This window comes from Amblyomma americanum, chromosome 5 (assembly GCF_052857255.1).
Source record: "Amblyomma americanum isolate KBUSLIRL-KWMA chromosome 5, ASM5285725v1, whole genome shotgun sequence".
Lineage (NCBI taxonomy): Eukaryota > Metazoa > Arthropoda > Arachnida > Ixodida > Ixodidae > Amblyomma > Amblyomma americanum.
In genome coordinates this window covers 30,114,542-30,186,435 of record NC_135501.1, presented here as the reverse complement: position 1 = coordinate 30,186,435, position 71,894 = coordinate 30,114,542, and the positions used below count along the sequence as shown (strand labels likewise).

At 46.3% G+C, this 71,894-nt stretch overlaps 2 protein-coding genes and 1 long non-coding RNA gene across 4 annotated transcripts; 2 read left to right on the top strand and 1 right to left on the bottom strand.

Annotated features, from left to right (window-relative positions):
* The first annotated feature begins 13,004 nt into the window (after positions 1-13,004).
* LOC144133776 (uncharacterized) lies at positions 13,005-16,789 on the top strand. The gene is made up of 3 exons (XM_077666884.1): positions 13,005-13,400; positions 14,333-14,560; positions 16,730-16,789. Exons 1-3 carry the CDS (start codon positions 13,005-13,007, stop codon positions 16,787-16,789), a joined length of 684 nt encoding a protein of 227 aa, XP_077523010.1.
* Positions 16,790-28,133: 11,344 nt separating this feature from the next.
* On the top strand, positions 28,134-68,909 carry LOC144134620 (endothelin-converting enzyme 1-like). Its single transcript, XM_077667496.1, has 4 exons — positions 28,134-28,991; positions 30,670-31,101; positions 43,638-43,823; positions 68,693-68,909. Exons 1-4 carry the CDS (start codon positions 28,143-28,145, stop codon positions 68,879-68,881), a joined length of 1,656 nt encoding a protein of 551 aa, XP_077523622.1. The 5' UTR covers positions 28,134-28,142; the 3' UTR covers positions 68,882-68,909.
* Positions 38,869-39,486, bottom strand: LOC144134619 (uncharacterized). Of its 2 annotated transcripts, none has more exons than XR_013315174.1 (3): positions 39,379-39,486; positions 39,087-39,234; positions 38,869-38,986 (listed from the first exon to the last, which is right to left on the bottom strand). It is a non-coding gene; the product is annotated as an uncharacterized LOC144134619 (long non-coding RNA). The 2 variants fall into 2 exon arrangements; XR_013315175.1 differs by having other exon boundaries at positions 39,131-39,234.
* Positions 68,910-71,894: the final 2,985 nt, after the last annotated feature.

Sequence of the window (71,894 nt, the reverse complement as noted above, 5' to 3'; positions counted from 1 at the left end):
GCTCGGTGAACTGAAGTCAGGACCTTTAGCGAGAGACGTTGAATGCTTGCGTCGCGACTTGCAGGTAGTGTTCGGTACATTGACGGCCACCCAGCGCCCCCACCAGATGTCAAATCTTTGTGACGCCAGCCTAGAGAGCAAGAAGACAGCGGGAAGAGCTTTCAAAACCACTCTATTTGTACAGACTTGCGCCCAAAAATAACTTAATGGCTCGGCGCCGGCGTATATAGAAACAAGCGGGCTCGGCGGTGGTCGAACAGGATGCCCGCTTCTCTCGGCCGCGCTGAATTTAAAACTGATAGCTATCTTTCCAGATACGCTTGTAAATTTATTACAACATTCAGGAACAACGTAAAATCGGATCCGTTTGGATGCGACCAATAGAGATAAATCTGGTCATGTCTTGCATTACAAACAAAGCTCTAAGACCGCTTGCCGGAAAATTTGAAGATTGAGCAAACAACAGCACAAAGATAAACGGCAATATATATATAGTGTAATTAACGGTTTATATCATTGCACGTATCATCGGCCAAATCAGTGAATTATCCCAACGCGTAGCCGAGCGTTAGTATGTGATAGCTTTCCGTTTCTTGGATAAAATGTTTAATGGCTTGCGTTTCTGCCGCTTTATTTTTGTTTATGTTTTTCTAGATCTTTAGTTTCCGTATTTGTTGTTCATTTTGCTTCAATGGCCTAATGAGAAAATTATGCAATCCCTCTAAACTATACAATTATCGGCGATTAGTCACTGCAGTTAGCGGATTTCAAGAATAATGAGAGGAGTGAACCTTTAGTTGAGTTTACGAGAAGTAGATTTAAAAGCGGAAAATTTTTTTATTAGGTATCCTAGGAATATATTGGGTGCAATAAACTTTGTTAGAAACCATTAGTGCGTTTTCTTTATTAGCGCTCTGCTAAACAATGTGTTGATGCGTCTTGTGATATGCACTCACTGGCTACCCTCAAGGAGCAAAATAAACGCGCCTTCTCTATACAGCCTTAGTTTTCAAGCTCTTTATCTCAGGTGCAGCGAGTGAGAAAAACGTGTAATCAAGACAATAAATCGCGAATAATGGGGGGGGGGGGGAGGGATCCATTTGGTTTTGCTGCCTTTTTTACCCGCTTCATCAGCCACAGCTGATCTTCCGAAAGTGAGCTTCTTCTTCTTCTTCACTCCAGGTATATGGCACATACCCATGCGGGGGGATTGGCCAAGGTGTAGTAGAATAAACAAAGAAGTTTCCATGGAAGATGACGACAAAATTGTAGCACCAATCGTGAATTTTAAAAAATCATTGAATAAAAACAACAGAACAATATTGACAGGTAAATGTCAGACAGCATTTTGGTGAAAAAAGAAGAGCTCGTAGAACTTTAAAACAATTAGCACATCAACCTACCAGTTGCAATTATGTAATCGTGGAGAAACCCACAAATAGAACCCAATGCAAATCCCTTGGCGTTCGCACCGAACGATAATAATACTTGCAAAGATAAAGGGAGCCCTAACCTTGAGAGAGGGACCTCCAGGTAAATCTTTCTCTGAAGTGAGAACTTTGGGCAGTAGAGGAGAAAAAGGTCTAAAGATTCAACTTTCCCACATGCGTCACATAGGTTCGTCGGTGTCAACCCACAACTGCATAGATATAAATTCAAACTTGGAATCCTGCACCTCAACCGCGTCATTGTTACCTCACACAGCCTGGATTTACACGAACGCACGTTCCATTTATATGCTAAGTGCTGATAGTCAGTGGTATTTAGTAAGGGATCTCGTAACCTGGCTGATATATGTAGGAACAGCTGAAACCTGGAAATCGCCAGCAGGCTGAAATTCGGGACGGGATGTGTCACTGACCCGTCAAGAGCCGACCTTGCTAAGTAATCAGCCACCTCATTTGAATGAATACCTGCATGACCAGGGACCCAGACAAAACGGACCACCTTCAAAGTGCATGGGACAAAAAATCGCAGGATACGGTTAAAAAAATTTTCTTGTGAAGTGTCAAGGGAGACTAACACTGACAAACAATCAGCGAGAATAATAACATGAGACACATGGCATGGAATTTTGTGAAGGGCCATTCCAAGAGCCAAAAATTCCGCAAAGAATATAGGAATATAATCTGCGATGCGGACAGAATAGCTCCATGCCAAATCCTGCGAAAAGATGCCAACTGCAGCTTTTTGGCACTTGATGGAGGCATCGGTAGCAAGCACCATATGATGGGGGTATTCCTCTATGTGATCCGAGAGAATACCATTTAAAATGTTTGCTGGCATGTGTTTCGCATGAGATGGGAAGATGTGGTCGAAATGGAATTCCACTGCTGCCGGCGCGTCATCAACCCACTGCAAAGAACTGAGATCAACACTATCGGTGTTAAAATGTTCTGCGTTAACATAATTTGTGGCATTTCATACCGTGGCCAATGATGAGAAAAGAATAAGGCCGGCTGAGACACAAAAATAGGAGTACTGACATCAGTCACTGGGTCGCACCGTGAGTATTCGAAAACGGGAAGTTAGATCAGGGATACGGGCGTCCATATAAAGCAGGGCGTTTGAAACTGATTTTGGGAGACCAAGGCAGAGGCGGAGAGCGCGCCTTTCCAGTAAGATTAAGGGTTAAATCTTGCAGCTTGCGCTACCAGAGAACAGAATGCAACCAAATGCAAGTATAGGTCTTACGTAGGCTTTGTATAGTAATAATAACGTGTCGCGGTGCATCCCAAACTTTTTATTGGCGATTCTTGTCAGCCGGCCTAGAGCACTTTCTCCTTTAAAAGCATTGTTCTTTATATGAAGGCTCCGATCTAATGCTGGGTGATAAGTAACACCCAGATATTTTACGAATTCCACTTGTGGAATCTGGAGAGAGCGATGGACTAATGAAATGTGCAAAGGCCTGTCTGGAGGAAATACCAAAACTCCGCATTTGTCTACATTCAGGGATAAATTAATACCCTGCAACCATACTCCAAGAGCATCCAAATATCCCTGCAGAATATGGTAAAGGGAGTGGATATCCCTGGCCGAGGCGAAAAAAGCTATGTCATCTGCATACACAAAAACTGTTATATCCGGACGAATGGGGATGCCGCTGACCAAAATATTAAAAAGCAGAGGGGATAGCACCGATCCTTGCGGCACACCTCTTGATTGATAATACGTATTTGAGCATAGGGTTCCCTCGGCGCAGTAAAAGAATCTGTCCTTCAGAAATTCAGATATCCACGCATAAATGTAGGTTGGAGGATGTAACTGAGCAAGTCTGTTAAGTAAAATAGTATGCTCAACACTGTCATAGGCCTTTGCTACATCAAGAGTGACTAAAACTGAAACTTCTCTTCTGCGTAGTGAGAGCCGGATTTTGCTCTCTAGATCCACATGCGCGGACCATATAGAGCATCCACGACGAAAGCCTATCTGGGCTGAGCTGAGACCGTTGATGTCATGAACATGTTTTGTGAGGCGACTGTGTACTATTCTTTCTATTAATTTGACTAAATTTGATGTCAGCGCAATTGGCCGAATATTTTCTAAGAAGTATCCTTTTCCTACATCTTTCATTATTGAAATAATTTTCGCCGTCTTCCAAATGCTTGGAATCCATGCATTTTCTAGAGAAGCATTGACTATATCTAAGAGGGCGCTTGTAAACTCGTGGGCTAAAATTTTAATCACACCAACAGTGACACCATCTGGTCCAGGAGCTGCAGGATGCAACATTGCTAGGACTGAGAGGAGCTCTGATGCGTCAACCTCGGTATAATCTGAAGAGGGTGAAATTGTGCACAAAGGTACGTTGCTCTGTGAAAGCGTAACGCCAATCCCTGAGCAATACACTCCAGGCTCTCCTGAGCCTTTTGTGGTGATAACACTGTTGAACTAGTGAGAAGAAGGACGACAGAACTCTTGTTACGTTCCATGAATCTATACAGGGCTTTCCGATGACGAGGATTTTAAAGATATGTGTTTAAATTTTGGTTGTACTCCTCCTTGGCTTTTGCGAGTGTTCTTTTGAAAGATGCAGAGAAGAATTTGTAATTTAACCAATTAGCCGGACTCTGGTTGCAGGACAGCCTCTTCCAGGCCGCTTTTCTGTGACGATAGGCCTTCTCACATTCTTCTGTCCACCAAGGAGACGACTGTTTAGTACAGGCTTCTGCGGGCACAGCGAATATTGAGTGGTCTATTGCATTTTGCAAAAATGAAACCGTCTGCTGAGCTCTGTCATCCCGGCTTGTATTAACTAAAGAGGCAAGTGAGCCGGACATCAGATTTTTATAAATTTTGTGGTTGACAAATTTATGGGTTACACAACAAGTTTTAAGAGGAGCTAACCGGATAGTGAAAGTTTTAGGAAAGTGTTCACTAGACGTATCCGAATCCTCTGTCGACCAATCAGTCACATCTAGCCTACCTGCTGATAATGTTGTCAATGGCTGAGCCAGAAACCCCTCGAATAAAGGTTATTTCTCTAGAATTGCAGCAGCGTACAGCATTTGCAGACAGCCACGACCAGAGAAGCTGGCCGCAGGAATCAGTACGACTTCCCCAGTCACTATGGTGAGAATTAAAATCTCCTGCGGTGACTGCACTGTTTGTGCCAGTCACCAAGCTGTCTAAACAGTCTGTCCTGTGTACACCAAAAGGAAAATAGACATTAGCAATTGTAATATCAGCACATTGCGGAAATGAAATTTTGATCGCTAAAAGCTCACAGTCAGGGAGAACAATTTTCTTAGAGATAGATGCCTGATGACAAATTTTTGGATAGCATGGTTACTAAGCCACCTCCCCTGCCAACATTTCGATCTGACCGGGAAACTCTAGAGTTTCTCATTGAAAATGATTTACACGGTGATAACCACGTTTCTTGTAAAAGTACAATATCAGGCTTATGCTTGTGAATAAGTATGTCTAGATCTGGAAGAGAAGACAAGACGGAACGGCAATTCCATTGTAATACTTTGGTACCTGCCATGATTATTGACCAATTGAAAAGGCCGAAACGGCCTCTTTAAGGATATCAACATGGGAATGAAGTTTGGGTGGTCCCTTTTTAGCTTTCATCTGTGGAGAACTAGAATTATGATGATGATGGATTTTTATGGCGCAAGGGCATCTATGGCCAAAGAGCGCCATGGCACAAGGTATTTTTGAAATTCTCAAGGTGGGGTCGAAGACCCATTTCCCAAGCATTTCACCCTAAATAAGCCGAGCACCAGACCAGGGGAAAGCTTGTACCCATTGTATCACCGGTGGGTACCCGGCGGCACTGGGGATCGAACCCCGCACCTCCCGCATGTGAGGCGGATGCTCAACCTCTTGGCCACCGCTGCGGTAGAACTAGAATTAGTTGGTGATGAGGAAGCACGGCGCTTCTGCGTAGGGCACGACATTTCGACATCTGTTGTGCAGATGTGACTGCGACATTCACTGCTAGGAACAGAGATATTAGGTGGGACCTGGGAAGCATCAGAAGGTGATGTAGAGCGGCTAGCACTAGCTGCAGAAGCTGAAACAGATGCAGACGTTGCTGCGAGGACGGGTGTTGATCGTGACGCAGACTGAACTGCAACAAACTGAGCCAACGCCTCAGAGAAAGTGTTTAGCATTCGCTTGCAACCACATTATTAAGAGCTTTTTCGACTGTGGTCACAACTGAGGCAGTCACGTTGGACTCAATGTCCCCAACAGAAGCGCGCACACGACTAGCATATGAATCTTTTTTCCTGTTAAGAACAGCGTATGCATCGGCTCTTGAGCACCGATTCTCTTTGATAATGTCCAACAAGCTACGCTCTTCACTACGTTTTGCGCAGTTGGCATCATCAGCTGAGTGACTGTTGTTGCAGAATCAACAATAAGGCTGCTCTGAGGTACAGTTATCATCAGAATGACCTTCTCCACAGGAACGGCCGCGGGTCTCTGACTTGCTTGCTTTGCCTTTATGCCCGAACCGCCACCAGTTGGTGCATTGAAGAGGGCGGGGTTCTAGAGGGTCCACACGGTATACAATCGGCCAGATTTTTAGTTCAGCAGGGCAGGAAGAGCCAGCAAAAGTTGTTATTACAGACTCAGTAGCAACACGCGAGCCGTTTACCTCTCTACTGCAGCGGTAGACTGAAAGGACCCCAACGCCTGCATCCTGAAACTCCTGTAGAATTTCTTGCGGGGATGATGCTGGGTCGACACCTCCTATGATACCCTTGACCCATGCAAGCTGTTCGGGAATAAATGCTTTCACCGGCAGCAAGCTGAAATTTTTGCACTTAAGCAAGTCTGCAACACGAGCGATGTCCGAGGACTTGCACACAATTCCTCGACGGCCAAATGGACGCACGTCAGAGATCTGCAGGTATTGGGCAGTCAATGACCTTAGCTCCTGTTGAATTAGTTTGGGGGTTTTCATTTTGATCACACCCTCACCGATTGGAACGATAGCCACGGGAACCGCACCAATGCCATTTTTGTGAAAGGACTCAAGTGGCAGGCTTTCGGCTGGCAAGCTGGCAAACCAAGCTGCCGACCCTCCACCTGGGGAGGTCAACGACATCTCTAAGCAAAACGCACTCTCAGGTTCACATGAACTGCGTCTTAAACTACGCCTTGGCCAAAACTCCCCAACGTAGAACGGGCTCACCAAGGATGAACAAGCCGGAACCACCAGAAGATGCAGAAAACAGCAGCGGCCAGCAAGAACACGTCAGCACGTCCGTCCGTCAGCACGGGTGGCAATGGAAGGAAGAAAGGAAGGCCTCAGATGTTGCTGGCACATACCCACTACGGAGGAGTGGCCAAGACACAGGTGGTTAATTACTGGATACAGGAAAGTTTTGACGGGAAAAGGAGTGGTAATAGTATGTACTCTGATAGATTGGAAGAGGAAAGGAAAGGGGTCCAGTTAACTTGGAGATCAAAGACGGGATAATTGCTTAATATGCATAATAGTACACAATGCCTGTAATGTTGGAATGTCGTACTGACAGAGGGTGGGAAAAAGAGATTAGAATGGGAGTCGCTGCGTTTCTTGAAGAACATTTTGCACAGCAGAGCGCACACTCCTGTCGCTTCGTCCAGGTAAAGAAGCGCCAATCGAAAGAACAACCGCGGAAGACACAGGCAAGCCCAGTTGATGAAATGAAATTTGCAAAAGACGCTTCCTCAAATGAGAAAAGCGGCGGCAGAACAGCAGGAAGTGATCTATTGTCTCAGGTTCGGCACAAAAAGGGCACAATGGGGAAGCTGCCAGGCCAGATCTGTGAAGGTAGAAATTTAGAAGGGGAACCCGGCAACGCAAGCGCGTGAAAGAGACCTCTAGTCTGCGTGAGCGCCAGTATTTACTACTCCAAGGATGCAGAAGATGCTGATATTCGGGAGATGATGAAAGAGCCGAGGCAGCAAATTCCTGAAATATTGTGTAGCTCCGAAACCTCACCGCCGCTGTATATGCACACGATGGCAGGACAGCAACAATTGGGCCGCTGAGAGAGGCTCTTGCTAAGGAATCTGCAACCTCATTTAAGTGAAAGCCCATGTGACCGGGTACCCAAAGAAACCTTACCGAATTTAGATGGAGCGGAATCAGGAACTTAAAGAGGCGTAATGGCCGAGAGTCAGTGGGTGAGGATAAAGAAGAGCAAATGGACAGAGTCTGTCATTACCACGACCTGGGAAACGGTAGATTCTAATTTTCGTAAAGCTAAGATTACTGCTAATAATTCAGCCAGAAAAATTGGAGTGAAGTCAGGAAGACGGAGAGAAAAAGACCAATCCAGTGAAGGCGAAAAAACTCCCACACCTACCTTTTCGCGATCCTGCGAGGCATTGGTAGCAATAAGAACAAGAGAGGCAAAGGACCTTAGGTGGTCCTGCAATAGACCCTGAAGGAGCGGGAAGGGCTGCAGCTTTGCATTCGATGGGAAAATGTCATCAAATTCAATGTGGACAGATGAGGAGTTTTTATATATTTGGCGGACATCTGTGAAATGAATATTTATGCGATCAAGGAGGGAATGCACGTAACATATCTGCGGGGTCTGAAATCAAGACCAGGCAGCACAAAAAAGGCGGAAGGCTGACTAAGAAATATTATACCGGAAGCGTGAAGAGGTGAGTCGCACAATTTTAAAAATGTTTGAGCAGTTAAAAGGCGAAACCTAGCTGATAACGAAGGCATTCGCGCCTCAAGGTGCAGAACAGCATTGGCGACATATTTTGGAAGCCCCAGACAAAGGCGAAACGCCTCACGCTCCAAAAGCACAAGAGGGCGAAGTTTATAGGCCGGAGCTCCTGAGAATAAAACACAACCGAACTCCAAAATTGGGCGGACGTACATTTTATAAATCATCAGAAGCGTATGCCTTCTCATGCCTGACCTAGCACTACAAAGCCTGCGCAGGATGCCAATGGCCCGAACTCCTTTTGCAGAAACTTGCAATTCTTCCAGTGAGCTGGAAATGCCTTTTCTTCTTCTTCTTCTTCTTCTTCTTCTTCTTCTTCTTCTTCTTCTTCTTCTTCTTCTTCTGCTTCTTCTTCTTCTTCTTCTTCTTCTTCTTCACCCCAGGTATATGGCACATACCCACTCGGGGGGATTGGCCAAGATGTAGTTGAATAAACAAAGTTTCCATGCCCTTTCTTCTTCTTGTTCTTCTTCTTCTTCTTCTTCGTCTTCTTGTTCTTCTTCTCCTGCCTTTTATTTTCGGCCGCTTCCACTACTTCACCCTCAGGACGTGTCCGCGAGCGGCACGCACAGATGAAGAAGACGTATAATTTTTGTAGCGCTCTTCAAATGCCACAAATTATGTTATCAAATGCGTTATCAAATGCCACCAATAATGTCAACGCAGAACCTTTTACCACCGATTGGTGTTGATCTCAGTTCTTTGCAGTGGGTTGATGACACGCCGGCAGCAGTGGAATTCCATTTCGACCACATCTTCCCATCTTATGCGAAACACATGCCCGCAAACATTTTAAACGGTATTCTCTCGGATCACATAGAGGAATACCCCGATCATACTGTGCTTGCTACCGATGCCTCCGTCAACTGCCAAAAGCTGCAGTTGGCATCTTTTCGCAGGGTTTAGCATGGAGCTATTCTGTCCGCATCCCAGATTATATTCCTATATTCTTTGCGGATTTTTTGGCTCTTGGAATGGCCCTTCACAAAATTCTATGCCATGTGTCTCATGTTATTATTCTCGCTGATTGTTTGTCAGTGTTAGTCTCCCTTGACACTTCACAAGAAGATTTTTTGCGCCGTATCCTGCGATTTTTTGTCCCATGCCATTTGAAGGTGGTCCGTTTTGTCTGCGTCCCTGGCCATGCATGTATTCATTCAAATGAGGTGGCTGATTACTTAGCAAGGTCGGCTCTTGACGGGTCAGTGACACATCCCGTCCCGAATTTCATCCTGCTGGCGATTTCCAGGTTTCAGCTGTTCCTACATATATCAGCCAGGTTACGAGATCCCTTACTAAATACCACTGACTATCAGCACTTAGCATATAAATGGAACGTCCGTTCGTGTAAATCCAGGCTGTGTGAGGTAACAATGACGCGGTTGAGGTGCAGGATTCCAAGTTTGAATTTATATCTATGCAGTTGTGGGTTGACACCGACGAACCTATGTGACGCATGTGGGAAAGTTGAATCTTTAGACCTTTTTCTCCTCTACTGCCCAAAGTTCTCACTTCAGAGAAAGATTTACCTGGAGGTCCCTCTCTCAAGGTTAGGGCTCCCTTTATCTTTGCAAGTATTATTATCGTTCGGTGCGAACGCCAAGGGATTTGCATTGGGTTCTATTTGTGGGTTTCTCATCATCCTCATCATCATCATCATCATCATCATCAGCCTTACTACACCCACTGCAGGGCAAAGGCCTCTGCAATGTCTCTCCGATTAACCCTATCCTTTGCCAGCTGCATCCACCCTTTGCCTGCAAACTTCTTAATCTCCTCCGCCCACCTAACCTTCTGTAGCCCCCTGCTCCACTTACTTTCTCTTGGAATCCACTCCGTTACCCTTAAGGGCCAGCGGTTATCTTGCCTTCGCATTACATGCCCTGCCCAAGCCCATTTCTTTCTCTTGATTTCTACTAGGATGTCATTACCCCGTGTTTGTTCCCTCACCTACTCTGCCCGTTTCCGATCTCTTAACGTTACACCTATCATTTTTCTTTCAATGGCTCGCTCCGTTGTCCTTAACTTAAGCTGAACTCTTTTCGTTAGCCTCCACGTTTCTGCCCCGTAGGTGAGTACCGGTAAGATTATGCTGTTGTACACTTTCCTCTTGAGGGAAATTGGTAAACTGCCACTCATGATCTGCGAGAGTTTGCCGTATGCGCTCGCCCCATTCTTATCCTTCTAGCCTAGCAGTGCTGTTTGAGGAACTAGCGGGAATTAAATGGGATGTGATAGGATAGACGAGAACTAGGTGTGGGATTCCTCATTAATAAGGATATAGCTGGCAACGTAGAGGGGCTCTACAGTATTAACGAGAGGGTAGCAGCTATAGTACTTAGGCTGAATAGGAGGTACAAGCTGAAAGTGGTGCAGGCCTACGCACCCACATCCAGTCATGATGACCAGACCGTTGAAAGTTTCTATGAGGACGTAGAATCGGCAATGAATAAAGTAAAATCGCAGTACACTGTACTGATGGTCGACTTCAATGCGAAGGTGGGCAAGAAGCAGGCTGACGACCACGCGGTAGGTGACCATGGGAGAGGCTCTAGAAATAGCAGGGGAGAGTTATTAGTCGAATTCGCGGATAGAAATAATTTACGGATCATGAATACCGTCTTCCGCAAACGAGAAAACAGGAAGTGGACCTGGAAGAGCCCCAATGGTGAGATTAAAAATGAAATCGACTTCATACTATGCGCTAAACCTGGCATCATTCAGGATGTGGCCGTCCTCGGAAAGGTGCGTTGTAGCGACCACAGAATGGCAACGTCTAGAATTAGCTTAGACTTGAAGAGGGAACGGAAGAAGCTAGTGAAGAAGAAGACCATTAACGAGTTAGCCGTAAGAGGGAAAGCACAGGAGTTTAGGATAGCGCTGCAAAACAGATATTCGTCTTTAACTGAGGAAGATGATCTTGATGTTCATTCAATGCACAATAATCTGAGATCAATAATTACGGAGTGCGCAGTAGAAGTAGGCGGTAGGACAGTTGGAAAGGATACCGGGAAGCTATCTCAGGTAACGAAAGATCTGATTAAGAAGCGCCAAAACATGAGGGCAATCAACCCTACCGATAGAATAGAACTAACGGAGCTATCAAAATTAATAAATAAGCGCAAGGTAGCCGACATAAGAAAGTTTAATATGGAGAGAATCGAGCATGCTATAAAGAATGAAGGTAGCCTAAAAACAGTGCAGAGGAAACTAGGCATAGGTAAAAACCAGATGTATGCATTAAGAGACAAGCAGGGCAATGTCATTAGCAATATGAAAATATAGTTAACGTAGCCGAAGAGTCCTACACAGACCTGTACAGTAGCCAATGTAATCAGAGCGTTAAGAAGAAAGACAGCAGTGCACAGCAATGCGTCATCCCGCCAGTAACGAAAGATGAAGTAAAGAAAGCCTTAAAAGCAATGAAGAGGGGAAAAGCAGCTGGGGAGGATCAGGTAACAGCAGTTCTGTTGAAGGAAGGAGGGAACATCGTGCTAGTAAAACTAGCCACCCTGTATACGCAATGCCTTATGACCTCGACTGTACCAGAAGCTTGGAAAAATGCAAATAATATCTTAATTCTTAAGAAGGGAGACGCCAAGGACTTGAAAAATTACAGGCCGATCAGCTTACTATCCGTTGCCTACAAAGTATTTACTAAGGTAATCGCTAATAGAGTCAGGGCAACGTTAGACTTTAATCAACCCAATGATCAGGCAGGCTTTCGTAAAGGATATTCCACAATAGATCATATTCACACTATCAATCAGGTGATAGAGAAATGCGCAGAATATAACCAACCTCTCTATATAGCTTTCATTGATTACGAGAAAGCATTCGACTCAGTGGAAACCTCAGCACTCATACAGGCATTGTGTAATCAGGGGGTAGAAGAGCCTTATGTCAAAATACTGGAAGATATATATAGCAACTGCACAGCTACTATAGTCCTCCATAAAGTCAGCAATAATATTCCAATAAGGAAGGGCGTCAGGCAAGGAGACACGATCTCGCCAATGCTGTTCACCGCATGTTTACAGGAGGTATTTCGAGGCCTGAATTGGGAACAGTTGTGAATAAGAATAAATGGAGAATACCTAAATAATCTGCGATTTGCTGATGACATTGCCTTGCTGAGTCACTCAGGAGGTGAACTGCAAATCATGATCAATGAATTAGACAGGCAGAGCAGATCGATGGGCCTAAAAATTAACATGCAGAAAACCAAGGTAATGTTCAACAGCCTAGCAAGGGAACAACAGTTCACAATTGGCAGCGAGAGCCTAGAAATTGTGACGGAATACGTCTACTTAGGGCAGGTAGTGACAGCTGGGTTTCTCCACGATTACATAATCCCAACTGGTAGGTTCATGTGCTAATTCTTCTAAAGTTCTACGAGCTCTTCTTTTTTCACCAAAATGCTGTTTGTTATTTAACTGTCAATATTGTTCTGTTGTTTTTATTCATTAATTTTTCAAAATTCACGATTAGTGCTACAATTTTCTCATCTTCCATGGAAACTTCTTTGTTTATTCTACTACACATTGGCCAATCCCCCCGCATGGGTATGTGCCATATACCTGGGGTGAAGAAGAAGAAGAAGAAGAAAGACGTGGGTATGTGCCATATTACTTGAGGAGAAGAAGAAGAAGTAGCGCTCTTCACTTCCCCGCGCAAATGCTTCATTGGCATTCTACCCTATACCTTGGCCAATCCCCCCACGTGGGTATGTGCCATATTACTTGAGGAGAAGAAGAAGAAGAAGAAGCGCTCTTCAGCAGCTCCCGCTTTTGAGCCCACCTATTTGCCATGTCATCGCCAGAAGCAACGACTCCCAAGGGCGTCCAGCGGACCTCCTGCGGCGTCGCTGTGGCTGCGCGACACGGCGAGGGCTCCTTGTCCGTGGCTCTCACCAGCCAGGATCCTACGCGTTCTCCCTCCACGCCTGCGGCAGAGCAGAAAACAATTGCGCAGAGAGATCGGCCTCAACGAAGCCTTCATCCTGCCTCCAGCAAAGCCCAGAGGGCGCCTGCCGAGGAGCAGTGCCCGTCGCCGACGTCGAAAAAGGCGCCTTTTGTCGCAGCCTCGCCCACTGCAAGCATGGCCCTGTCGACGCCTCAACGGGTCAAGCCCTCCGGAAAGAAGCCATCGGCATACTCGTCTTCACGTGCTCCGCTGGATTCGTCTATCGCTGGACCCAACTCAGTAAGTGCTGCATTTTACCATTCACAGAATCCTGAGTGGCGTTCCATTTCAGAACGTTCAGAAAATTTTCAAAATCAATTACGTGCCAACACAGAATTTCGATGCAGTATTCATCTAGATGCTATTCATTTAGATACACGGGATGGCTTTCAGTTTCAATTTATCGCCTTTGTGTTTGCCACATGTCTCCGGGGCATTCTGTTTGTTAGTTTTCACTCTAATGAGCTTCCAAATATGTGGGTGCTGTCCTTTAATGTGTCGAGGGTAAGGCTTTGTAACGTATCACAGCGAAGCGGTGCGACTGAGTGGTACGTTTGTAGTCAGCGCAGATTTGACACGTTGGTTATGTTGCAAAATATGGAAGATTTGTGGCAGTAGAAAATTTGATGGTGTTTTGGTTAGAGGTGATTAAATAAATTTTGCGCCTACAGATTTCTGCGACACGTGTTACTGGACGGGGAATTAGCTGTTATTGTGCAACACGTTGTTTCGTTAATATTTCGTGACATGATAATTCGTGATAATCTCATTTATACAGGATCATCGGCTATATACATATGAATGTGAGTAGCTGCACTACGATCCCGAGCCGATAATTATGTTCCCCTGAAAGCCAGAAAACTAAATGTATTTATGGCACTTAAGAAGTGCACCTTTGAAACGGAGTGGTGGGCAACTCCACCAGGCTCATAATATTTCTTATTTTTTGGTTTGTATGCCCTTCTTCCAGCATTTCTTTCAACAGAAATACCAACAAATTCCAGGCTACACCGCATTTGAATCCTAAAAAGCTCTTATGTTACTTCATGGCGTTAAAGTTACCAGTCTTAATTCCTGTTTTTTATCCATAGATGAGCTGAGGCCCTCGTACGCCCTATCGCCCTCACAATAAACACCACGTGCCCACCAAGTACTCGTTTACACGCTCGCAGGCTCAGGATGCCAAGGAACCCACCCAGAAACACGATGATAGGGATGTGCCTGGGTGCGCTCCCCTAGTACCGATTCCACAGTCGACCAACCGTCCAGCCAGAGCTTCACGTTCGCCTTCGCCCCGCGCCCAGCCGTCTCAAGCCCAAAGCCCGAAAAGCGGGCGGGACTCTATGAAGGCACTGAGCGACCTCCTGCTAGACACTGGCCAGCAAGCATCGTCTTCAAAGGTGAGCTGCTATTTGGCCGGGGAGTCAGGCTGCAGATGTAGCATTTGGAGCACCAAGTGTCGTAAAATGTGCGACTCCAAGCATTTCCTTCCACTGCGTCCGTAATTGGCAGGATAAACGCTAGGTCTACGCCGAATGGCAGTCATCTGAATGTAGCCCATGTTGACTCCCTTCCCTTTTTAAACATTTATGACGACCATGCTCGCAGTGAAGCGATGACGGCCACAGCTTCACAGGAACATTGCAGACAGGGTAACTGAGATACCCAAAGTAGCACATATTTGTTCCACGCTGTAGTATCTAGAACTATAGAGTGCCACTAATAACCTTAAGTTTGCTTGATGCTTCAGCAAGCTCTATCTGTATCACTCAGTCCCTGCAGGCGTTATGGCGATGCGCCGCCTCCCTATGCTACTTTTACACATGCGATAAAGCGTCCTACCGCGGACGGAATCTCTAGGACACCCGAATGGAATCGAAAGCGCATACCTTTGTTGTAGGAGAGTCGTTCAAAAAAACACTTGTCGAATGGAAGTTGGACTTCAATTCGGTCATGTGTGCTAGAAAACCAGGCTACTACTGGTTGACACCGCGCTTATGGGCCAATATCACCAGACTTGCGTTCTAGAGCCTTCTATCCGCAATAGCACCGATACAGACGTGTCGAGATATTTACGTAGGTTGAGAAGAGCGGGCTGGAAATGACAGCAGAACATTGCGTGAATTTAAAATAGTGCTCGACGTAAAAATTTTCTTTGTGATAAAATTGCGATTAAAAGCGGCCATCACTATTGACCTACGGTGTGCTTCTTGCCCTTGGAAAGATAAATTGAAATTAAGAACGCTAGAATTCATCCTCATCCTCGAGCACGAATTCGGTGTGTACTGACAAGCAGACTTGCACTGCAGGGATGGCTGCTCGTGCTTTGTATCTCAGACAAACGATGCTTATGTCTATTGAGTGTGACGGGATCCGTGCATATCGAGATAAGCACAAAGCAATTCATCAAACCACCTTTATGTTGAGTTTATTAAACTAGAATAATATACTTTTTTCACAAAAGGGCCTTGGAATCGCCTGAGTGCTCAGCATGCCCCAGAGACGGACACGCACTCTGTGTATCCGAAGACGTTCGCACTTGCAAGCACTTGCGCATCCAACAACCAGTTCAGCTCAGAGCGCATGTCCGTGACTGAGCAATACCGCTTTCGTTCGACTAACTCTCCGAGCCAAGACGACGCTCTGATGGCCATGTGCTTGGCTATGGAGCATCGTTGTAGCACACCTGATACCAGCCACTCACGTCATGATGCTGAAGCTCGGCAGTAGCGAACAACACCTTGGAAAGGTCGTCCAGTTGTGTGGTAGTTTTGCCCCACAGTTGTCCTCACACTGCGTTCCAGATGGTGTCACATTTCGAAATATTACAATTATTGCCTACAGCTCACCTCTCTAAGTGTCTGACGGCTTGGAAGGAGCGAAGAACGCAAGCGCAGGAAATCTGTCCCAAGCGAAATAGTAATTTCACAATGCTTATGTTAATTTCGTGCGCGCCATTTTGACTTCAAAAATGTGAAAACATGATGTTATATCTTTACGCCAGGGAAAGGTGCCTGTGTTTCAGCCTTGCGAGCTCGAGCCACTCTACGTCGCCGCGCAGATCAGTACACAAAGATGCTGGCAGGAAGAAAGAAGCTAACTTTAGCTGCGTCCAGTTCTAGACAACTACGGCTGCTACCTTTCCTGCGCAGCTATAGTTGTGTGGCTCCGACAGATGTTTGTGTCTCATTTGAGCGCTTTAAACATTAGCAGAAATCGGGCATACAGGCAAAGTTTCTGAAAACGATGCGCACACGAATAGGATGCAGGCGCCAAGTTTCAAATTTATTAGAAGGTTGCAAAACGGCCGAATTTATGCTAGGAATGACACCGTATAGGGCCTTTACAGCGCCGTATTATGGGGGCTGCCATCTTCGATCACATGAGCACGTCGCCATTACATGCCGCCTGACTGCTCGGCGCGCGCCTCGTCGCGACGGCCGCTGCGTCTGATGATTTGGTTCCGACAGGCAGTGTTTCGGTTGATACGGTTGTAAAGGAGTAGAAAGACGACACTATGAGTTTGCCAAAGCTTAAAGTGCATGTGTGAACCCTAATTTGAACACCAGAGGCGTGAAAACGTGACCGAGCTTCATGTCGCGGTGAACCGCTCAGACCTCCCTCTTTGAGCCAACTAATAGATCGCCTGAATCGTTATCTGTGCATCGGCTGATGTCTTTGCTGATTTTTTTATTGTTATTATCTAAAACGGCAAGGTTTAATGCTCTTGTGGCCGCGCATGTAGTTGTCGTATTGTGCACATGCACGCATACACCACTGTAAAACGCTCACATGCACATCGTACTCATTTAATTGTTTACAACCTGATAACAGTGCTTAGGAAGCCAAACATATTTTCTACTGGTTTGTTAAACACACAAAGGCGACAGAAGTAAAAAGACACACAAACGTTAACTATCGTGGTAAAAGAACCCTGCATCAAGCAGCGTTCACGAGCTGGCGAGCAATCGTTTCGATGCATCCCGCGATACAATGGTTATAACGCGCGTACATCAACGCGTTCATACTACACAAAGTTGACAATTATGTCAGCCTTGCATAAAAAATTATAGTACGCTCCACGGTCGACATGCGGTGATGAAAATGACCGAGGTCTCATTTAGGGTAAATAATGAGCTTAACTATGTGCGCTGGCCTGCGAGGTCACATTAAGTGGGTGCAGTGTATCGGTTGGACCGCAAGGAAGTGACAACCACCCAGCACCGCAGCCTTAACGCAAATGCTTTATTCCGAATGTCGTCCACGAAAACTGCGCCACTTGTAGCGAGGTTCAGCAGTAGCACCAAGACGGCATGTAATACGCAGACGGACGGTAAGCATTGTACGCTCGCACGGCTCTACACTGCACAGTCTACAGTAGCGGTATACGTAGGAGCCTAAGCCGCCCTTCTTATCCGTTTCTTATTCAGCCTCGGGCGCTCCTGTTTCTATAATGGCCGCACACCTTAACTTATGAGCAATGGGGTCCCGCTACACAGCAGACGCAGCTTCACAGCAACTGAAAACACAAAGTGACGGTTTTGGTGGCGGAACAGCTTGTTCATGCTGCTATGTTTCCAAGATCGAAATCTTTCTTCCTATATTGGCTGTCTAGCGCTGGCGAACGTGTCTGTTGCGTTCGCCCCTTTGGAAAGGGTGCATGGCGAACGGGTGCGAACAGGGTCAGTACGTCCTTGTGCAGTTCGATTCCGGGAAGCTCGCAAACGATTGCATTCCGCACCTTTAACTCTCTGTCGCAATTATTGCAATCCACAACACGGTACGTATTTCCTCTGCCTTTCCACATCTTCGTAAAAAGAATGCATTCGGCAGCCACCCGCGATATTTCCATTACTGCGTCGAGGCTGTAGTGAACTAGAATTATAGTCGAGGCATACATGCAGGCGAGTTACGAGGCCCACAAGGGCGCCGTATTCAGAGGCCGCCTGTGGCGCCATTGGGTCTAAAAAGTAAAAACTGCACGCTGTAAACGGTCTATACGAGAGGTGAAACTGATGAAGTGATTGCAATAAAAAAATGCCTACAATTACGCTTCTCGATAATGCAGTTTTCGAGCGCAGTTGCAGTCATCGCAATTCATCTCTTATGAATTTATTGTTTCCCTCACCTTAGTGCGCCATATGTAATCAAGTTGCACAACTCTCTAAGCACGAATTGATTTGTAAGGGAGCAAAAAGTAAGTAAGCTGTCCTTCAGTGCACTCCCTTCTAGGGGTGAGGTATCCTGCACTTCTCCAGGGGTAGATTTTGAACTCCAAATAAGCGGAATGCTTACTCTTGGCAATGGACGCATATTCCCAGCACAAAGCACAGCAATTTGGTGCAGTTAACAATACCAGCTTTTAAACGCGGCTCCGGAGGTATTGAGGTTAGAAAATAGATGAGACTGAAACTTCGGTTGCATATTCTTAACTTCTGCAACTTCGCATGTTTTGAAAAGGGAGTTTGTTAGGCGTAGGCATTCCGTATTTTTAGTGGTGGAAATCTAACCGGGGACCCCTGCTTAGGCAGGCCCTGCCTCTGAAAGGCAGTGCGCTAGAGGAGGGTTTACTCTCTTTTTTATTCTCACATAGGCTAATTCGGCAGCACCATGCGAGCCGTGCTTATTAGCTAAGCTTGGTAGTGCCTTCCGCAGACGGGAAATGGTGATTACTGTATAGCTTTTAATTACAGCTCTATTGCTACGTTAATGCATGTTGTAAAGTGCTAACAGTTGATATTCTGTACTCGTTATTGCACCGGAGCTGAAGAATTTTCCTTAAAAATTGTTCTAAGTTTCTTGAGGGTCACCTCGATTTAGAGATCCTGATCTGCTTCGCGAATCGCATATTTTGGATTGCGTTCATCAAAATGAACAGTAGATAGGCGTAATCACAGGATACCGCTGCTGAAGAAAAGCAAAATGCATTCTAAATCATAATTTTACTTGAAGTGCTGCTTAGAAAACTTAGAGTCACAATGGAGCCTTGTGGCTTATCGATGAAGCATCTGAGTGATCCATTCCAACAGAAATTACTCGCGCACCTTTGCCCCACGGCTATTGCTGACTGGTGCAATTAAAGAAGTTGTATAGTGGAATCCTGCGAAATATATTTTTCTTTCAGCACTGTGTGCCACAGAAAATTCGCTCTCCTTGAACCAAAGATCAGCAGTACATGCGTGGTTTGATCTTTCACATGAACTCGAGCAAAACATTGGCTGCGATCCGATGACTCAGCTGGTGATTTTTCTGAACACTTCAATGTTAAGAAGGCTTACAGGACAGTAGTAATTCAAGATTCAGGCTGCTCCTAAATGCCCCGTTTGGGGGGTTGGCGAGATAAAGTAGCATGTGTTATAAGGAAGTAAAATAATAATAATAGTAATAATAATATTAATAACAATAAATGGTTTTGGGGGGAAGGAAATAGCGCAGTATCTGTCTCATATATCGTTGGAGGTCTGAACGGCGCCGTGAGGGAAGCGATAAAGGAGGGAGTGAAAGAAGAAAGGAAGAAAGAGGTGCCGTATTAGAGGGCTCCGGAATAATTTCGACCACCTGGGGATCTTTAACGTGCACTGACATCGCAGAGCACACGGGCGCCTTAGCGTCTTGCCTCCATAAAAACGCAGCCGCCGCGGTCGGGTTCGAACCCGGGAACTGAGGATCAGTGGCCGAGCACCCTAACCACTGAGCCACCGCGGCGGGTAGAAAGCAAAACGGGAAACCCAAATACTACAGAAAGCAAATTAACGATAACATTTAATAGCCCAGTACAACAAATGAAAACATCCAACCAGGTTGGATGTCGACAAGCCATTGGTCTAATTATACGCGCTGTTCAAATGTACGACCCCTGAGGATGCGCTGTCATTGTTTCAGCTGTCGACCACACATAGGACCTCCAGTCGCCCCAGGCAGAGGTGGCCGCTTGAGGTCCAGGTACTGGCCACCGTGCTGGTGGGCGGTGCTCTTCTGGCTTTCACCTTCTTCCTGTTTCCAATGAGACGCCAAGAAAAAGCGGTGCATTGCTTGACAACGTCCTGCGCGTACCACAGGTGAAGCAACGGCCGACAGATTTACCGCCATAGCATTGTGCGAAGGTTTATTATCTTCTTGTTTGCGTACAGATATGCATTCTGCTTGTTATGCATTTATGACTCAATAGCATACAAATGATACAGCCAGTGTTAAATGGCTCACTATGTACCTGAGCAATATGGGCTGTTTATGAACACAGGGGAGCTCCCAAAGTCAACGCTGTTGTTTTTATGATCGGCCAAAGGCAGGCGCCCGGGGCATAAACGTGGCATAAAAAAACAAAATGGGCGGCGGAAATTCCTGTGGCGCTAGCTGAAGCGACAGACACATCCACAAAAAGATAAACGAAACAAGGTGGATTGTAACTGACTTAGTGCATTACTCTGACGGGATAAACCCAACAAACGGACAAGCACACGAACAGGGCACGACACGAAGGGAGCCCGGTGTTGACCCCTGTTGATGAATGTCTGCTGCGATGAGCTCACGAAACGGGCATGACACGAAGTAGGGCCTGTATTTCCTTATCATCATGCCTCTCTTCTGCTAATTTGATCCACAAAAAAGGCAGGACATGAAGGAAGTCCTGTGTAGTCTCCTATCTTCACGCTTTTCAGTCTGCTGGGGCGACCACAAGAAAACAGCATGAAACAAAAGGAGCCCTGCGTACTCCGCTATGAAAAAGAGGAATTAGGATCCATGCCTGTCTGTCTGCTGGGTTCACCCTATAGCCGTTGTGCAGGAACTAGCCCCGCTACAACAATCTTAACCTCAAAAAGATCGCTAACCACCCACTACGCGCCTAGCGAACAATTTCGTGGTCCAATGTCCTAAAAGATTCAAATGGGGCCAAAAATGCGCAACAAACGTGAATTTTCTGTGCATTAAAATGCCCTCATAGAAGCACTGGTTGCCGCTTTTATGCTACTAGAAAATAAGCTTGAGGAGATCCAAAACAGCTTAGATTCTAGAGCGAAATCTACGTAACTAATTGGATGCAGACTGCAGCTGCCTCTAAAGATGAGTAATGTTTGTGCTTTAGTGCGAGCTTTGGTGCTCGCAATATTAAACGAAGTTCACCGCGGTTGTGGTCTGCATGCACCGAAAGCAAGCTGGGATGTCACTTCGCAACATTGTGCCATGTTTTGATGCTTGCATTGTGGAAAGCGGAAGAAACGAAAAAGCTGAGTGTTATATCACCAAAACACGTATTGCGCTAAGGCTCTTATAATCTGAAATACGCTCTCAACACTGTCGAGAAAGGCACCCATAGCTCCATGCAGGCATTTTAAGTTCCTCGCATAGCTCCATAGCCATCCCAAAACGCACTATTTACTACTGACATGCAAAAAGTGAGCAAGCCAGTATATGAATGCACCCATCAGAAAACTCTCCTTGTGCATTTTTATTTTCTTCTGCACTGCGGTCCTCGACAAATGAGAGCTTGCTTGTACACGAAACAATAGTAGAGTCACTAATTCATCCTCGCCGCAGCGGTGCCTCAATGGTTATGGCGCTCGGCTGCTGACCCCAAAGACGCGGGCTCCATTCCGGGCGCGGTGGTCGCACTTGTGTGGAAATGAAATGCTAGAGGCCAGAGTACAGTGCAATGTCAGTGCACGTTAAAGAGCCCTAGGTGGTCAAAATTATCTCAGGAGCCCTTCACTACGGCATCTCTCACAGCTTGAGTTGCTTTGATACGTTAAACCCCATAAAAAAACGAATTCATCCTCACACCTTCTCCAGTTCACCGTCTGCGTACACTTTGTTTCGGTAACTCTTCCCCTCGATCTCTCCTACAGTTTAGTTCGATCCGTCCAATTTAGCAAAAATGCTTTTTGGTATACACAAGAAAGCAGCCTGTCCCTTCCGCATTTATTAAATATACACAACGCTACATCACACTAAAGAAACGTACGCTTACAAATCACAAAAAACACGCTGTAAACCTCTCTCAGGTATGTACAAGAAATTGACCAACGATCATACAAAGTGATGAAACAATTTCGCGGCTGCATACTGTCAGCCGTATTACCTCGGCTTGCGCTTCGGAATTTCTACGCATTGTTTCTAATTCGGGTGCTCGCCCCTCCAGTCGCCCATGTCGCCTTAGCCGCCTTAATTCCACACTTCGAGCACGCCCCGCAGTCGCAACGAATTCGCTAGTTAAGGGGCCCCGAGCATCGATCGCAAAGGCGAGCTCGAACCCGACTGAGCGCAGTGCGAAGCACGAGGCACTGATCTGGCACGCAACGGCAATGGCCTGGTGCAACGAACCAAACAGTTTCGTTCTCCGCTCCACGCCTCCTCATGGCACTCCTCCGGTGCGAGCGCTAGTTGTATTCTGCCCCGCTGGGTGTGTTGACATGGGTGATACACCACCGCCACTTTGGCGAACAGGCCATAAGGCTGCCGGATTTAAATATGCAAGCTCTGCCTGTCAGACCACCTGACATCGAGTGCTTCAAGATGGCGGCAGTCCTCATTTTCGCGAGAACACTAGCTCTTTCAGCTGACTATTTTTCCCTCCTAGTCAATGGTTGCTTTGTTTGTTTGTTTCTCCTTCAGTATTTTTTTTTGGATGTGGTACCACCTTGCCCCTGGAAAGAACTCTGGAGTGAAATCAGATGACTAATTAGCATATCAGAATACGTCTGTCCCGCTTCGCTTGAACGCAGCGGCAATTACACTTTTCTTGAAAAGTACACCCAGTATAACAGAGTGGGCAGCTACGAGACCTGAAAACAACGTTTAAATGCACTTTCTAGCGCGTTAAAAGCCACGGAACAACAGCTAATGGCGACAACGGAACAACATAAAATAATCAGCGCGTGTTTTACATAGGAGGACATTATTTTATGCTGCTTTTGGGTGTTAATTCCGCATTTTGCAATTTGACAGCCCATTATTCCGCAATGCAGGCTCGGCTTATGAATGCATCACGGAAGAGTGCTTTAGTAGTTATAGTGGGAATATTCCTCACTCAGTGCGTTCTTTGAGCACACTGGGAATACCCAAACAGACGTTAGCCTAACGTAGTTCGACTGCATGCTCTTAATCTTTAACAAACGTTTCGATGCGCAAAATTGTGCATTTTTTAAAACAAAAAACAAAAATGCTGGTCATGTAACTTAAGCAAGGAAACACGGTGCTGAGGACAACATCGTTTACTTTGCAGCTTTACATCAGTAATGATGATTCGTGGCAGGTCAGGGGCATGCACAGCTATTCGCCATTAAGTACGCACACAAACAGCTAAAAAAACGGCGCAATTGAAAGTGCCCAAGGACGCACTGCACTTACCAATGCACTGACACATGAGCACATGTTCCTCAGAGGAAAAATGGGAAATGCTCGCTTTGCTTTATCGCAGTTGACGCTCACCACCAAGGCAAGGATGTAACCCTCAGTTACGTTAGCTGCGGCTTCCTAATGGCGGTTACCCAACACTTTTCGGTTAGCTTTGATACCTACCTTTGACACGCTTTTGTCCTTCGGCGTTTGTGGGGTTTCTTGCTCAACTGTGACCCTAAAGTCAAGGCCAACACCACTCCGCTAGCTCTAACCACAGATTAGGAATAGCCCCCAGATAAAACCTTTTATTTGAATCCCCATTGAATGCGGACGGCCTCCCTCGGTCGCGCGCAGGCAGGCAGCGTCAGCCAGCAGGCACAGGGAACAACTGGGTCACTTGGGCCCCAGAGGGGTTGCCGCGTCCCATCCGCTACGTCCAGCGTCTCGCTTTCAACTCCCCCGTTGCGTGCAGGGCCCGCGCGGCCCCCTATGTTACGAGGACTCGAGGAGGGAAGGACGACCACCCCTGGGGGAAAGAGCAGTGGTAGGCCACCAGACATAGAGAGAGAGGGAGATGCCTCAGGCGAGCGAGGGGAAATGTGAGTCAGCAAAGAATTCTTAACCGCATCTTTCCTTTCCCGATAGAGCTTGCCAGGAAATGTGAGTCAGCAAAGAATACTTCACCGCATCTTTCCTTTCCCGATAGAGCTTGCCAGTATCCTGCCTAGCTACCCCACCCCTTCTAATGCGCACTATCTGATAGTTCTGTACAGCTGTCATTTATCGCTTGAACACTAACAACGCCGTTCTCGGTTATATTAAAATACAATGCTCCACAGCGAGATCCTGAATTTCTGTCCTTTTTCTCTCACCGCTAACTCGTCGATGGGCTTCTTTAACAACTTATTCCGTTCGTTTCACACATAAAAGGCTACTATGAAATATGGTAACTGCAACTCACCTTTCGAGCACCTACACAACCTGCACACCAGAATGCGGGCACAGTTTGAAGTTTCTGTCATTCATATATACTTTCGCCTTTCGGGCTGTTTCAGCTCCGATTCCGGCTCTCCCGTTTGCGGAGAATGTATTTGATTCGTAAAATAACTCGTTCTTCGAACTCTAACTTCATTCTGCCATTCCTAAAACTTGTGTCATAGTCCCCCATGTCTGGCCGCCTCTTTCTTGCCTACTTTGGTGTTGAAGTTGGCCATCAGTACAGTTTACTCCGTTTTTTAATGTACAAACTGCCGAATATACATTTTCAAGAAACCATTCACCCATGTCGTCATCATGACTGGTACCCTGTCGTTAGTGTAGTCGTATTCTTTTATGTTGCCAGCTATTTGCTTTTGATCAGAAGCCTCGTGCTTAGGTTTTACCTGTCCACTAAACTGTGATAGCAATAGCATGCCCGTTTTTTAGCTTTGTAAATTTTCGATCTGTCCTCCTAACCTCACCGAACCCTTTGATATCCCATTTCATCATCATAATCCTCAGCTTGTTAGTTCCTCAAAGAATACTGCTAGGCTAGGCTTACTAAGGAAGGATCTAGCATTGAACGGTTTCATGGTCTATTCCGATGGCGTCAGATTATCTACTCGTCCTTCACTCCATCAACAGTCTGATTGCAGCCTTTTTAAGTTGGTCTTTAGCCGTTGAGCACTGAGGGCCGGAGGTGAAATGGTGAATTCATACAGGAGGCGGTGGCCAAGTACTTCACCAATGAGGCAAATCCTATTTGACTGGCTGTGTTGTTGACTGGTCGCCGGGATCACGCCGCACCTCAGGCCCAGTTATTCAGTTCTACGGCACACAGGATATTTCTTCTGTCCCGTGAAGAATCGCTCGGAACAGGAAGTCGTACTGCAGGCTGGCTCAACATGAGGTTCGCAGTCTACCTGTGTGCCACCACTGTACTTCGCTTGTTTTGTTTTGCGCGCGCTGTAGTGTTGAAATGAAGGTCTGCTGAAGATAGATGTAGGGAGGAGCGAAGTCGCGCATCCATCCTGGCATCAGATATAGTACCGACTGTGGCTGTTAACTGCCTGCTTCAACGCTCTAATTTAAGTATAATGTTTTGCAGCCTTAAAGGAAACTGGTACCTTTGAAGCTCAATTTAGGTATGTAGTTTGTAAGAAACCTAGATGACCACCTTCGACTGACGTTATTCGTTGGGACGGCAAAGATTTAACCGTAACTCTCATCACTGGTTTTCGCCAGCGCATGACAGTCATATTCATCTTCTGCTAGAAACATTTCATCACGATCAGGGGCTTGCGTTTTTTCGTGCCTTCATTTCCGTCCCAGTTTCACCGCAGCTTCTTTTTTATACAACGGAAGCTTCCCAGTACAGGGAATTTCTCGAGTACATGATCGTTCCGCATGACGTTCCAGTGGGACCTTAAACCGCTATCACGCTGGCACTTTCATCGTTCATTCAGTGAATGGACATTGAAATCAATGTGGTTCGGCCTGTGCCGCTTGGCGATTTTGAATGACATTCAGGTTGATGGCCATCGACTCAGTGCGGGTTCGCGAATGGCCGTTGGGATCGCCATTAAAAACAGCCTCACACTCGCCATATGTTGAAAAGCACTACGTAAAAACTGGAAATACATAAATAATTTTGGGTTAATTACTAATTTTTAGATTGTATTAAACGGTTCGTCAAAAAATTTTTAGTCTGTAGCCCAAATGACAACTCTGCAGACAGTCCGGTGGTCAGATGTAAACAAACTATCCCTGTTCATGTTGCTCGTAGTGCCGCTTTCTTTAGCTCGTTTTCACCTATAGTCGCCCTGAAGCAACAGAGAGAGAAGTTCGCCACGGGTGCTGAAGCGATAGTATTTATGAAAGCGACAAAGACGGTCACCGACCTGTGGCGATGTGTGTGTGTGTGTGTGTGTGTGTGTGTGTGTGTGTGTGTGTGTGTGTGTGTGTGTGTGTGTGTGTGTGTGTGTGTGTGTGTGTGTGTGTGTGTGTGTGTGTGTGTGTGTGTGTGTGTGTGTGTGTGTGTGTGTGTGTGTGTGTGTGTGTGTGTGTGTGTGTGTGTGTGTGTGTGTGTGTGCGCGTGTGTGTGCGCGCGTGCGCGTGCGCGTGTGCGTGTGCGTGTGCGTGTGTGTGTGTGTGTGCGCGCTCGTGCGTGTGTGTGTGCGTGTGCGTGTGTGTGTGCGCGTGCGCGCGCGTGTGCGTGCGTGTGCGTGTGTGTGTGTGTGTGTGCGCGCGTGCGCGTGTGCGTGTGCGTGTGTGTGTGGGGGGGAGAGAGTGGATGGATGGATGGATGGATGGATGGATGGATGGATGGATGGATGGATGGATGGATGGATGGATGGATGGATGGATGGATGAATGGATGGATGGATGGACGGACGGACGAGCGGGCGGACGGACGGATGAATGGATGGAAAGAATTTTTATTAGGCGAAAAAAAATCTTCCATGGTGGTCCCCTACTGGTCCAAGAGTACACGGGTTTGTGCTTCACGTAAAGCCCGATCCACCAACCATTTCTGGCCGGCTGGCTGAGCGGTCTGTAAAGTCCCAAGAAGAATGAGTGGAATTGGGGATGGGGGCACTGCCTGTGGAGGAGGGCATTCTAAAAGGTAGTGGAGGAGTCTGGATTTGGACATGCCACAGGTGTTACAATGAGGAGGAAAGGTTGGGTGAACGCATGACAGACGGTGGGGTGATATAAAGCAGCCCGTCTGTAATTGTCGCCATGTGGCACCGGATAAGGGCGACAAGGTACTGCGGGGTGATACCAATGTCATGAGGCTGAGTTTGAAGAATGTTTTTATTTGATGATATGTAGAAGGGACCGATGGGGCCTCTTGCGCAAGGTTGGGTGCCTGACCGTCTAGATCCGGGAGGAGAGTTCTTGGACGATGTGTGTCTGTAAATGGCCACAAACAAATGAATGTGAGAGCTTCGCCAGCGAAAAATGTATACTTCTTTAGCGAAGGTGGCATCCAATCGCATCGCTGCATTTCTCCGCCCCGCCATCGCTGTCTCTAGATTGCGTCCAACTATAAAGAATTTGAATAGATCTTTCAGAAAAAAACTTCCCATGAAAAATATCACTTACTGCAACATTCATCTCGCTTCTTACTAAAGTTGCTAACCCCTAGCGCAATCTCTCCGAACGCATCTTTCTATTCAGTGATAGTTTTAATTCTTCGTGCGGCACCTGGATTCAGAAACTAAAATGGCCATTGACACAATGGGCATTGAGACTGCATGTATGACAGAGCTCTTACACAACCGGTGAGGAAAGAGCGACGGCCATTTCTTCAGGCCCGTGTCGTCTTCCTTTGCTCGTACACTGCGGAACGTCGTGCTGGAACATCATATTGAAAATTTACCACACTCGCTCGGCGTGTTTATCGCTTTTCAAGGAGTTCCTGGAGCTAACATCTGTTTTTCCAACTGTTTTGGCAGGAGTCTCATTGAGAGCCAGCTGGACAGAAACGTGGACCCATGCTACGATTTCGCTGCCCACGTTTGCGGCCGATGGATGCCCCGCAAAGAATACTCTGAGCTTTCCCGCTCAGCGCTCATGGACATGGAAATGTCGTGGCTCAGCAAGTTGCCCTATACTTTGGAAAAGAGTGCCGACGATCTGCCCGTGTTGAGGAAGGTGGCAGCCATGTTAAACAGCTGCATGACGGATACAGACTCGCAAGTCGTCCTCGTCAAAGAATTTATGCGCGAGCATGGCCTCTCATGGCCCGAAGATCCCGAACCTAATTTGGGTCCGCTCAAGGTGCTATTCAATCTTGCCTTCAATTGGAATGTAAATCTTTGGTTCTCGCTGAAACTGCTCCCAACCGCGAACGACCACCAGAAGCGGCGCATCTTGTTTACTCCCAGCGGCGTGATGCTGTTCTGGAGAGCTCTCTTCACACAAATACCCAAGAAGCACTTCAAAAAAGTCTACACTGACATATTCAAGCTTTTCGCTAATTCCACAAATGGACTGCCGCCTCCTGGAAGGATCGAGGAGGACTACAAGAGCCTTCAGTACGTATTCAGTACCCTCGTCCGGTCGTCAACGTGGAAGGCCCGCGTTCCCGCTGTCTTCCCGCTGCGCGAATTGGAAAACCACTCGAAGACCGCTAAGGCGGAACACATCAAAGAGGCTATTGACGCCATGCTGGCTATCAAGCCGCCGTTCACGATGGACGACCTGGTGCTTTTCAGCGACATGGCCTTGCTGGATGGTGTTCTAAAGATTTTCGAGGTGGCCGGGGACCGCACCGTGCAACGCCACCTGGCGTGGCTATTCCTGTTCGCATACGCAGCCGTCGCCAACCCTGGCGCCGTCCTGCTCATCCTGCATGGCAGCACTTCGCGAGCGACTGAAGAGCGGCTCCGCTTCTGCGCCGACCAGGTCGAGGCCAGCTACAAGCTGCTGGTGTTCTCCGCCGCCGTGGTTGCGCACTTTTCGGAAGAGGAACGGCGCCGCATCGACGGTCACCTAGCAGGCATGATGAAGGTATGTTGACGGTTCCCCGGACACATAGCCATAATTATTGCTTACAGTAATTGGTCACTTAGCGACTATGCCTGTGAGGGGTGAGGCGAACTGCTTGGCCCCAGCAGCAGTGCAGAAGGAGCCTCATACCATAGGCATGAGCCTCTTGTGAAGTCGCCTTCGTTGTGACCGGAAAAATATTTAATCGTAACACGCTTGCCAAGTTGAAGAAATGTCTGAGCAAGGAAGTTTTAACGCAACAGCGTTAAGGCTCCCGGTGGGCATAAAATTCCGCGTCCTCGCCGTTGTGAGCGAAAGACCCCGTGAGAAGAAATCTAGGTGCGCAGCCTAGATCACGTGACTCCGGTCCGTCATCACAACCTGCCCACCGGATTGTGAATCAGCTGAGCACCCACCGTGGTAAGTGGCAGTTAAACTAATGATTGGTCGTGAGAAGTTGCTCAGGAGGAGCAAGTTGGGCCGCACAAACACCACCAATATTACCACCTGCCATCGCAGAGCCATCGCTTAACCGGTGCGCCACCGCACCACTGCGCCAGGAGTGGAATGAAAGCTCCCAGGGATCTTTGAATGTAACATTAAAAGTCCAGAATGACAAATTCCGCGTATATGGGCGTTAACCCACTAATTCTATCGCATCATGCGCTTAAGGAGGAGCTTAAGTGAACCGTCAATTTTTTTTTCGTGCTCTGAATTTCAGGTCATGACACGCAGTGTATTTATGAGGGAAATTGTTGAGAGGGATCACAATACGATCAGATTGCCATTGAATTATAAACGGGATATGGAAAAATATGCGGAATGTACTACTGGGAACAACTAAGTTTCCAGAACCGCAAGTTCTAGGAAAAGCTATTATTGCAGCTCGACCTCGCTACACAGTCGCCTGACATTCTGAAGAGAGGAAGTAGCACTTGGGCCTTTAATGCCTTCATACAATATCAGGCGAGTGGGTAGCGAGGTGAGGCTACAATAAACGTTTTTCCTAGAACTCGCATCCCGAAAAATTAGTTGTCAAAGTAATACTTGCCCCCTAGTGTAGCTTTATAGGTTACAAAAGAAGAGCATTTCTTTCGTTTGATGTCCGAGGAATCGTCACATAACAAACTAGCCCCTCGGCAAGAGGAGTGAGAGAAGACAATTAAAAGCGCATAGTGGGGTGGCGTGAAGTGTTAAGAAAAGAATATTAATTACTGTGTATTCAAGTTATATAGACAATAGATAGTAAGAAGAATGATGACGGCAGAGGGTAAGTAGAGTAAACATGTTTTACAAACCGGAACTTTGGTCGTGTTGGTAGTAGATGGCATGGAAAGTGGAGGACGGGAAAAAGCCCATACGAGTGCTGTATGGGTTCTTTTTCATCCCTGTGTGCTGCTGCGCTACCTTTGTGAAGAACGTTACGTTTGTGTAGAAAGCGCCGTCATATTACAAGACAATGGACTTAGAATGAAACAGGGACCACATCATGTTTCCCCGCGTTACAGATTACTGCGGTAGTGAGCTGAAATTGCGAAGATTTATTCGTGTTCTTTGCGTAAGCGAAGAAGCGGCTGTCAAAACTACGCACTTCGTGTCATGCGGAAAGTGGTAAACGAAGCGTGCTGTAGTGGATGGTCGTCTCCCATGCGCTTTGTTAGCGACAGAAGCATACACGGCGGCAACCGACTTTTCGCAGATGGCCACGGAGAAGAGTCTGGCTGCGTCGTGGCTGGACAATCGCACCCGGCAGATCGCCGCCGATAAGCTGAGGAAGATGCGCACGGTGCTGTGGCCGGACCAGGAGTTCCTCACGGCGCATGGACTCGAAGAGGCGTACTCCAGTTTCACCGAAAATGCCTCCTCCTTTGCCCATTACTGGATCGAGACTCGGCGCTCCTTGCGAGGCCTAGTTGGTTCCGATGCCGGCCTTCAAGAGCTGCGAATCCTCGGCAGCAACGCGCAACCGTACGTCGAGTACGTGCACGTGGTCAACCATCTCTCGCTCTCGCTGGGAGCCCTGGCGCCACCTCTTTACTACAAGGACGGTACCAAGGCGATGCTTTACGGCGGCCTGGGGTATTTCTACGCCAAGGCGTTGCTCGGGGCTTTGGATCCGGAGGGCGTGCAGGTAAGTTTAGTGCGTGCTTTGAATGGTTGGTTCAAAGGCTGACCAGAACTAATGAAGGTAATGCAGCCTTGCAAGCTATCTGTTCGAAGGGCGGCATGAATGTACTGGCCGCATGAACGCGGCATAAAGCTCTCGCCGAAGAAGAATGTTGAACTGAGCGAGTTGGAATTCATTTATGTTAACATCATAAATGCTGAGAAAAAATACTGTCGGCGTCTCAGGTGCTGCTTCTCTAAGGCCGACCTTTATAACACGCGCAAAAGAAGAGGAAAGGAAGAAAGCGCTCAAATACATGCGGAGCTTGCGCAAGGCAGGCTATGACAAGTAGATGTTGGAACAACAAGGAACCTCTAAGAGTCCTTATCTCACATTGTCATTAGGTGGTGAAAGTGCTAACGAAATATCGGCATGTTTTCGAAGCTAGACTGCAAAAAATGCTGCTGAAAAACACAAATATTCTGTGACATTTAGTTTTTCTGTTTTCAGCTTTTCTGTTTTCAAGCATAAATATGCTGCCTTCATGTACAAAAAAAATTGTGAATGTTCTGTTTTTGCTTTTTCTGTTATCTACCAGACTTTGTTTTCTTCTTTAAACGTCCATTATTCCTTAAACACGTTATGTGTAAAAATTTTATTTCATGAAAACAGATATGGATGCATTCGACCTATGGAACTGAAGTAACACTATCAGTGCAAGCAGTTTTCGCGCCAGGCAGTGCTTCTTCTTCCAAGTTACTCCTAGGTGCCGTTCCCTCATATCCAAAACTCTTGTGGCTCACCTGGAAGGGAATGACACGTTTATTATTAACGCATAAAAATATCTGAAACATTTCACTCACACGGTGAACACAATATATACAGCGCATGTCAAAGCTGTTTGTGGATCCAGAGAGAACAATTTTTTTTAAAACGGGCGTCTGAGGTTGCTGCGATGACAGTATTGTGCAGCCTGCACTATAGGTACCTTATCTAGGTTTTCTGCATTGTTGTACCACACACAATACGGTAGAAGTCGAAAAGTCACAGTTTAATGTGGCTGGCCCTTGCAATAAAGCATGACCCTACCTCGGTACATTGGATATCAAATTGAAGCATTTAATAAATCCACATCCGGCAACCAACAAGTGAAAGTGATTTCGCTAATTAGAGTGCACCAGGTTCTCAGTCCTGCTAGTATAGTGCACTCGTCAGCGGGCCTACCGCTACGAACAACATGAAGTGATACTCGGAAATTTGCGCTACTACCGGTGGGTCGCACGCTTGTAGGCGCTCTAAAAACAGGAAGTGTTGTCTGAAGCCCGACGAGGCTTTCGTCTGATCTCACAAAAAACATCACACCTCGAACGAGTTATTAGGCGTGTATCCCCGTCTTGCTTTGTTGAGTAGCCAATATACACCTTGAACTCCGCTTTCTTGCTGTGGCCAAAGGCCCGCGCTCTTTCATGCTCTTTCATATTGCAAGAATCGTCACCGCTATTACAAGAGATAGCTTAGACTTTGACCCATCTCGGCGCACTTACGGACTATTGGCAACATTGTTAATCAGCCGCGACATCGACTACATCCGCGTGCACCACGCCAAATATCTGATTAAGAAAAATGACCACTGCGTGCACTCATACGTGCACACAGTGCACTTATGAACAAAGCGTTGTCAGCGCCCCGTAACGACAATTTCAATCGGGGCAAGATCGGCCGTTCAGTACAGGATAACAGCACCAGCAGGGAACAATTTAGTCGCAAAACTAGGTATCAGACTTTCAGCAAGCTAGAATGTTGGGCCAGTTGGTACTAATTTTTACATCGTCAAACATAGTGTTCTGTCTGTCTTTATGTTCATGACACGTGCGGAAAGAAGGCGCGCATTCTCACCGAGGGATTGAGTGCCTTCCAGTTCGCGTTAGTTGCTAGTGCGCTCTTGTCCGTGTCTTGTCTGAGGTTTTTTATGCGCTGTTTGACGATGGAAGAATAAGTATTAAACATCATACAGTATACCCAAAATAAGCATTGTGCACGGCTTACCTTATTTCCCAAGTAGTCCGATCGGCAAAAGCGTCAGCGAATACACGTGCATTACGAGGGCGACCATCTTCTAGAATTCTGGGCCGCAGCAAAACAGTGGAACGCACAGCACACAATACAAATCATCAGTGAAAGCAAAAGATACCTGTATTCACATTTTTACTTTTTAATGCGAATTCATTATATGCCCCATTAGCGCAAAATCCAGCAACGGCCGCCTATTGCATGCAGTTCGGAGGGTGCCCGAACGCCGATGTACAAGGCCACAGCGCAAGTAAGCGAACGTGTATAGTCATCAACTATGAAATCTACCGTATTTTACCGAGTGGTGGAGTAGTCGTTTTGAGCATCCGCCTTTTTAACGGGAGGTGCGGCGTTCGATCCCCAGTGCCGCAGTGTACCCACAGGTGATAGAATGGGTACAAGCTTTATCCTGCGTGGTGCTCGGCTTCTTTGGGGTTAAATACTCGGGAAATGGGTCTTTGACCCAACCTTGAGTAGAAGAAAGAACCTTGCAGCATGGCGCTCTTTGGCCACAGATTCCCTTGCGCTGTAAAATTTATTCATCGTCAAACGTAATGTAAATATGAAAGTACAGTAAGAGTCATGGCTAATGACTGATCGTCATTCTACAACGTGTCAAGACTCAGTACTTTACATATAACGTAATGTAAGGTGCACAGAGTTGGTATAAAATATGCGTAGTCATAGGCATGACTAATAATCATTCTGCAACGTTGCTTGACTGAGCATTTTACATGTAGCGTTTGGTAAAATATAGCATTTCTACAAAGTATGCGTAATTATGACTTGTATTCATAGTGATGACTAATAATCATTAATCAACCTAGCATGACTCAGCACTTCACTTCTGCAGCATAGCATGACTGGACTTTACAAGTAATATAAGGTAAGGTGTATAAAGTTGTACAAACACTGTGCATAGTCATGCCTCTTAGTCAGTAATAACTCATTCTGCCATACTTTAATTAATGCTTTTACTTTCTCACACGTAAGCAGTCTTACGTGTCTGTCCAATTTTAAGTATGCAATCTGATTTATAAGACACGCTTGCATTTCAAAAACGATTTTTTTTTCTAAGCAGAGAACCAAACCGCCGGCACTTCCGGTGTAGCTGTTCCAAGAACAGATAAAAAAAGCAGTAATTACCAGCAGTGACTTTGCAGACATTTTTTACAGTGTAGGGGGTGCCACTATTTGGCGGATGCGTTTGTCCACTTTGGCTACGAGGATTAATAGAGAGGCAAAATAAGATCTTCAAGAGCGGCAATGATCCGATGGATGCCGTTTTGACACACCCTTTCCGGCATTGCCATATGTTCACTCATGTTTACCTCGGCACCGTCCTCTTGGGCGAAACTGACGTTCTTTTGATGAGGTTTCGACTTGATAAGTCGAACTCTTAGTGAAATAACGTAGTGCATATCATTTCACTAAACAGACGCGCAGGCGGTTGTGAGCTATTTTATAAATAAAATCGAACGTCGACTCCGCACATTCACCTAACATTTCTAAAACATTAGTTCACCATGACATTGGACTCAAGTATGCAAAGACGACCTGAATTGTACGCAGGAACAGAGCTTAGAACACCGGTCACTAAACTCAAAGCTCTACAGGAGCTTGACGTATCCGGGGCGCGCATCTAAAAGTTCAAGTTCAAGTTCAAGTTTATTTTCCTTTCTTACAAAGAAGGAGCCGGGACTAAAAGCTGTGGTAACAGCTTGACTGGAGGTCCCGACTCCTTGAGACAGTGGCAGTACAGAAGGAAGGCGACGGTCACATCATTTACATCAATTAGTAATGTCATGGGTATTCGATGCAAATCCACATTTGCGCGAAGCGCGAACACACATGCAAAACGTAAGTCGCAATACACACATGTACTCAAAGCAAATGTTTTACATCACTAAAATATACAAAAAAAAATCATGTCTGCTTCTTTCACAGATTGAAATTGTCTCGGCAGTAGTCACGGATATTGTGTTTTGAATTTCTGGTAATATCAAAATTGTCATGGATTAGTTTGTTTAGCAAGAGGGGAAGGTTGTAACTTAAGGACTGGTTCATAGAGTAAGTTCTTGGTGTTGGAGTGATCCAAGTTTCTTTGTATCTAGTGTTACGGCAGCTGTTATTTTCTCTCAGTTGTCCAAGTACAATAAAGGGATTGTCACGTTGTTGTGAAGAGTATTTATAGCATAATAGAAGCCTGTAAAAGTATAACGCGAAGATTGGAAGGATATCATACTTTATAAAGATATTTCTTGTGGGGAAAAGGAATGGCACATTTGCTATAGACCGGACGGCTTTTTTCTGCAGCAAATGCAATCTATGAAGATTTGTTACCCCTGTTGTTCCCCAAACCAAGCTGCAGTATTGGATATGACTTAGTACTAACGCGTTGTAGAGCAACATCTTTACCCTTACTGGAAAAATATGTCTAAAGCGACCAAGTATACCTAGAGCTGAGGAAACTTTCGAACAAATGTGTTCTATGTGCGCATTCCAAGTTAGGTTGTGAGAAAAGATAACGCCCAGTGTTTTTACAGAAGTCACAAGCTCTATTGGTTGGCTGTTTAAGGCTATTTTGAGAGGCCTAGATATTTTCTTTCCCTTAGGGAGGTATAACAGAATTTGTGTTTTTGACGGATTTATGCGCAAGGAGTTTACATCTGCCCATGAGTGCAGTTTATTAAGGGCTTCGCTTGTTTTGCTTTCAACCTCGGCCTCGGAAATACCTGTGACAAAAAAAGTTGTGTCATCTGCAAATGACACAACCTGAACATTACTAGCGCTGTAGACGATGTCATTTATATAAACTAAAAATAGCAAAGGCCCAAGATTGCTTCCTTGGGGCACTCCGCATGTTATATGGAGGGTAGGAGAGGATGCTGTGCTTATATCTACATATTGGGTTCTGTGAGATAAGTAAGATTGTAATAGGGTTAGCGTAAGGCCCCGCACACCATACCTTTCCAATTTAAAAAGAAGAATATCATGATTTATGAGGTCAAGGGCATTAGTAAAATCGATGTAAATACCCATGGTGAGCTTGTTTTCACTGAATGCCTTAATTATAATTTCTTATTGAGTTAGAAGTGTTGTCTCTGTAGATCTTTTCTTCCTGAATCCATGTTGAAAATCTAGAAATAAGTGATTTTCGTCAAAATAAGAAGTCACTCTGTGATGTATTATTTTCTCGATGCCTTTGGAAAACACAGGCAGTATAGAAATCGGTCGGTAGTTTGTGAATAGGTTCTTATCACCTTTTTTAAAAATGGGTATCACTCGAGCAATTTGCATTCCTGTAGGGAAAACCCCAGTAGAGAGAATCAAATTATAAATATAGGTAATAATCGGGCACAGTATGTCAAGTACATATTTTACGGGCAATATCTGGAAGCCATTTACGTCCAGCGTTTTACTATTCTTCAAGTTATTGATGGAAGAGAAAACCTCAGCTGTTTCAGTCGGGGCCAAGAACAGCGAACTTATCCTATCGTTTCCTCGCACGTACTGAGCGTAGTTTCTAATGGTACTCCCATCGAGCTCATTATCTTTCGTTTGCTGAATAAAAAAGTGATTGAAAGCATCTGCCAATGGAACACCGGAGAGCTCTTTTTCCCCATGCCTAAAGGTGCCAAGTGTAAGCGTAGGAGTACCGGGACGCACCAAAGAGTTCAACTTGCGCCAGGCTGCATCTGGCCGCAGTGTAGTTTCAGCATCGAACATATCTCTTAGGTATGAATCCTTAGCTTTCCTCAGCGTAGACGTAAGTTTATTCCGGTAGCTCTTAAATTCTGCAAGTATATTTAGATCTTTAGTTTTTACAAATTTGGCATACAACGCATTTTTATGCTTGACCATTCTCAGGTGTTCTCTCGTTAACCAAGGTTTTCGCGCTCTCTTTGGCTTTTTTACTTGTGTTACTGGAAAATGCTGGTGTTATATTTTCTTAAGTATACTTATAAAGATAAGGTACGCTGTGTTGCTCTCACGACATTCATATACTGCATCCCATGTTTGTTTTTCAACATCCTGGCGGAATGATTCAAGACGCGAAGATGTAATAACTTGACGATATGTGGGCTTTGGTTCATTCCACTTGATGGGAAATTGCTTGTCTACGAATAAAAAGGTTCCCAGATGATCACTTATACCTGTACAAAGAGTGCCAGCAAATGTAGTGTCTGTGTTAACGTTGCTAATAAATACGTCTAGTAATGTAGAACTTTGTTCTGTGATACGCGTTGGGTTGGTGATTACATTAGATAGGCCATAAGTAGAAAGGGTAAGGCTCAAGTCTTTCTGGTAAGGAGTAGGTACAATCATGTTCACATTCATGTCTCCACCTAAGAAGATCTGTGCTATTTGCTCCGTCACATATTCTAAAAGTTCTTCAAGGAAGGCCAAAAAACGGCTAAAGGTACCAGATGGCGGTCTGTAGACCACGCAAAACATATTGTCAAGGTGTCGTAAGGTAAGCACTTCAAAGTCAGGAGTGACAGCACAGAATTTCTCTTCGGTATCACACAGCAGGTTATCTTTTACCAGGATAGAAACACCACCGCCTCTTTTGTCGTGACGATTTCGATAGAAGCATTGATAACCAGATGGGCAGAATATAGCCGTTTCGCGTTCATACCATGTTTCAGTGAGCATGAGCACAGTGAAAGACATTTCAAATACTTCTAGCAAAGCATGCATTTCATTATCTTTGTTTCTTAAAGATCGGACGTTCTGATGAAAAAAAGATAGGGTAGGTTTTTTCTTTTTGACCAATTTATGAATTTGCTTTGGTAGAAAATCCATGTTTAGAGCATACAAGCTGTACAGATAAGCTGGAACATTCTAAGCAATCCTAGAGAGCTGATCCTTGCTAGTGATAGGAATAACTGTTGATGTTTCAGTTTGGCGAACGTAGATTTTTCCATTCTTGACCCAGGCGTATTCCCATCCTCGTTCCTTTTTCGCGGCATTTACAGCACCGAAGAGGCGTTTCATTGCCGGACACAGGTGCTCATTGACAAAAATTTTATCATCTTGTTCTATCGCAAGGTCACTAGCCGTTAGCCTGTGCTTTCTTGCTTTTTCTAAGAAATAGTTACGCGGAGCTCTGTGAGTAAACTGCACAATTATGTTAGGGGAGGTAGAATTTCCGGCGGTCTGGACCCGATGGCAGACTTCAATGTCAGTGTCCTTCAGAGGCATCCCGATTACTTCACCCAACTGTTTTGTCAGTTCGTGCAGGTTTTCACCGTCTACCCGTGGCACTCCTTTAATTTCGACGTTCAGGCACCGCGAGTGTTGCTCGTTCTGCATAAGTCGGGATTCCTGCTCTTTTACTAGCGCATAGAGAGCTTCGCGTTCTTCCTTCAACGTGCTTATACTTTCTTTCAGAGCCTCGTTCTCTGCTTCAACTTTTTTCACGGAAGCTTTCATTTCCTCATAGCACTGGTTTATGAAAGTCATGCTGGCCTTAATATCTCTGACATCCTTCCTGAGTTCTCGCTCGAAACTTTCTTTTAGCTCGCGAAACTCTTGTTTCATCTCACGCTTAAGGTCCTCAAACAATTTCTGAAGTTCTTTGGCCATTTTTCAAAGTACTGAACTCGCGTATCAACAGTTTTGGCAGCAGTAGTGGCGGTAAGACAGTTACGCTGACGTTAAAATGAGGGGGAAAAGTGCACCAACCTGGAAAAAGTGCGCAAAACTTGTAAGACGTGTCTGTCGCTCACCACAGCCACTGCCAAACTGTCGAGAGCGGGGGGCGTGGCCGGTTACTGCTGACGGAGGGAATAGCACACGGTTGCTGGAAGGCGTTGACGGTGGCCGCTGTGTCCTGGATGTCGAAGAAAAGACGACGATTTAAACCAACTTGTTCAGCTCCGGTAGGGCCAGGGCCGAAGCAAGGCGACAGCCTCATCAAAACAGGAACGGACCTGGAAAAAGTGCGCAAAACTTTTAAGACGTGTCTGTCGCTCACCACTGCCACTGCCAAACTGTCGAGAGCGGGGGGCGTGGCCGGTTACTGCTGACGGAGGGAATAGCACACGGTTGCTGGAAGGCGTTGACGGTGGCCGCTGTGTCCTGGATGTCGAAGAAAAGACGACGATTTAAACCAACTTGTTCAGCTCCGGTAGGACCAGGGCCGAAGCAAGGCGACAGCCTCATCAAAACAGGAACGGACCTGGAAAAAGTGCGCAAAACCTTTAAGACGTGTCTGTCGCTCACCACTGCCACTGCCAAACTGTCGAGAGCGGGGGGCGTGGCCGGTTACTGCTGACGGAGGGAATAGCACACGGTTGCTGGAAGGCGTTGACGGTGGCCGCTGTGTCCTGGAAAAAGTGCGCAAAACTTGTAAGACGTGTCATTATTGTCATGCAACAAATGCTCTACGCATTTGTTGCAGTGTGTTATTATTGACGAACACGCGTCAAGTTCGCGTTCTATTTCCGTAGGTGTTCCGCAGGGCTCAGTACTGGGGCCTATACTTTTTACACTTTACATAAACAACTTACCCGATTGCCTAATAAATACCCGTGCTATTATGTACGCCGACAACACCTCATTGTTGGTGACCGCTAATTCCGTTGAAACAGCCAAGCATACTTTAAACTCAGAACTTCAGAGAGTCAATAAATGGTTTTTAACAAATAGACTCACTTTGAACATAGGCAAGACTAAATATATTATATTTGCATCCTCTTATAAAAAATACCAGAATACCTGCTCCGCAATAACGATAGGAGATAAAGAAATTGAAGAAGTTAAGACTATTCAGTACGTGGGTGTAACCTTAGACGCTGCATTAAACTGGAAACCGCATATTGAAAAATTGCGTAGCAAACTATCTTATGCATGTTTCGTTCTGGCCAAAGCTCGGCGACATTTCGAAATACACACACTAAAAACAATATACTTTAGCTTCTTTCAGTACCAACTAACTTACTGTATAGAATCATGGGGGTTCACTTACATCACTTACATTGAACCTGTTCTACGCCTGCAGAAGCGGGCACTGAGAATAATGACTTGCACAACACCATATACGCCTTCTCGCCCTTTGTTTTTTAGACTCCAAATAATGCCGGCATTGCAGCTTCGAGATTTTCGCGTTGCACTACTCGTACTAAGAGTCCTCTCCGGTACCTCCCCCTTTCCTTTGAACACATTCCATAGAGCCCCAACTAACAGCCGTTCAGCAGCACAGGGAAGATTTCTGGTTCCTACATCTCGCAATGACTATGGCCAGCGCCGCTTCGAGTATCAAGGGGTAAAAACTTGGAATAAAATCCCCTGTGCAGTCTTTGTAACGTCCAATCCTTATATTTCACTAAAGACCTTTTTTCTGTCACAAATAATTACCTGATTTACAATGCAAATCGCTTAGTGATTGTCTCTTATTATTCTCTGTAGTGTCTATGTTGGGTTTGCCATTCATATGTCATTGAATAATCACTTCTAAGGCAACTGCGTTTATTTTGTATAAAAAATGCTGTTCCTGTCTTCATATGTTTTTTTGTCATGAGCCCTCTTGTATTTCTGTAATTTGAACCATCTTGCTTGTACGCTTTGCATTTTTCCACCATTCTTATGTGTATTATTTTGGCATGCAGTAGAAATCATTTGTCCTCACTAATTCTCTTTGCTTTTATTGCATGGATCCATAACTAGCCTTTGGCTAAGGATCCAGACAGTGATGTTATGTACTGTACTGAAGAAATGATAATAAAAAGAATTGAATTGAATTGAATTGAATCATGAGTAGTTGAGAACATCAGGACATTGGAGGGCAGTGATCATGGCCTGGCGGCGTTCATTTCTGTGCGCCAAATGAAGCCTTTGTACGTTTATAGAAAGCGTCGATGGCGAATAAACTACGTTTATTTTATTTGACAGCGTATTGCTTGATACTTCGTGGTGTAATGTGTAATTACCACTGTAGAATTATGTGTATAAAGGTTCCAGGCTGCGTGCAACGGCAGCGATTTTTATTTTGTTACTATTGGTTGGATAGAGCCTGAAAATAGTTTCGTGATTTTTTATTCCAGCTGCAGGTGGTGTAGAATATTCAAGATCCTAAGTGACGTTATAAGCCTATTAAACTAAATTTAGTGTGTGCTAGTCCCGGTTAATAATCAATATTAATAGCCGTAAAATATTAGAGAATTGCACTTAACTCTACTTAAGTGCGGAATTGCGAAAACGTGTTCCTTTTGTCTTTCTCCCATATTTTTATTCTTTATTTTGAAAATTATGTTACGCTTTATTTTTAGTTATTTTCATTTCTATTTTGTTTTTTCTTTCTTTTCCTTTTTGTTTTCTTTTTTTTTTCTTTTTTATACTAAGTAAGCCTCCTCACGCACTTGCATCGTTTTTCTTCGAATCATTGCCACAAAACCCGCTTCACACACAGCAATTAATTATTAACGCCACTTAAATTAACATATTACAAATCATCATCCCAATTTCTCCCATCCTGAGATGTACTCACACACTGCCAAACAAAAATATGATCGTGCGGACAAAATTTTCGGACATGCTTTGCGGACACTTTTTGCAGACGCGACAGTATCATATGATGCTTTCGCATTAATAATTGGTAATCAGGAAAGGAAAGACGCTCTTAATGTTTCATTCTGGGTGGACATTAGAACTCGGCATCATGGAAGGAAGGAGCCGGAGTTCTCTGGTTCGAACCCGACCACGGAGGCAGCGTTTCGATGGAGGCGAAGCGCAAAAGGCACCCGTGCGCTGTGTGATATATATCAATGCACGTTAAAGAACCTAAGATGGTCGAAATTACTCCCAACCCTACTCGGCGGCTGCTGCTGTTGGTGCTGATAGGAAGAAGGAAGAGGAAAGTGCACGGGCCTGCCTACTGGCTGAAGCCGAGCCACGCTCGCTGCCGCGTGCTGAATGTAGGAGAGTTAAAGGATAGGAGAGCACAGGTGAAAAGGAAAGGCGCACTCTAATATGACCCGGGCCGATCCCGGGGGCAGTGCGATACCGGGCCGACCCGTGCCAGAGTGCTTCAAGCCAAGCACTCCGCCATATTTGAAAAATTTGTTTAATATCTTGGGTCCAAGGACCCGCAGCCGATATTTAATCAGGTATCAGATACACCATCAATATTCTGCGGCAGCTTTTTCTTCCTTTAAATACTACGCCCTTCATCACTTCCCCTACGGTTCGGTTCGGGCGTCCACCGAGATGTGTGGCAGTTACTGCGTCATTTCCTTTAATGAAACACCAACCAAAACCAATCAACCCCCCACCACGGTATCTCTTTCCCTCATTCTTCGTTCCCTCCCACCTTTCTCCTTTCCCTTACAGCGCGGTATAGGTGTCCACCACGAAGTGAGACAGTTACTGCGCCGCTTCCTTTCCTTCACTATTTCTCTTGAACGAGGGAACGAAAGAAGATAGAAAGAGGCGCCGAAGGTAATTTTGTCCACCTGGAGTTCTTTAACGTACTGTGACATCGCGCAGCAGACGGGCGTCCTAAGCGGGGCGCGATTTGATCACGCGTCCTCAGCCTGTGTAGACGACCTCGCTAGCCACAGAGCTAACTCGGCGGACAGATTCAATGAATGGATCACATTTTCGGACATGCAGAGCATTCATCAAGGCAAGGGGAATCATTGTCAAAAGACAGCACTGTCTCACAATGCCCACACGACCTTTCGCATTATTGCTGAAGACGATATCACCACTGCCTGCATGAATTGTGCAGTGGACACATCTCTTCGTTTCCACAAGCAGGAGTATAAAGCATTCGTCTCATATTCACGCCAAATGGTGAGCTAAATGATGAGACCGTTGGCGCGTCACAGCAACTTTACATGCGTCCCTCATAGCCTGAGTCGCTTTGGGACGTTCAACTCCCATAAACTATAAAACAGCAATTTTACACAGCCTCATTTCAATGGAGGCAAAATTCTAGAAGTCCGTGTAACGTGGGTTGTCGGTGCACGTTAGAGAACCTCAGGTAGTCCAAACTTTCGGAGCACTCCTCTACGGCGTCCCCCATAGCCTGAGTCGCTTTGGGACGTTAAGCCCCCAGAAATCAAGGAAGTACGAAGAAATAAAATGTTTTAAATGAGCGCAGAATGACGATCGTAAAGCAAATAATCTAAACACAGCTTGCTTCCAAGAGTCGCGTTGAGACAGCCGTGAAATGGACATCAGACGGGTCTTGGACGCAAAGAAAAGCTGAAGGACGCTTTGACAGCCACGATGAACCTAAGGTAATTGTTGGCAACAGGCACCGCGAGGTCATCTCTCGGACAAAGCGTGGTACGCCAATGCTCGACCGAAAACTGCTTTCAGCTGCCAGCAGAGGGCAAAGAGCCGTGACAGCCGCGTACCATTTGCACTGTTGAGGTTGGAATGAGAGTCTGTCCCTTGCAGTCTTTATTGCACTGTGCCACAGTGCACTTTGCCGCTGCCTAAAGCTGATCGAATGAAATAAAGTTTTTCGCTGGCAGGTGGACCCGCGTGGAAACATCGTGTCTTCGTGGCTGAGCGAGACGGTGAAGCCTCTGTTCGCTGTGCGCGTGCTCGGATGTCTGCCCAGCGGCGAGGCCAGCGTGTTCCCAGAGATACCTGCGATGGAGGTGGCGTACGCCGCTTTCAAACGAGACCACAACCAGAACGACACCCAGCTATCGAAGGTAGGGCCCTGATGACTCACCGGAACGTGACATATACTCACCAGTATAGCCTACTTAGATGCTCGAGTGAAGTTTGCAACCGATTATAGTGTGCATAGGGAATCGGCGAAATGAACATGTGGCCGGCGTATGCTTTGTGCTGATGAATTTTCCCCATTTGCTCAGTGAAAAAAACACGAAGGCTGTTCGAAGCTGTGCTGCTTTGAGACGGCACTGAAGCGCTCCTTGAACGTTGCCTCATCCAAAGTGACAAACGCATCACAAATTCGAGATCTTCGTGGGCTCATATGTCTAAAAGCTGCTGAAAAATTAGTAGATTTGCGTAATAAGCTCAAATGTGGACTAGCTGCACTAACACTTCGGCTTTCACTTTGGTTGCGGTGATCGGATACAAAGTTCACGGATGAAACTTGTTCGGATGGCGATAATGGCTTAAGGCTTTAATATGCGGAAATGGTCACTTTCTATTTGACATTCATAGATCGCTGGGAGTCCTCATACCACTCCTGGCGCAGTGCGACCGCAGTTAATCGTTGCCCCGATGTGGCAGGTGATGCCATCGTGATGGGAGTAGCGAGACCAAGGACGCTTTTCCCGAGCAACCTCCCGCGATTAATCGAACTGTCACCATGCCGATCCACCTGCTTTTATATTTTACCCAAATATATATATATATATATATATATATATATATATATATATATATATATATATATATATATATATATTGTCACCGGCGAAAAAACAGAGAACAAAGCTGTTCACTCGGGCGAGGTTTGCCAACACCGCCGCGCTCGTTCTGGACAAAGAAGACGCTCGGCCACGCGCTCGGGAACACAGTTCGACCTCCAGGTGGCGCCGGCAGAAAGTCAGCAGCGTGGCATTGCCCCTCCCATCTAAGAGGCATCGACTCGATGCCGACGCGAGGGGAAGAAAAAAAAATAAGGCGAAAGGTAATGGCGGGGTTGGGTCCGGGGCTAACGGGAATAAAACGGCTTCATTCGCGCCACGTGGACGACCTCGGACGCCGGGTGTCGAGAGGACCGGACAGTTCCTTGAGGGAGCACCTCGTAGGTCACCGCGCTGAGGCGGCGTAACACCTGCTACGGACCAAAGTAACGGCGAAGAAGCTTCTCGGAGCGCCCTCGCAAACGGATTGGGCTCCACACCCAGACTTGGTCACCGGGTGTGTAAATCACCTCCCTGCGGCGGAGGTTGTAACGCTCGGCGTCGCGTTGTTGTTGGCACCGGATTCGCTGTCGAGCAACTTGGCGAGCAACTTCGGCGTCACGGACAAATTGGTCGGCATCCACGACAGAAGAGGGAGTAGGATCCGGAAGAAGCATGGCGTCCAGCATGGTCAAGGCTTCGCGACCGTGCACCAAATGGAAAGGAGTGAAGCGCGTCGTTTCGTGAAGCGCAGTGTTGTACGCGAACGTTATGTAAGGAAGTATCCGGTCCCAGTTCGCGTGGTCATCGTCGACATACATAGAAAGCATATCGGCAATTGTTTTGTTAAGCCGCTCAGTCAGTCCGTTGGTTTGCGGATGGTAAGCTGTTGTCTTTCGATGGCTGGTGCCACTGAGTCGAAGTACCTCGTTCGTAAGTGCCGACGTAAACGGGGTTCCCCTGTCAGTTAATACGACCGTTGGAGCTCCGTGACGAAGCACAATGTTATGAATGAAAAAACTTGCGACTTCGGCGGCGGTACCACGGGGTAGAGCTTTGGTCTCACAGTAGCGGCTGAGATAGTCAGTGGCAACAGCAATGTACCGGTTACCCATGGAAGACGCCGGAAACGGACCGAGTAAGTCCATGCCGACCTGTTGAAATGGGAGGCGCGGGGGATCGATAGGCTGCAGGAGCCCGGCTGGTTTAGTCGGTGGCGTCTTCCGGCGCTGACATTCTCGGCAGGTTCGGACGTAACGGCGGACAACCGCAGCAAGCTTGGGCCAGTAGTACTTGGTGCGTATGCGCGCCAACGTGCGGGAAAACCCGAGATGGCCCGAAGAAAGGTCGTCGTGGCACGCGCGCAGAACTTCGTCACGAAGCGCAGCTGGCACTGCAAGCAGATAGACAGTGTCCGTTGGGCCGTAGTTCTTTTTGTAGAGTACCCCATCGCGCAAGCAACACGATGACAGTCCGCGCTTGAAGAGCCGAGGTGGAGATGGGGCGATTCCTTCAAGGTATTCTATGAGGGGCAGCAGGTCAGAATCGGCCCTTTGTTGTTGGGCAAGGGTGGACGTGGTGAGAGCACCAAGAAAAGCGGAATCGTCGTCGGACTCGTCAGTGGGGCACAGGATTGGGGCGCGGGATAGACAGTCAGCATCGCTGTGTTTCTGGCCAGACTTGTGCACGATGGTGACATCAAATTCTTGTAACCGAAGACTCCATCGAGCAAGCCGCCCCGAGGGATCCTTCAGGTTCGCCAACCAACAGAGTGAATGGTGGTCGCTCACGACCCGAAACGGGCGGCCATACAAGTACGGACGAAATTTCGTAACGGCCCACAGCACAGCTAGACATTCCTTTTCCGTTGTGGAATAATTGACTTCTGAACGGGACAAAGTGCGACTGGCGTAAGCAATCACGCGTTCTAGCCCATCCTGCCGCTGAACAAGGACCGCGCCGAGGCCAACGTTACTAGCATCAGTGTGCAGTTCAGTGTCGGCCTCTTCGTCGAAGTGGCCAAGCACAGGCGTACACTGCAGACGGGACTTGAGTTCTGTGAAGGCGCTGTCCTGGTCTTGGCCCCAGATGAAGGGTTCAGAATCCTTCGTCAGGCGGGTCAAAGGCTCTGCTAGCCGGGAGAAATTGGGAACAAACCGGCGATAGTACGCGCAGAGGCCCAAGAAACGACGCAGGCTCCGTTTGTCTGTTGGCTTAGGGAAGGCAGCTACGGCGGCCGTCTTTTCGGGATCTGGACTAACACCTCGTGCGCTGACAATGTGACCAAGAAACTTCAGCTCTTGAAATGCAAAGTGGCATTTCTCTGGCTTGAGAGAGAGACCAGCGGAACGTATGGCCTCGAAAACAGCACGCAAGCGTTTCAGGTGCTCATCAAAGGTGTCAGAGAAGATCACGACATCGTCAAGATATACGAGGCATGTCTGCCACTTCAGACCGGACAGCACGGTGTCCATCATTCGTTGGAACGTGGCAGGGGCCGAGCACAAGCCAAAAGGGAGTACCTTAAACTCGTATAAACCGTCAGGCGTAATAAAGGCGGTCTTCTCTCGGTCGCGTTCGTCGACCTCTATTTGCCAATACCCACTGCGGAGGTCAAGGGATGAAAAGAAGGTGGCATGGCGCAGGCGGTCTAGGGAATCATCAATGCGGGGCAGAGGGTACACATCTTTTTTCGTGACGGTATTCAGGCGCCTGTAATCGACGCAGAACCTGAGGGTGCCATCTTTCTTCGTGACGAGAACAACAGGCGATGCCCAGGGGCTCGTGGAAGGTTGGATGACGTCGTCCAGGAGCATCTGTGTAACTTGGCGGCGGATGGCATCGCGTTCTTTGGAAGACACGCGATAAGGGCGCTGGCAAATTGGTCTTTGGTCGTCAGCAACGACAATTCGATGCTTGGTAAGCGGCGTCTGTCGGACCTTGGAAGTTTCCGCAAAACAGTCGCGGAAGGAATAGATTAGGCTTTGCACGCAGTTTTTCTGACTGGCCGAGAGGTGCGGGTTCACGTCAGTCGGAATGGCTGTAGCCGTCGCGTCGGCGAGGTCTGACGTGGTAGATAAAGAGCACTGCCTCGTACACTCTCCAAGCTCGTCAAAATAAGCGACGACTTCTGACTTCGTCAAATGTTGCGGTTCACGAGTAAAGTTCGTGACTAAGATTTCGGTACGACCATTGGCAAGGTCTACTAGGCCTCGGGCGACACAAACTTGCCGAGCGAGTAGCAGGGACATGTTCGCTTCAGCAATGCCAAGAGCGCCGGTGCTGTCAGTACACTCGACTGTGACGAACTTTCTGGCTCGCGGAGGGATTGTTATGTGGTCGTCACATATGCGCAACATTACTTTACAGGGCTCGGTGGTTGTGTTAACGGCTCGCTGGGCGGAAAAAGATACCATGAGTTCCTGAAGGTTTATGATCGCACCATACTCGTGAAGGAAATCCATGCCCAGTATGAGGTCCTTTGAACAGTCAGCTAACACGGCAAAGCAGCCGGTGAAAATAAGACCACGGATTTGGATGCGGCAAGTGCAGACGCCGATTGGTGTCACGACATGGCCACCGGCAGTGCGGATCACGGGTCCACACCAAGGCGTCAGAACCTTACGGAGTGTCATGGCTAGCTCCCTGCTCATCACAGAAAAATCAGCGCCGGTATCGACGAGTGCGGTCAGTTCATAACTGTCGACGGTTACTAAAATTTCAGCGGAAACTAATCGTTCGCAGCACGTCGGTGAGGTCGTCGGATCGGGTCGTTGACGCTCGGGCCGTCGCGTCCAATCGTCGGGTGGAGGCTGTTGACTTCGTGCAGTGGCGGCGGCCCTACCCCCGGAGGACGCCGTCTTCAGTTTTCCCGCCGAGGGGACGTGCCTCCGAACTGACCGGAGGTTGAGGGCCGACTGGGCGTAGCAAAGCGCCTCGGGGATGGCGATCGCGACTGTCGCCGCTGTGAGGTCGGGGGCGGCACTTGAGAGTTCAGGTACTCCTCTATGTCCCGCGGTCTTTCACCATAGCGCGGTCGAGGCGCGTCCGGTGGGAATCCTCTCAGACCCATCCGCCGGTACGGGCAATTCCGCAGAACATGGCCGGGCTCCCCGCAGTGGTATCAGAGCGGACGATCGTTGGACGTTCGCCACACGTACGCTTTGCGGAATGGAGGGCACGGGTCCTGCTGCTGCTCGATGGGACGCACGTAACGATGGGGTGGTGGTTGTTCGGCAACGGGGCGAAACGCTTGCGGCGCCGAGGCAGGTCGGCGCAGGGCATCGCTGTAGGACATTACGTGCGGCTCCGAAAGGGGTGCTGGGGGTGGCTGCACCGCTCGCCGGATTTCGTCACGGAGAACATCGCCTGTCGAAGGTACGCTTTCTGACGGAGCACTCAAGTGGAGGTGTCGCAGTTCTTCGCGGACAATGCTCCGCACAAGCGCTCGCAGCGCCTCATCCCCGGGGCCTGGCAAGGACGTGCAGTACTGTGCGGCCGCTACATTTGCCTGACGGCCGTATTGGGCACTCCGTTCCTGCAAGGAACGTTCTATGGTCGTCGCTTCCTTGGCAAAGGCGGCGACAGTTCTCGGAGGGTCGCGCATGAGGCCAGCGAACAGCTGCTCCTTTACCCCACGCATAAGGTGCCTCACCTTTGTAGCTTCGGGCATGGCTGGGTCGGCCCGATTGAAGAGGCGGGTCATGTCCTCAATAAACATGGCCACGCTCTCGTTGGACTGCTGTGACCTGGAGCGAAGGGCAAGCTCGGCATTCTCCTTTCGCTCGCTCGAACTGAACGTGGCGAGCACCTCGCGGCGAAAAGCTGCCCAGTTAGAGAAGGACGCCTCGTGGTTCTCGAACCACGTTTTCGCCGAGTCTTGCAGTGCGAAGTACACGTTCAGCAGCTTTCGCTCGTCGTCCCATTGGTTGAACGCGGCCACACGGTCAAAACCGGCCAACCAATCTTCTACATCCTCGAACCGGTCGCCATGGAAGGATGGTGGCGACCGAGGTGCAAGAAAGACGAACGGTGGGGCACTGCCGAAGGACTGACCTGTCTGGCTGCCAGTGGCGGAAGTCATGGCCCGAGCAGGAATCGTGAGTGGCTCAAATTCGGGTTGCAGGCCTCGCAGGCGACGGCTCGCTTTGTGGACAGGTGTGGCGTCTGCTCGTCGGGGAGAAGCGTCAGGGCTATCGTCCCGGTCAGCGTACATGGGATGATACCCAGCACGGCTCCACCAAAAAATGTCACCGGCGAAAATACAGAGAACAAAGCTGTTCACTCGGGCGAGGTTTGCCAACACCGCCGCGCTCGTTCTGGACAAAGAAGACGTTCGGCCACGCGCTCGGGAACACAGTTCGACCTCCAGGTGGCGCCGGCAGAAAGTCAGCAGCGTGGCAATATATATATATATATATATATATATATATATATATATATATATATATATATATATATATATATTATACATTGGCAGACAAGGTAAAGGAAATCAGGGGATCGTTTCACAAAGACATGGAGGAAGTGACAGTCACCGAAACCAAGGGACATAGGGGAATGCTTCTATTTTTTTATTTGTAGTGCTTATCAATTGGGGAATAGTACTTCGATTTTTCTGTCGCATAAAGAAAATTACTTATAAAGCAGCAGAAAAAACAACCATGCCGCCAGTGTGACCGCAACCGACGATTTCCGAATGTTCCGTCCGGTGTTCTACCAACTGAGCTACGGCGACGGCTGTCCAATCTGCTGCTCTCGTGGATATTTATGTTTATTGCGCGTAAGCGAACATTGAGAGTGTTCACCAGTCGATCAGCACTACAAATAAAAATATAGAAACATTCCCCTATGCGCTTTGGTTTCGGTGATTGTTGATTTTGTCAAGCACTCGAAGTGCAAAACACGCAACTTTAGAAGTGTGGTTTCCAGTATGTTTTATTAGGTAGGCTGAGTCAGGACGGAGTTTAGAACCTGTTCTTAACCCTGCGGGCAAAAAACCCCATCGCACGCCTCTACTAGTTCAAGTGCAGCCTTATTAGTGCGACGCGCAATTTCTAAGGCCGAGTAGGTATGGTTGCTACTCAGAGGATGACTGGTTTTTGCTCATAGGTTTGAATACAGAAAAAGAATACAGTGAAGAGGGTACCGTTGTAGCTCCCTCTCACCTTCTAAACTTAAGCCTGGAAAAAGAGGAGTCGCTAATCTACTTAGCAGGTTAGGTTATTTCCAAATAACAAATAATCTTCATTGCAGGGGCTGCAGTGGTTCTCTAACGTCTAATGATGCAAGTTGCGACCTAATTAAACTGAAGAACTACTACAAATCGCACCTGTCGCTCACCAGCCCTTCTGCGGAGGTGGTTGAAGTGGTGGTTGAAGTCATCAATGTAGCAGAAAACTTTTTCCGTGCAAAGAGCGAGGCAGCGCTATCAAACCGTGTCAGCACATCTGAAGTTGAAAGACCAATGCTAAAGAGTTTTGTGTGCAAAATTTTTTTCCGTTCATGTCAGAACACAGTGCCTGAAATCGTGCGTATGTTCTTGAGGGTGCGAATGCAAATCTTTGTTCGAACTGAGGCTTGTGAGAGGGCACTTCACGTAGTGTAGAAGCAGAAGTACCGGTAGGCATGCTGTGGTATCCCGAATACGGTAAACTATTTGGACCTTTGCTAGTGGTGCACATGACAGCAGTATAGCGCTGTCATCAGAGAGGCTTCGACAAGTAATAAAGACGGCTTTTATAAGGATTTACACGCGTTGGTTGTCTTCAGGCCGATCAGTTGCATTTCTACATTAAGGGACCTAATATTATATTCATGTGACGGTTTCATTTGTTCACCGACTAGAATTCTTTGCTGTATTACCTGAATGTATTCTAGTTATATATGTCATACATTCATATAGATATTAAAATAGTTTGAGTGATAGTGTCGTTTATTTCGTTTGCTGTACATGAGTGCTATCGCGTGGCTTTTTGTTATATCACCTGCTCAAAATTTTGGGAGCCTACAATTCAGATGTTTCATTTCCTTCAGTTAAGTTATAAAATTTTAATGTTGCATTGATCTGGTGCGCTACCCTGAATAATATAATTGTTCTGTTTTCATGCATATAAAAACAGGTGGCTAACACCATGCAATGATTCGTGTTACTGGGCTCGAGCTTATGCTACTTCTAACCGGCGGTTTATGCAAATATTTTCATTTTCGAAGTCTGTGCCATCCTGGATTTTTTTCTGCGAGTTTCCCGTGTAGCGTTTAAGGAGTCGCCTGAAATAAAAATTGCATCGAGGCAGTTGTGTGTCGGTGTTTCGAAGCGGCTGTGTATTCCTTGCTCCAGACCTGTACTCTGAATCTGGAATGAAATTTGCTTTGGGGTGGCACAATGTTTAAAGCAAGTAGCCGAAAAAGCTGTCAAAACCATGCCGCCCTCTCAGGTGTATGGTTATGGCTCGGGCTGTCAGCTTTTCCAGCTCTTACGAAATAGATTTATTAACGAATTGCAAAAGGAATGATATCTGGGTGAGTCATTAATGTAACAGATTGGAAGAAAAAATTGGCGGTGGTTTAGCTCTCGTTAAACCTGGAGTGACGCGATAGCTACAGCTGGCCGAGTGGAACTTGGTTACGTGACCAACCACGTGATCAGGCACTGCGCCGGGCCGCCGGCAGCTGCTCCTCCCCGCGTGACCAACCACGTGACTCCGTGGCGGCGCAACCACGGTGTGGTGGCGCAGCCACAGGGTGGCGGCACCGCCACGTGTAAGGCTCGAAATGCTACCGTAATGCAGCTATCGCTACAATAATGCCCAAACGCTGACCAAAACTTCGCGAATACAAGCTTTGAGCACCTTCTTACCTTGCCATGAATCTTTAGAGCTATGAAGGCGTTCGTGCGACTGCCGCGACTGGGAAATTCTACCGCGATTCCAAGGTTTAACGCCACGTGATGAGCCAGTCAGCAAAGATGCCTTTTAAGGCGGACTTCGATCGCCACCAGGCGAAATCTTTAGTCTATGCTCTAAAAATAACGTCAGATTCTTTAGCTTTGTGGTTTCTAAAATAGTACGAATTGTTTCTTCGAAGATGACCCAGCCACAGAATGGCTAAATCCTTTCTTATCGTGCTTTACAGTGCTCAATATTGCATCACCACCCAGGTAGCCCAAGACAGCGGGCCAATAATGGAAAGCCACTGGCACAGCGTGGCCATAAGTAGGCCCAGAGTTGCCAATGCGCATCTGATATTGGCTGTGCCATCATCAAGTCATGGCTATCATGAGCCATGTTAGCCAGAATTCTCCCACTCTTTGCCAGAACTGGCTAAACCATTTTAGAAACCTGGCTATCATGGGCCATGTTAGCCAGAGTTCTCCCACTCTTCGCAAGAATTGGCCATGTCATTTTCGAAACCTGGCTATATGGGCCTTGGATTGCCACCTCTTATCCAGTGTTAGAAGTATACTGGCAGATGTTGCTGAACATTGTACCATCCATTATAATGGGTACAAGATTGATTTTATTGTCGAGTACCATCTCGGCAGTTTATAATTTCGAACGCTCTAAACCTCGTTTGGGCTCCTTGGCTGGGCTTGTGCCAGTTCAAAAATTTGAACTTTTAATCATCTTTTTCTTACCGAGCACTTTCGCAGTGTGTGTGTGGAGTTGGATAAACAACGATTACTCTCCGACTGCGCAGTCGTAGATAGAGGCATAGTTATGGAAAACAAGCTCATTGAAATCGAAACTGTCAGCAGATCGCGCCAGTCAGACGGAGCTCTCGTACAGGAGAAACTAAAGGAGGAGTATATGTCGACGCCCTCGAGGCGCGGCGCCGCGACGTCTGCTGCGGGATCCGTCGCCGATCAACTGGGTTCTCAGGCGCTTCACAACAATTTCCAAACGCATTCGGAAGCATTCCAAACGCATTTGCTCGCTGTATAGCAATAGTACTGCTGCGATCGACTTTTGTTCTGTCCGTTCGCTGATTTTGAGGTTTGCAACGACGAGACGGCGACTTCGGTGGTGGTCAGTGGACTGTGCATATTCCGCCACAGAGGAACCGGTCTGTCGCGTAAGACCGACGGCGACACCATCCAGACCAATAACTGCAGATCTATAGAATTCTATCGCTAATACTGGGCAACTAGAAGCGGCTGTAACTAAGCACTGAAATTCCCTTTAAACGGTCCCGTAAATTTAGTAATTAACGAATGCGCGCTGGCATGACCCAGTTGTCATGATTCGTGTAACTATATATGGCTTAGCCAAGCCGCTAATAAAAAATACATACTTTTTTTTGAAAGTTGAACAGACTTTTCACGGTGTTGCCTTTGTCCACTTTCTGGACATAATAATCCGCCTATTTGAATGAAATTTACGTGTTTGAAAGCGTTTTTGCACGCTCTGCTTGCGTGAGTATCTGAAAACCAGCCCAAGTGGGATTCCATCTAAAAAAAATCAGATGAGTTTCATTTCATCAATTTTTTTTATTTAAAAAAGCGCTTTCTTGCTTAACTCTGGATAATTCACTGCCACACTGCGCAGTGGGTGTCTCCTTAATGGAGATCCTAAATCAAACGTAATAGCTTAGTGCAAGTGCATTCCCTAAGCCGACTTTGTGCTCAATTTTAGCAACGTACAGAAACAAAGCAGTGGCCGCGTAAGTTACGTTTATAAGTTACGCACGCGTGAAATATTAAGCCGCCGCTCCATAAACGCTTGCGATCACGCGGTAAGAGATTCCTACGCTTGCGTACGTCGTTCCCTGTGATCGCGCATTCCCCTGTTTTCCAATTTGCTTTTTCCTTCCTTTTCTTCAGATCGTAATGTTTCAAAATGTTGTTTTTTGGCGCATTTTATATCTCTAGCTGTTGCGTAATTTGCATTAAGGGCTATAGCTTTTGCTGGCGGCATTACTTATTTGCTCGCAATTAAATTTTTTTTTTGCTTTCGAACATTACCTTTATTGATTAAAAGCATAAAAAATAATTGCGAGTCACAATTCAACACGGTTTTGTTTGCTTTAGTTTCTTGCGTCAAATTTCCACACCAACCAAAAGTTGGAGGATTCTTCGACGACCAGAGAATAAATCTGCTGACAAATGGTGTTAGACGCCAGTTTACCTAGCTTGTTTGCCACATGTCCCGTATGTGATACTATGAAAGTGCCAATTTGCTTGCAAAATATTTTATTTATTGTTTATGTCTTTGTTATTTCATGATATCATTTTAAGGCTTACTGAACTAACACACGGCCCCACAAAAAGCGCGAGTGTCTGAAGTCGTTTTGGTGAAATCCATCTCGAAGTTCCACGTTTTTCGCTTGAAAGTTTTCGATCGCCGGACATAGCGCTTCTTCGGCGACTTTGACGCTTCTGCTTTTTCCACACCCTTGCCTTCAAAACTGCTCATGACTTGTTCTCCGAGAATTGAAAACCTCTTTCACATTTGTCAGCCCCCTCTCTCGCTCTTTTGAAGTCTCATATCTCCCCAACTCATTCCTGGACGCGCCCTTTACAAGGCAGCCCGCTCACTCCCTACTCCGCGAAGCGCTTTTTTTTACTCCCTTTCTCCTAGCTGTGTCTTCCGTGCGCAGCTACGCGCTGCACCGTTCGTGCCTCCCCCCCCCCCCCCAAATATCTTCCTTTCTCTACCTTTCGGCTCGAAATTGTTTTTGCGGCCCGAATAGCTGTGTAAAAAATAATGGTTCTGCCCCCTGGAGCACCCCCCCCCCCACCCCCCCCCCCCACCCCCATGCATCGAAACGACACATTCTTGACTGGACGAAGCTTGCCTTGTCTGGCACGGCGGCGCCCAACCGCACAACCAGCGCGACGAAAGAGCATGAACACTCGAGCTGGCTCCGTTCGTAGTCTGCGCAAGCGAAAACCCACATCTGATACTATATGAGAGCTCCGATGCGGTTCACTACCCTGGCCGGCATTATCTAATTTGTAAGTACTACATATTCTTTATCTTGACATATGTTCCGAAATGAATGTTGTTTTGGGAGTAAGTGTTGCTCTGACTACATGCGGCTTTATTTTTGCCGGCAGGAACAGAGAACGAGACAAAGCACTAGGGCGACTTTCATGTACCTACTCTCATTGCCAAATGTCTGGCTTGACGTCGTGCGCAGTGCAGATCTGCCCGAATGGTAGGAACTTTATTTTTCGTCTTTGGCGCAATGAATTCACGAAACATTCACTACTTTGTGGAACAGCGGGTTTGAATTCATGTGACCTGAGATCCGATGGATTCACGAATGCGCTTGGCATATACAACTTATGCAGGATAGGAATCGGGGCGGCTTTGTGTCCCACTACAGACCAGTCGGTAAGGATATGTGTACTACTTCCGCACTGTTTCCATATGGATGACACACATTGCAGGACCAATAGAAAATCTGCAATTTATGGTTAAAGCTTTCGCCAAGCTATCTCTCAATGAAAAAAGGCATTACTCTGAACAGTCAGACGGGTGTTTTGTGTGGTGTTCAAGTCAGTTTCGAATGTGTATTACATCCATTGGAAGCGACTAAGATAAAGTGTTGCATTTAAAAACCAAACAAAGGTGTTATGAGTGTTTTCCGTCTAGCGTATTTATTTTTAACCCCATCAAAAAAAAAACGAGTTTTGTTCAAAATTGTTGCTTTGAAGTCCATATGGAAAACATGCTACAACCTGTGCATCTTTAACTGAATAAAAAATGCGCTCTCAATTGAGAGATACGTAGTTATGATCTTAAAACAAAATAATACATTAATTTTCTTTCATGATCACGTTACTTTGTTTTGTTTTTCACATTGAATATCTTTTCTTGAGGTGCGAAACGGCTCATTTAACTAAAAATCACCAATTTGGTACCAGACAAATTAAATTTCACTTTGGCCAAAAAATGTGGTGTTAGTTGTTACAAATTATCCTGTAAAATGTGTGTCGAGTGTCTTCACGCCAACTGTGCCTCAAAAAATTCAGTTTTATTTAATCATTTCTGTTTTGTCCTGTGACACCCATATTTATGCTCATCATGATACCATGCCTCTTTTTGCAGGCTCGACGCATTGTGAAGTGATCGTGCAAGACATGGACGAGGAATTTGAGTGCAGTGGAAGGGTTCTTCGGCAAGAGAAGTTCAACGATTACTTCAGGTATGACTGATCAGTTCACAGGAGGACAGCTTTGTTAAGCACTTTATGGATGTCTTATGCCCCTGTCACACGGGCACATCAAAGGCCTTTGAGAATCGGGTCCTTCTATACAAAGGCGTAAAGTGTGCAGCTACAGGATACAAATGTTGCGCCTTTGCCACTAAGGGCCTTGGAGGCGAAGGCGCACGTCGAGACCTTTGGAGCCCAAAGGCGTGGCCTTCAAGAACCTGCGATGGCAGTGCCATCCAACATCAAAAAGTAAAATCAATGAAAAAAAAGTGGCTGAAGCTAACAATGTTTGAAAACATCTTTTAAAAATACAATAGGAGTGTCTAGTTTTGGTTTTTGTAAATGTGTTTATATTTTATGCCCAGATTTCAGGGCGGTAAATATGTTGCAGAAACACCGAGTGCATCTAGTGGCAAAGGCAATACAGAAAACCTGCTGCTGCTGATGACAGCAGCTGTTGCAGTTCTTTCAAGCAAGCAGCTAGAATGAAAAAAATTGTCTGAGCTGAACGAATGAACAGAATTCCCCAGTTTAATTTTGAAACACTCACCTGAGCCGGCTCGAGCATGCCAGCAGGTGCTAAGCCTCAGCGACTGTTTCATCTTTGGGCTGAACCGGGTAGCAGCGTCGCTGCTCCTTTAAGCTTTCGCTCCTTTGGTGAAAAGAGGTGCCTTTGCTGGAAAGGCTTTAGAGGAATGCGGGGTCTTGCCAAGCTGCGTTGTCCAACCTGAATCATCGGCACGCAGCAAACCTGAATATAAATGATTTTCCCAGAGCCTCTGTCGCCATGGTACTGGGTCTTTTCTTTAATTCCCAGGATGACTGGTAGCAGCGCAAACCATTCTGCGTGCGCTAGAAGCGTGATCCTTGTAACTCGATGCAATAAACCGGTCTTTTTCCTGTATTCTTAGGCACCTTCATTTATGAATATTTGCTCGGTTGAATGGTACATCCACAGTTCCTGTCATTGGGCAGTGGTTTGTGTTGCATGTGCCAATTTTTGAAAGCAGGATACCAGTGTTCGAAAGCTGGCTATGAGTGTTTGAAAGCGGGATACCAATATTCGAAAGCTAGATGCCAGTATTCGAAAGCTTGAAAGCCAATACGAAACCTTTACTTGCCCATGGCGCGGAACGAACTCCAGGCCTGCGTTGGCCGCTCGATCGGCCGAACGTTGGCCCAAAACTGGCCTAAAGGTGCGGCCAATGTGTCAGAGTGGTAGCGCTTTGCGTAAATGCTAATGTTGGACCGCCGTTTATGCCACTTCTTGCCAATGATCGCCCAGTGTTCACCCAATGCTGTTTCATAGAATAAGTCATAGGCAGTTCGAAAGGCAAGGGTGTGGCAAACGCGGAAGTGTCAAACTATTGTTGCAAAGCCGCAGGAGAAGCATCATGTCCAGCGACCGAAAACTTTGAAGCGAAAAACGTGGAGCTTCGAGATGGATTTCGCCAAAACGACTTCAGACACTCGCGCACTTTGTAGGGCCGTTCAGGATGCCTTAAAATGGTATCATGAAATAACAAGAACATAAAACAATAAGTAAAATTTTATGCAAGCAAATTCGCACCTTTCATAGTATTATACACTTGACATGTGGCAAACAAGCAAGGTTAACATGCGGCTAACACCATTTGTCAGTAGATTTATTCGCTGGTGGTCGAAGAATCTTCCAACTTTTTGATGGTGTACAAATTTCAAACATTTAGCAAAAACAAAACAAAACGGTGTTGAATTGTGGCACGAAAGTATTTCCGCTGCTTTTTATCAATCAAGATAATGTTCGAAAGCAAAAAAAATAATTTGCGACGAAATAGATAAAGACGTCAGCAAGAGCTGTAGCCCTGAATGCAAATTACGCAACCGAATAATAAAATGTGCAAGAAAAAAACATTTTGAAACATTACGATCTGCAGAAAATGAACGAAAAAGCAAATTGGAAAACTCAGGGGAACGCGCGATCACAGAGAACGACGTACGGAAGCGTAGGAATCACTTACTGTGTGATTGCGTGTGATTGCGCGCGTTTGTGAAACGGCGGCCTATTATTTCGCGCGAGTGCAACATATAATTGTAAATTACGGGGCCACTGCTTCGTTTCTGGAAGTTGCTAAAATTGCGCACAAATCCTGCTTAGGCAATGCACTTGCACTAAGTTATTACGTGTGATTGATGATCTCCACTAAGCAGACACGCAGTGTGGCAATGAATTCTCTGCAGTGAAGCAAAAAAGCGCTTTTTTTAATTAAAGAGCTTATGAAAATGATTTGATTTTTTTAGAAGGAAACCGCTTTGGGCTGGTTTTGAGATACTCCCGCAAACAGTGCGTGCAAAGTGCAAAAACGCTTTCAAATACAGAAATTTAATTCAAATAGGCGTGTTATTATGCCCAGAAATAAAAAAGAAAGAAAAAAGGCCGCCACCGACTGGAAGACGTTTAAGTAACGAGCGTTAGCTGTGTGGTTTACTAGATGAAGAAAGCGAAGAAGAACGCGCCGCTCTTCTCCATAAACCGAATGTGATACACATTGAAACGGGGGGGGATTGCCATCATGCTCGGCTACGCGTGCCCGCCGCCTAGGGGAACGATCGTTGCCTAGCGCCATCTATCAAAGAAATTATGATGCACGTGTACCATTATCGAGTTGCACCCCCTCATGATACGTCTCAAACGGAATTTGCTTCGTTTTGGGGGTCAAGGTGGGCCTAGAATTCGGCTTTCGGTGCGAAATGGTAACAATTCAATTAGTAATGGCGTGTTTACGTTTACCTATTATATAATTTACTTATTCTGCATACCCTCAATCGCCGAAGCATTGTAGAGTGGTGTGGGTTACACAAAGCAAAACCAGAATATAAAAGCGCCAGGTATGTAGTGAAAAATACAAAATAAATCATATAGCGTGAAAGGTTAGAAAGCAAGAAAACGAATATAATTGCACTAGAGAAGTAGACCGAAAAGCGAAACAAGACATGGATAACAATAACAAGAAAACAGCAAAAGGAAGAAAAAAGGGCATCAATAAACCCTTAGGTGACATTACAAAAATGACTGAGCAATGCTTGCCTGGAGAGAGCGTAATCTGATATATATGCGATCTCTGAGGGAAGGTGGTTCCGGTCTTTAGACGTGTTTGGCAAGAATTAATAATAAAAGGTGTTAGTGCGGCAGTTAGGAAGAGCAACCTTGCGACGATAGTCGACACGTGAGGAGAGGTAGCTAGGCGACACGATGAATTCACGATGTTGAGACTCATGGTAGTAAATTTTTAGAAACAAGCAAATCGAAAAATTTTACGGCGGAAAAACAGACACGGCAAACCGACATTAGACCTCATTAACGTTATGCTGGCTGCTCGGTTATAATTAGAAAGTACAAATAAAATAGCATTACTCTGCACAATTTCAAGAGCATGAGATAAAGTGTTTTGATTGTAATCCCAGATGGAGGCAGCATATTCAAATTTGGTTCGGATAAGGGTTTTATAAAGACGAAGATTTAATGAAGTAGGGGCTTTACTGAAATTACGTTTTAAGTACCCTAAAGTGCGATTGGCGTTGCTAATAATTTGGTCAGTGTAAGCTTTCGAGTTTAATGCGAAAGAAATTGTTACGCCAAGGTATATTTATGAAGACACGGACTCAAGTGCAGTGTTAATTGTGTACACCGAAGTACATTCACCTTGTCGAGAGACACGCATTTTTTTACATTTGTTAATGTTTAGTTTCATACGCTATTTTGTGCACCAAAGGGCAATGGTACTTAAATCGGACTGAAGTATTATTCTGTCATCATCATTACGAACCTCGCAATAAATGACACAGTCGCCAGCGTATAAATGCATGCGAGAAGAGACGCAGCTCGGCAAGTCGTTAATGTATATTAGAAATAAAAGTGGCCCTAAAACAGAGCCTTGGGGCACACCTGATGTGACTTCGGTTAAGGGAGAATTACAATCGTTAATACAGACGTACTGAGAGCGACTAATGAGAAAATGTTCAAGCCAATTTAGTACAGCAGGTTAAAGATTCAGTGCAGATAGTTTCGTCAATAATATGCTTACGAACTTTATCAGAGGCGTTGCAAAAGTCCAGAAATATACAGTGTGCCTGGGAATTACGATCAAGTAGGCTGTGTAACGAATGCGTGAAATGAAGAAGCTGAGTTTCACATAAGAAAGAAGGGCGAAGGCCATCTTGAAGAGATGTAAAAAATGAATTAGAGTGCAAAAAGCGATAGATATGAGAATATAATATACGCTCCAATAATTTACACAGAATACTGGTCAGCGATATGGATCGCTAATTTAAAGGGGATAATTTGCTACCTGCTTTATGAAGAGGAACTACCTTCCCGATTTTCCAGCCCTTCGGCAAAATCTCTTGGTCGAGTGACTGCTGGAATAGTTTTGCGAGAAATAGAGATGAATACATTTTGGTTTATATCAGGAACATAGAATTGGTGCCGTCAATGCCACATGAAGAAGTTTTTAGGAGTCAATTAATTTTACGATTCCAGCAGGGTCGACGACAATGGGAGGCATCGGAGAAAAGTTATATTGCAGGGTAGTCTCAAGTGCACTTGCAGTCGAGAAAAAATCTTGGAAAACATATAATTTAATGAACAGGCACACTCAAATGACGACAGGGCTTCTCCATCATCATGGTTAAGTGAAATTGCACTATTATCGCGTGAAGGAACACTGTTCCAAAATTTTCCCGGACACTTTCTTAACATTGAAGGAAGAGTTTTACTAAAGAAAAAGTCTTTAGCGTCACGCACAGCTTTCAGGTAATGTACTTCAGCCGTCGAGTACGCCTCCCAGCGATCGACACTCTTCAAACGCTTTGCGGAACGGAAAAGTCGTTTTCTTTTTTTGCAAATGCGTCTCAGAGTGGTTGTGTACCATGGAGCATTTGAGTTAGATCAGATATATTTTAATGACACATGTGCATTCGTGAGTTCCTTTATTGTATAGCAAAAGTTGGTTTATGGTTTAAGAGGGTTTAACGTCCCAAAGCGACTCAGGCTATGAGAGACGCCGTAGTGAAGGGCGCCGGAAATTTCGACCACCTGGGGTTCTTTAACGTGCACTGACATCGCACAGCACACGGGCCTCTAGAATTTCGCCTCCATCAAAATTCGACCGCCACGGCCGGGATCGAACCCGCGTCTTTCGGGCCAGCAGCCAAGTGCCATAACCACTCAGCATCCGCGGCGGCTTTTATAGCAAAAGAGGTCCCAGTTTTCTTGGACACTTCGCTGGTCGAATTCTGCAAGGTACGAGTCCAAATAAATGGCCAGTTCAGAGTTTATAGCATCAAAATGTCCTTTTTTGTAATCACGAATTGGTTTTACCACTGAACTACAACGTGGGAGTGAAATGGTCAAGTCGAAATGAAGCAGTGAGTGATCGCTCAAGCCAAGTAAGTAGGTGATAGGAGATACAAAACCTGATGACGTACAAAGTATTAAACCCAGCGTATTACGTGACTGCGCATTTTATCTCGTGGGGCACGTTACAACTTGTGTTATATGAAAAGCTGAACATAAATCTAAGTAATTTTGACACTGTGAAGACGAGCATTTGAGGCAGGAATAAGGGCCAGACCAAACAATATTAGGAAAGTTAAAATCCCCCAGGAGAACAATGGGGGCTGAGGGATATCGAGAAACCACTTAATTTATGGCGTCATAAAGATAGCCAACAAAAGTAGCTGGAGCGTTCGGCGGGCGATAGCAACAACGAAGGATTATTCGCATGTTTTTGACAGTGCTATATAGAGACCGAGACTAGTTCCAAATTGCAGATAGTAAAGATTGGAAAAGAGGGAATGTCGTTTGATACTGCTATCACTGTCCCACCGCCCAGTCGAGAGTCTCGATCGCCGCGGTATACACTATATTTCTTTGGTCCCTGGAAAATTTCCGCTCTACAAACTTTTGCACTGAGCCATGTCTCAGTCAAAACAACTATGTCAGCGTTACTTTCGCATACAACAGAGTTTAGTTCATCGCGTTCGTTCATTAAGCTACGAATGTTTGTGAAGATAACTGGGATGCATGAAATAGAAGAAAATTCCTCACAAGTACCGCTAATTATTTGTTAGGATTTATCAAGTTGTGGCCCGGTACTTGGCGATGATGCTCTAGGGTGTGAGCGAGTGTTGGCCGCGGGCCCGTGGGCGCTGTGGTGGGCGTCAGTTTGCTGTCTAGCTGTCTGCGCGTGCACGCTGCCACTTTCGCTAAAGTTTTGCTAACAAGCAGCCTGTCATGACGATGTTGGAAAAACTAGAATTCTGCAAGAGCTTTCGCAAACTCTATAAGCTTTTTCCTTGCATACCTCGTAGTCGGGGGAAAAGCTTCGGTGACAGAAACGTCGGAGTCTTAATTTAGACCGCTCTTGAAAGACTTTATACCGAACCTTAAAATGACTGAATCTAACAAACACCGATCTGTTCTTGCTTTCACAATATGGGCCGCCGAATCTGTGGGCACGTTCAATTTTTTTCGCAGTGAGACCGGGATCAATGTTTGCTGTTAATAGGTTTACATTTTTTTTCAGTTTCATCCCATGATTCAATGCTGTCTTGTACACCGTGAAAAACAAGATTTTTACGACGAAACCTGTCCTCCAGGTCGCAAAGCTGAGACCGTATCTCATCGGTTTGCTGCAGGACGCTGTTAAATGCTTCCTGCGTATGCAAAACATCGCTAAATTTTTTTTTAAATCCGTGTATCTAGCCTCAACGTTTGAAAGACGGGCGCCCATTTCAAGAAAACTAGCTACCATACACTATTGTGCTGCTTTAACATCATTTACGGTGACAAACAAGTCAGCTTGCCCTTGAGTAATGATTGCAGACTCACGTTTCAGGTCTTTTAGGTACTGTAGAATTTGTGCTGCCAGTCTTGCTCATTGGCGGGACCAGCCCTAGTAGCAGGATGGTTAGGGCCAGGATTACTTTCGACATCGCCTGAGCATAGCAAACTGATCACAACATTAATACATTCTTCGAATTCATCGCAAAAAGTGAGGTGGCATGGACACAGGAACAGATAACGATTGCTAATACGTTTCGCAAACAGTGAGCATTTATTACGAACCGCAAAGAAGCGGATGGGCAGCACGTCAGTCATCTCGGAAACGGCAGTGCCGTACTCACGCCCACTGAAGAGCGACCAGGTGGCGTGGCCCTTTAAATGTTCCGTCGCTGGTGATGCCGGTGCCGATGTCACTGTCGTTGTGAGGCGGAGGTAACTGCTGCCGAGAGAAACAAAGGTGTCCGCGTTGTGGCTGTTCTTCACGTCGTTGGCGATGGTGCACAGGACCGGAGCAGACCGCTTTTTGGTCCGGCGCTGATTTCGACGATTGCAACAAGGCACACAAAGATTTGGGCAGAAGATACGGCGTGTTAGCCATGTCAACGGCAGTGCTACACTCACGCCCACTGAAGAGCGACCAGGTGGCGTGGTCCTTTAAATGTTCCGTAGCTGGTGATGCCGGTGCTGGTGGAACTGTTGAATTGAGACGGAGGTAACTGCTGCCGAGGGAAACAAAGGTGTCCGCGTTGTGGCCGTTCCTCACGTTGTTGGCGATGGTGCACAGGACAGGAGCAGCGCCGCTTTTTGGTCCGGCGCTTATTTTGACGATTGCAACAAGGCACACAAAGATTTGGGCAAACGAAGATATGGTGTGTTATCCATGTCAACGGCAGTGCCGCACTCACGCTTACATGGCATAGCGATCAGGTGGCGTGGCCATTTAAATATTCCGTCGGTGGTGAAGCCGGTGCCGATGTTACTTGTGGTTCTGATGCCAATTTTGGTTTTATTTCTAAACCACAACCGATTGGATTTTGGTTGCTGCCAAATTCGGTATACAACTGTCCCCGAATGGGTGTCCGTTGTTGTCGGAGTATATATAGCGGAACGAATGTATACATGTATAGCGGTCCCGTAAAGGGACAGTTTTCCTACCCGTTTTAGGATATATTTGGTGGGGGAGGGGGAAGAGATGAGAGCGCAGAACCAATTTTAATGGCCGCCATCATAGATTCGAGAGACCGAAACTATGCCGTCATTTCGTCCCCTGACGTCATACTCATATAGTTCCACTGCTATCCACCATATTGGATCGTGACATCATCATTGGCACACGGCAGGTGGTTGTTTCTACAATTCTATTGTAGATGGCGCTACAAGTCTCAATGCGAGATGTGCTGTTTTCTAGTTGCTGCCGCAGATGGCGATTTCATCTCGGGGTGGTAGGAGACCACATGAAATATCGAAACGTGATGAGTAGTTGCTGCCACAGATGGCGCTGTGATCAAGGGTGGCAGTAGACCCCAAGAAATATCGAATCGTATTAAGTGCTAAAGCTCTTAAAAGTACATTTTTACTAGCGGCTTGGGTAAGCCATATATAATTATACGAATCATTTCAACTGGTTCATGCTAGCGCGCATTCGTTAGTTACTAAATTTACGAGACGTTTTAAAGAGAATTTCAGTGCTTAGTTACAGCCGCTTCTAGTTGCCCAGTATTAGCGATAGAATTCAATAGATCTGCAGTTGTCGGTCTGGATGGTGTCGCCGTCGGTCTTACGCGACAGACCGGTTCCTCTGTGGCGGAATATGCACAGTGCACTGACCACCACCGAAGTCGCCGTTTCGTCGTTGCAAACCTCAAAATCAGCGAACGGACAGAACAAAAGTCGATCGCAGCAGCAATGTTGCTATACAGCGAGCAAATGCGTTTGGAATGCTTCCGAATGCGTTTGGAAATTCTGGGGCACCTTACACCTCGTTTGGTGCGAGTGCCACTCGAAATGTCGATTAGCATTTGACTCAAAAGTTGCTTAAAAGTCGGCGTAGCATTGGTATTAGATAGAATAGCAGTAGTAGTAGTAGAGTAAAGCACAGCGCTACTACTCTAATACTGCTCAAATGTTATGATGTGCTCCAGGAATATGTGCTTTGATCTCAAGGATCAACGTAAAACATTTACTTCGGCTGCGTATACATGACAGTTATAGTTAAACTGACATGAGACAGGCCTATACAGGTCTGGAACTTCTTATACAGAGCCGAAGTCAGTTTTTACGAGTTCGAAAAATTGTAAACTGTCTCTCTGTCGTGGCAATATTGAACGTTGTCATGCTGTTTTAGCAGATGGCACAATGTTCACCAGCGTTTGCGAGTATACATTTAACACTGGATGAGTGATGGCAAAGCTAGGCCAATACAGACAGCTTTCTTGAATGGCATAGCCAATTCTGGCAAACAGTGGGGACACTTTGGCTAACATGGCCCGTGATAGCCATGATTTCAAGATGGCATGGCGTTAAATGGCAGGGTGGGAGAATGTTGGCTAACGTGGCCCATGGTAGCCATGATTTGATGACGGCACAGCCAGTACTGGAAAAACGATGGAGAACCAGGGCCATCATTGGCTGTGTTAGTAATTGGTTCAGCCAAAATCAGATGCTCATTGGGAGGTCTGGGCCTACTTAGGGCCATGGCTTGCCAAAGGTTTTCCAATATTGGCCTAAAGGCGCCAGGCCTTTAGGACTGAAACTTGACCCCCCCCCCCCAAAAAAAAAAATGCCTAATGCGCGTAAAGTAAATCTCGCAGCATTTTTGCGGCCATTGTCGTGCTTCTGAAACTTCACGCGATAACTGACATTTAACTAAGTGAGCGCAATCTCTGCCTGGCTCGATTGCAAAACGATAGTCATAAAATGTACTTCCACGAAAATCCAGCGCTAGATGAAATTGCATTTAAGGGAGCGCCACTGTGCCGAAAAATATTGAAGAATTGACAAATTTAACGTGATTACTATGCTAATAAAAGACCTGCCCTGTTGAGGAGGATGGTGTTAAGATATCAAAGGCGGTGTGGGTTATATTCAGTACGCTGTGATTGCTCATGCCGCAAGCGCTCACGTTTAGCGCTTTCAATGATCCAAAGAAAAGGTGACATATGTGAGTCGTGGTAGAGTCAGTCCCGTTCGGTCCCTTTCCAGTGGTTTCGTTTGATAAGGGAGCGAGAGAAAAAATGGCGGTGGTTTAGCTCTGGTTAAACCTGGAGTGACGCGATAGCTACAGATGGCCGAGTGGAATTAGGTCACGTGACCAACCACATGACGAACCGCGTTATCAGCCACGGCACCGCGCCGCCGGCAGCTGCTCCGCACCACGTGACCAACCACGTGACAGCGTGGCAGCGCAGCCACAGGCTGGCGGCGCCGCCACGCTGAAGGCTCGAAATGCTACCGTAATGTGGCTACTGCTACAAAAAGCGCGAACTGACGTGCAATCCCGGGTGCAAGCGAACACATCGGGCCGGCGAGCGCGCGTTCGCCTGCGAAGCGTGCGGTGCGCAGCGCGCACAGCCGGCGGGCGAGGATAATCGAGAAAGAAAGCGCGGGATTGGAGGAGAATGTCAATACCTTTAATATCGAGGGTTTTTGAGAGCTCTGGTCCCGTGGCGCCAGCTATCAGTAGGACCAGTAGCCAGCTCTTTTTTTTTCATTCGACGCGTTGACGGCGGCGCCCAGCCGCTGCTAATATTTCATCTTTCTATGTCGCACGTTCTGGCACCAGCCCCTCTTGGCCTTTTCGGCACGTGGCGAGAGGTGGTCGCTGGGGTCGCCTGGCATAAAAAGCGGCAAAGGAAGCTAGGAATGCTCTCGCTCTTGAAGGAAAGCTAAAGAAAAAAAGGTGGCCGGTGAGGGACGCTCCCCAAAGCTCCTGTGCGCCTGTCAGTAGAGAGTTATAGCGTAGTGCAATCCGCGATCCGCTACCGTGAACCGCTTCCGCGAGGCGCCACTGCGTGCGCGCAGAACGCACTTAAGGGTTCCAGATGGCGCCATGTGCCAGTCATCTGCGTGCGCGCCTGCAGCGTCGGGACCAATGAACGCGTACTCAGTGGTCACGTGTCACTGTGTGAGTGGTGGCCGCGGTAGTGGATCACGCTATACTATAACCATATGTCAATGAGCCGTCCAAGAATACCGTACACATTTCCTGCAGCGCACTTCATGCTTACATCTGCTCTCAACGACGATGTAGTATGCGATTTGTTATTATCAAACGAAACAAGGGGAAAAATATAGTGTTGTTATCCTTCATTTGTCCTTCGGGTTTATCAGTGTATAATTTTAGTGTAAGCACACTTGGGCTGGAAGTGAAGAAAATAAAAGGCTGTCCTTGCTTTCGGCGATTGTTGGCTTCCTTCGTATGTTCATCGTAAGATCCTCGGTTCCCCAAGTCAACTCCTCACTTTTGTCGACTGTGACTGCGAGGCTTGCAAAAGGGTTTTATAGTGATGTTTGCAGATCCTTCAAGGAAAACACATAGTTTACAAGCTCTTTTATAGGAATTGCCGAATATCTTGATGTGCTTCCTAGAAATAATTTTAAAGTGACGAGATAACTGGTCCACTGCGCCCACACGTCAGTTTCTCAATTGTCACCACGGTGTTAAGCTACCTACTTATCCACCTCTTCAAAAAGTGACACTGAATGCTCACAGATGTGAAGAATTGGGACAATGTGTTCTAAATATGAGGTGAGCTCCGAGAAAAAAAACAGGAAAATTTGAAGCGTTCAGGAAATGAATATTCGGTCTCCTAGCTTAGCAGGGTATAGTCGTGGACCAGTTGACAAGATATTAAATCAACAAACAAAAGCAATAGACACTGGACAGAAGCAGGCGTCACCACGGAAGACAGCCGCCCTGTGTAGTCCCCTGGTTCTGTACTGGGTCTATTGCTGCTTTTGTGCGAGGCTGCGTCCCGAAGCACTGCCCGCTCATCGTCTGTTGCGTGTCCACTAAAAAAAGACGCCAAATTGAATCAGTCATTGTGTGTGCGGCTCATTGCAGTCATTCGGGCATTTAAAATCATTAAAAACAACCTTTGCCCGTGGCCGTGCTTTCGCAATGGATAGAATGTTGTAAACATTTCCTGTATTTTTGTTTTTTTACAGCCTCGTAGGTTCTCCGAGAGCATAATGTATTCGCCTTCCTCTGTCACAGGAGTTGACCGAGGAGAAGGTGTTCTTCATCACCGCCTGCCTCCAGAGCTGCGCAAAGACGGACGCCGACAACCTCTACGGCGGGGACTGCAACAAGGCGATGGCCAACTTTGCTCCCTTCGCCAAGACCTTCCAGTGCCCCGCAGGCTCAGACATGAACCCCATCAAGAAGTGCGCCTTTTTCGGATGAACACTAGACTTCCCCTTTCACTGTTCTGTTTCTTCACTGCGCCCTCTCTTTTTTTCCGCATCGTGTGCTGTATGTGACCAATCTCCTTGGTGCCTTCAGTGTGGAATTCCTAGAATTTTTCATTATGATATCCTTTAGGGATAAAACTTTGATGCAATTGCAGCCTTGTTTGAGGCCGCATCTGCAGGAAAGCGGTAGTGCCTAAAAGATGTCAGATTTTATGTTGTTAAATTGATGTAAAATATATACTGTGAGTGGTGTATTACGACAGCCTTTTCGCTGTTTACACCATTAGCATTCGTTCTGGTACACTGACTGCGGCAATGTGCTGCTACGAGAGCGCGAATAGTTGATTTAGAGATAAATTTTATGCAGAAGCACGAAAACGCGCCACTTTAAATTAAGAAATAGGCTCTTCACAATGTGAGCGCTTATTAATCACTCAGCTTTTGGATTCCCATCGCCGAAATATTTCTGTGGACCCTGATGAACCCGCAGTGACAACTTGGCTGCGTTCATTTCTGTCTTGATCAGTACGTTTACAGGTGACACTGCTGTGAGAGGAATTGCCTAATCAGTGGATGTTCTCTGAAAGCCACCGTATTAAAGGCAAAGTGCGAATCGCCTCTGCTATCGCTCACAGAATAATGGCGATTTATTGTAACTGCTATCAGAAAGCGATTATTATTTTAACCGCGATTACCCATACCGTTTTTTTTTTGTTTTCAGTTAGCAGGATTGCGGCGCTTATGACACTGATTTTCATTCCGTTACTGGTCGTAGCCTTTAGAGGCTTGCAGACAAACGTTTTGTCATATTAGAGCCCCAATTGAGCCAGCGTTGATTACTTGGCGCATTGTGCACCGGACTACATGCATGAACTGAACCTGTGAGCGTTCTGAAAGCTGGCCTTAATGTGTTCGTGTTAACGCGGCATGTATTGTGAGCTTACATTTAATGTGTGCACAGATTAGCCATTAGAGCATTCAAATTTTGTTACTTGCTCTGTGCAGACAACACAACACATTTCTGTACGTGGGTTCTCGCCGCCGCTATTTCGTGGCTGTTCAATCTATCGAGGTAGAGATTAGTTACGCAATAAACTGCGACACTGTTGTGGTGCACATTTCTTAGAGTCTTTTCCTTCCAAGCAAAAAGCTGGCCAACAAGTCGGAATATATATTTAACGAGCCGTATTAGGGACGTTTTCAGTGGTAATTTTTGAATGCCCTTTCTTCAACGCTGATTGTAAGGGGTACACGACGAAGTACGACATTGAACATAATTATCACTACGGCGTCCCTCATAGCCTGAGTTATTTTGACGTTAAATTCCCCTAAACCAAACCAACCGGTCTAATATCAAATTCGTTGTTCAGGAAATGTACAGTTGATGAACTATGGTAATTATGCCAAATTATCAGCTGGTGAATTCTGCTATTTATTTAAAATTCTTTCGAGCATCATACTCGCCGATTGAATGGGCTCATCGGATAAATTCCATTCTGATATTCTTTGTTTGATAGAAAAAAAATGTCAGACTAAATTCATCCTCCCGAAGTAAGGTGTAAAAGTGAATACATGTACCTCTTCTGACGTGTGAGAGCCGCTAAACATTAATTTTAAAATAAATGTCACTCTGTAGTTTATGGTTTTATAATAGAGAAACGTTAAGTGTAGGAACTTGCATCTTGATCATAGAACTTAATTATATTAGATATAACAACGTATAAGTAATCAGCGCGAGTATCACCCTGATAGGCAAAAGGCCTAGATCTGAATTTTGTCACATGTGCCAATGTTGTGTATACTGAAGCAGTTCCAATAATCCATACGTACTAGAGTCCATGTCGTGTTAAAGGAATACGTGTTAGCGCACTAAGCGACAAAGGGCCCGGCTCTGAATTTTGCGTCATGTGCCAATCTTGTGTCCACTGAAGGGGTTCCGATAATCTACACGTACTAAAGTCTATGCCGTGTTAAAGGAATACGTGTTAGCGCATTAACAGACTAAGGGCCCGGCTCTGAATTTTGCCTCATGTACCAATCTTGTGTCTACTGAAGGGGTTCCGATAATCCACACGTACTACAGTCTATGTCGTGTTAAAGGAATACGTGTTAGCGCATTAACAGACTAAGGGCCCGGCTCTGAATTCTGCCTGATGTGGCAATCTTGCGTCTACTGAAGGGGTTCCGATAGTCGACACGTACTACAGTCTATGTCGTGTTAAAGGAATACGTGTTAGCGCATTAACAGACAAAAGGCCCGGCTCTGGACTTTACCTCATGTGCCAATCTTGTGTCTACTGAAGGGGTTCCGATAATTCATGCGTACTACAGTCTATGCCGTGTTAAAGGAATACGTGTGAGCGCATTAATAGACAAAGGGCCCGGCTCTGAAATTTGTCTCATGTGCCAATCTTGTGTCTCCTGAAGGGGTTCCGATAATCCACAGGTACTACACTCTATGTCGTGTCAAAGGAATGCGTGTTAGCGCATTAACAGACAAAGGGCCCGGCTCTGAATTTTGTCTCATGTGCCAATGTTGTGTCTACTGAAGAGGTTCCGATAATCCACACGTACTGCAGTCTATGTCGTGTTAAAGGAATACGTGTTAGCGCATCAACAGACTAAGGGTCCGGCTCTGAATTTTACCTCATGTGCGAATCTTGTGTCTACTGAAGGGGTTCCGATAATCCACACGTACTACAGTCTATATCGTGTTATAGGAATACGTGAGAGCGCATTAACAGACAAAGGGCCTGGCTCTGAATTTTGTCTCATGTGCCAACGTGGTGTCTACTGAAGAGGTTCCGATAATCCACACGTACTGCAGTCTATGTCGTGTTAAAGGAATACGTGTTAGCGCATCAACAGACTAAGGGTCCGGCTCTGAATTTTACCTCATGTGCGAATCTTGTGTCTACTGAAGGGGTTCCGATAATCCACACGTACTACAGTCTATATCGTGTTATAGGAATACGTGAGAGCGCATTAACAGACAAAGGGCCTGG

Coding starts and splice junctions, on each gene's coding strand:
- LOC144133776 (XM_077666884.1), top strand. CDS start 13,005: ATGTCATCGCCAGAAGCAACGACTCCCAAGGGCGTCCAGCGGACCTCC. Junction 13,401..14,332: donor CTATCGCTGGACCCAACTCA/GTAAGTGCTGCA, acceptor ACACGCTCGCAG/GCTCAGGATGCCAAGGAACC. Junction 14,561..16,729: donor AGCAAGCATCGTCTTCAAAG/GTGAGCTGCTAT, acceptor TTTGAACACCAG/AGGCGTGAAAACGTGACCGA.
- LOC144134620 (XM_077667496.1), top strand. CDS start 28,143: ATGTTAAACAGCTGCATGACGGATACAGACTCGCAAGTCGTCCTCGTC. Junction 31,102..43,637: donor TGGATCCGGAGGGCGTGCAG/GTAAGTTTAGTG, acceptor TTTCGCTGGCAG/GTGGACCCGCGTGGAAACAT. Junction 43,824..68,692: donor ACGACACCCAGCTATCGAAG/GTAGGGCCCTGA, acceptor CCTCTGTCACAG/GAGTTGACCGAGGAGAAGGT.